We start from the raw sequence: 66,410 nt of genomic DNA, 5'->3' as shown, positions 1-66,410 counted from the left end.
TACTACCCTTCAAAAATGGAAAACTACATACATCTCTTGGCTGGGGAGGATAAATGCTATTAAAATGCTGATTGTCCCAAGGCTCTTATACAAATTCAGAACTCTTCCCATTCCACTTTTTACACCTTTTTTCCAGAGGCTTCAGAGGATACTGATGCACTTCATTTGGAATCAGAAGAAACCGAGATTGGCGCAGGATATTATGTATGCCACAAAAAGAAATGCTGGATTGGCCTGTCCTAATGTACACAGGTACTATAAGGCTACTTTGCTGGACCAACTAGCGGATTGGCACCTTCCACCAGGCGTAAAAAAATGGGTAGATCTGGAACGTTGGATCTACAAATCTCAGTTTGGTTGCTCGATTACTGCACATGTCTGGACTCTTGGCAAACATTGCCGCTCTGATTTGGATAAATTGCCGCAGGCTACGCAGGCGACTTTATATGCTTGGTATACTTCCAGGAACAATGTACACCTGGCGAATCCTCCTACTGCATTAATGCCAATATCCATTTTGGAAGAGGTAATACCGGATCTGACGCTGTCCCTCTGGAAAACCCGAGGAATACAAAAAATGGGAGACCTGTACGAACAGAACAGTCTGGTCACTTTCCAGTCTTTGCAAACTACATACGAGTTACCAAGCTCGCAACTTTACACTTATTTCAGGCTGAGGCACTACCTCCATGCGCACAAATGGAATGGATTGCATCAACCGACTTTATTTGAAATTAGATGTTGGTCTCAACCTGGAAAGCGAAAGGGAACTCAGGGACTGTACCAAGTGTTGCAACAGAAGGCAGCTGATGTTGCGCCTCTAGCGATAGAACGATGGCAGACAGAGCTGCAGATGCCGCTGCCTATAGAGGTCTGGCGAAGGCTTTTCCGACGTACGATAAAACACTCGAAAGCGCTTAATCACCATGAACTTACTGTCAAATTAATGTATAGGTGGTACATGACCCCTGACAAACTACACAAAGCTTTCCCTAGCTCTCCCAACATCTGTTGGAGGTGCCGACGAGAACCAGGCTCTTTCTTTCATATCTGGTGGGCATGTCCCATAGCAAGGGTTTACTGGAAGAGAGTTAATGAGCTTCTGAGGGACATTACGGGTGACCCATCCACCCTCGGCCCAGAAATGGCCCTATTGGGCTATGAAACGGTGTTACGGGACACAGCAACACAGAGACAAGTCACAAGGCTTCTTCTGGTCAGCAGAAGTTTATTGGCAAGACATTGGAAACAAGTTACTCTCCCCCAGCGAGCACATATCCAAGCTGAACTTGACAGAGTTGATTTATATGAACGTTCTTTTTCCTCCTAATCATACTTCAAAAGGTGTTGGTTCCCAATGCCTAATGTCATGACATGTCATTGCAGTCTCCAGCTCCCTCCCTCCCTCTCCCCCCCCCCCTTCCCCCCCCCTCTCTCCTTTCTTCGTCCTCCCCAGTTTCTTTTTTTTTCTCTTCTTTTCTTTCTTCTCTCATGCATAATGACTGTAAATTGCAAAAATTGTTAATAAAAAAAAAAAAAAAAAAAAAAGTTATAGTTTACAGAATATGTAAGACAGACTTTATGTAGTTTAATGATGTAGGATATCCTCTTGTTTGGTGAGTTTGCCAAATGAGTAGATCTTTGCCCGATTTGGCTACCTACATTCTAGAACAAATCTGAGCCAATCGGATGGCCCCCTGGCCAAAAATCGAATCATAATGGGTGGCTATACATGTTAATGGAGAGGCCCATATCAACTTGCCATCACAATCATTAATCCTGAAGGATTTTTGGCCAGATATCTATCAGATAGGGCATCATGGAGAGCCCATACACAGGCAGCATAAATCTGTTTGTGTATGGCTTAAGGCTGCATAGCATTCTACAGAGAAAGCTTAAGGTCCCCATAGACACAAAGATTTTTCTTTGCCGAACACTCGATTTTAGCGAAGTCCGACAATCTGTCAAATTATCGTGAAGTTAGTGGGATTTGAACGATAGTACATCTTATGATTTTTCGGCCGACATCTGTCAGAAAATTGATCTGCCTGGTTAAAAATTCTTTATCGGTCTATCTATGTTTGCAGGGCCAAGCAGGCAGCTACCGTTCAGTTTTGGTGGCAATATCGCCTGAAATGGTCTTTTTAGTTGATGGACACATTGTACATTTAAACGATCATTTCGAGATAATCGTGGTCTCGCGATAACGATTGGATCTTTTAAAAATCTTTACATCTATGGCCAGCTTTACTCATCTGGTCCTTTTACATCAAAAAACGAACAGTTAAAGCAAAGTTGAAAATGGTTTCCATAGTTATTTCTTAGAAAACATGAGAAAATGTAGTCTCTTTGTGCCTACTGAATTGGCTTTCATCCTTATGAAAAACTCTCTACCGTATCATAGACACTGTCATCCACATAGCTTTTACAAGTGAATACCTCTTCCCCCTCATATCCTGAGATGTTCCCATATTCATGGACTTTAATTCACACACTATAGATACCAAAAACAACAGTTATCAGGGTTCCACAAAATATCAGTAGACTCCTTGACTAAATCTGCAGTTTTATGAGCCCTTCCATTTTGGTTTATCTGAAAATAAATTAGAGAAAGTGTGATTGCCAGTTTGGGAGCAGGGCCCCGTGTGTGAGCCGATGTGCACCCTGAAATGTACACACACAAACTATGTCCTGGTACTTGAATTCAGAATGAGTACCAACCCAAAGAAAATTCCAGCTGGAATCTCATTATAGCAGCAGAATCCACTTGCAAGGAGTGGCAAATACCATGCTTGTTCTGTTACAGGGTCTTATAGTCATATAATCCAGGTTTGTTTTTCCACATTGTCTCTGCAGCAGGCATAATTTGCTTATGCGTTGTTCATTAGAGAAGGAATACTGTAATCCCACATAGACCAACAAGTTTATGATGAACAAAGAAAGTCTAAATAATTGGGTTCAGTTCAACAAAATAGACACATCCTCTTCATATGTCAGCCTTTCTGATCCCACGGAAAGCAGGTGGGAATGCTGTAGAGTCTCTTGTACTGTATGTATGTAGTGGGATGAGGTATTTTGGTCTGTAGAACAACAAAGCCATGAACATAATTAAAATCCTTGTATCATCTGTCATTTAGCAGGCCAGTAATTGTCATCTGCTATCCACAGCACTATACATGTATGCCTATGGGCCTCCCACAGGCCCAAATTAAAGCACAGGTCTATGGTATCTTACAGCAACCCCATTATATTATATTCTGTATTCCTTATATTAACACATTTCAACTAGAATCTGAGATAAAAAATTTGTTATTAGAGTTATAAAACACAATGTGATGTCACAGTAAAAAATACCACTCATTCTGCTAAGCAGAAATACCAAGCTCCTAATTTTTACCACAATAGCAACAGGGTAGCAGCAATCAGATACTAAGATGCCAGTTTTTTTTTCAAATCCTTGATTTCAAATGCCTGTTTTCAGCTCTATGGGTTACTCATAGTGGTCACATGAACACTTACCATCAGCGCTCCTTGAGTAATGTTTTCTTAGACGGGCATTTCTGCTTCCACTACCCCTGAAAAACAAGATTTGGAGCTTAAATACATGAATCGGTGCTGGTATACTGGATGTTAAGGCAAATAAATGAAGGTACCTGAATGTACAACCTAATGTTTCCAGATGGAGAATTGAATATTCAGCAAAAGAACGTCCACACCCCTCCATCTCGCAAAGAAATGGTTTCTCTCCCGCAGAAACATATGTACAGGAGTTACACAGAATATTCCATTATACCTAACGGGTGCTGGCGTAAATTCACTAGTGAAGTGGACCTACTCTAGCGCTACTTCGCACCCTTATGCCAGGCGAAGTTGCACTCTGGCGAAGGGATGTACCTATGATAATTCACTAAGTTGCGGATTTTAATGAACGTTACCTCTTGCGCCAGATTTTACTTCGCCACCTCAGACCAGGTGAAGTGCAGGCGTCCCAAAAAACGCTGACGTCTTTTACTTTTTTAAGAGTGATAGGCTGAAAAAGAGCGAAATTTTTTCTAGGGTACCCTCCTTCCCCCCTACATTTGATAACATATGGCACCTAAAGTATACTGTGCGCACATGTGTAGGGCACTAGAATACATTTATTAATGTTCCCTGGCCTTATGTAGTGTAATGTGTTTTCTGCTGCATACGTCCATTGTACTTTAACTGCACGCTGTATGCAAATTTCCGATCGCTAGCGTAAATTCGAAACCGCTGATCGTAACATCGCTAGCGCACCTTTGCAAATGATTAGTAACTTCTGCGCAACTTTGGATCTTAATGAATTTACGCAGCCCTGGCAAATCTACGCCTGGCGACGAAGTCAACGCTGGCGCAACTTCAAAGGTAAGTAAATTTCCCCCTTAGTAGGGAGAGAGGGTGGTCTGAGTAATGACACTAAATGGAAAAAAAAAAACAAGTAGTCTTCGATCGAACGATTGAAGGAAAAATCGTTAGATTGAATGATTAAATCCTTTGAAGGATGGGGGAAGGTCCCCATAGGCTAACATTGATGCTCGGTAGGTTTAAAGTGCTGAAGGTAGTCAAAATGTTTCGGGACCACATTGCCCTTCCTCAGTGAAGAAAAAAGAAATTGGAAAACTTTGTGACTTTTGGCGCATGCGCAGTAGAGCTGGACCGGCAAATGCTGCTACTCAGCATGACGCCAAATGCCAGGGAATCCAGGAAGAAGACCACGCAGGAGAAGATGGCACCTGCGAACTCCACGGGAGAGGACCTGCACCGAGGGGTAAGTAGCAACTTAGGGGCATTTGCCCAGGGGGGGCCTACGGGGGGGAGAGGATTTACGAAGAAATGGTTTCCTTCTCCTTTAAAAGCAACCATCTTCTGGATGCTATGGGTTACTGCTCCTGGATAAACTTAGTATCTTATATTACATAACATGAAGAAGAAGCTGTACTGTCTTTTTGTTGGCAGATCCATTGCTCACCTCTGGTATGGACTGCAGCTCAAATGATAACATTGGTACAGTTCTAATACATAGCAGATTTAGAGAGGAAAGCACCTGAAATGAAACCATATGAATCACTACTGCTGTCCTTTTTCTTCAACTCGTTAGATACCCAGAGTATGTATTTTAGCTTCCTGCTCCTAATTTCCTTTGCAACAGAACAATATCGCAAAAATATTAATTCAAAACACCTAATAAGGTTCTTGAAATGCACAAACTTGGCATCTATAAAGGTACCCTAGCTGAGTAGTTTGGGTAACCAATCTCCTACTGAATCATTAATGCTCAGCCAAAACCATAAAAACCTATGCTGATCATGGCTTTTATACAGTTGCATTCCCTACCTACCCCCTATACCTTAAGACATGTAATATGATTATGTATAACCTGCTATGAGAAATACCTGCATCTTATAAGATTCATGAAAAGAAATAAATGCATAAGACAATTGTAACAAATATTATGTTTATTGGAGATATGTAACGGTACATGGTTTTGCAATTGTAAAAATAGAAATGATGTTATGAATGGAAAATATTTGCAATAAAAAATATTGAAACAATATAATAATGGAAATTGCTGGTCTCTGCTTTTTTCGGGTAATTTAATCAGCAACCGTACTTCTACTGTCTGGCCATAGACGCAAAGATCTGATCGTACGAATCCAGGATTCGTACGATTTTCAGACCATGTGTGGAGAGTCCCGACATTTTTCGCCCGGCGGAGATCGGTCGTTTGGTCGATCGGACAGGTTGAAAGATTTCTGTCGGCTGCTAATAATATATCTGCATGTATTGCCGATCGTACGATTTTCAGTGGGAGACACTAGCTTTTGTCGGACATAACTTTCATACGATTGCTGTCAGGGGCAGAATATCAGCTGATCTGTTCTTTTCTACTTTATTTGATCTCAATGGTTAGTGCCAGGTCTGGAGATGGGGAAGTCCGATCGTACAATGATTCGTACGATCGGATCTTTGGGTCTATGGCCAGCTTTACTGAGTAGGACCAGCTTGGGTTTCCGTTTCACCATAAATCCTTGGTTTGGAACACTATTTAGGGATGTCAGTATCCCTTTAAATTATATATATGTTTCAAAGTTCTTGTTCCTGCAGTGAAATCTCCCACATTCGTCTTCTCCTTGTTATTCTCTCCTCTCAGTGATCGCTTTCCTTCCTTCCAGCTAACCAGTGATGTGAATTATTCACCGCAGACACTACCAACCCAAACATTATCTCCTTTCTCTCCTTAGACTGGCACAGAAACCGGAAGTCAGTGTGTCAACATTCCGTACAAGGGGCGGGCCTGAAAGAGTCACAAAACAATATAAATACAGTTACAGTTTAATGGGCCCTGTGGTGATTGCTATTGTTCATAAAGCATCCGGAGGTCATGATGATATTTGACTGCATTTAAGCCTTTGAAAACATGCTGTATGTGGAAGTCGTGGTACTGCGCTACTGTCACTTCTCACCGGAACCGGAAGCCCTGACAATATGGACACTGGGCGGATGTCGTACGACTATAATTCCGTACGGAAACAGGTCTATGTCATTGATTGGGTTGTTGGAGAAGGTGGAAGTACTTCACAGCTTGTCATCTTCTCCTTCTAAGCATGCGGCTCTTTCCTGGGCTCCTGATCGCCCACGGTCGCGTTGCCAGACGGCTCGGCCTAGGACCACGTTCTCGACTTGATTTGTTGAGGAATCTCCTCACAGGCTTGACCCGACATGAGAGGATTGAGACCACCTGGGCCCGGGCGGAAGAGCTGCAGCAGTATGCAGAAAAAGTAAGATTCCCTGGACTCGTGAGCTTTTCCATGTCCCTTATTGGTGTATAGTTCCTAGGGGATATTAGGCTTCAATTTTTACGTATTATACGTCATATTCTACATTTTAGCAAAGAACAATATCTGTTGTTAAATAACATATATAAAAGGTGTCTGATCTGCTATATTTAAAGGCTCAGTTCAGTGTAAAAATAGAAACTGAGTGAATAGGCTGTGCAAAATAACAAATGTTTATAATATAGTTAGTTGGAGTGACTGGATGTAGAGTCCTGCGCGGGTCCATTTTTTGGGACCCAAACCCGACCCACAACCCAAACCCGCGTTCTTACCCGCTTGGACCCGCTACCCGACCCGCAAGTACCATATCCGCAACCCGGACCCGCGACCCGCTGACCTCTAGTGCATCTGGAAATTTGGAATATGTAGCCACCCATTTGAATATAAATTATATATATATATATAATATATATATATATATATATATATATATATATATATATATATATATATATAAAAACCTACATATTACATAACACAGTGGTTTTATAGGCTGAAAATTATCAGGTGAGTTGATGATGATCCAGTGTTTGAAATTTTATTTTCAGCTGATTGACTATGGCAAGCGAGGGACACAGACGAGCGAGCTATGAAAATGGCTGACTTTTGGCTGACGGTATCGTAATCATTTATCTTTTATTTTAAAGGGAAAGTGAAGCACTAAGGCATATTTATCAATATTCAAGATTGATTTTTTTCCCCACTATACTGAGTGAATAGGCTGTGCAAAATAACAAATGTTTATAATATAGTTAGTTGGAGTGACTGGATGTAGAGTCCTGCGCGGGTCCATTTTTTGGGACCCAAACCCGACCCACAACCCAAACCCGCGTTCTTACCCGCTTGGACCCGCTACCCGACCCGCAAGTACCATATCCGCAACCCGGACCCGCGACCCGCTGACCTCTAGTGCATCTGGAAATTTGGAATATGTAGCCACCCATTTGAATATAAATATATATATATATATATATATATATATATATATATATATATATATATATATATATATATATATATATATATAAGAAACCTACATATTACATAACACAGTGGTTTTATAGGCTGAAAATTATCAGTGAGTTGATGATGATCCAGTGTTTGAAATTTTATTTTCAGCTGATTGACTATGGCAAGCGAGGGGACACAGACGAGCGAGCTATGAAAATGGCTGACTTTTGGCTGACGGTATCGTAATCATTTATCTTTTATTTTAAAGGGAAAGTGAAGCACTAAGGGGCATATTTATCAATATTCAAGATTGATTTTTTTCCCCACTATTCAACAAAAACATGAACTTGAATGCACTCCTATTTTAAATACAATTTGGAAAAGGTGCATGAAAAAGCTGCCAAGCTGATATAGAAGTTCATGGGAATTGTCTAAATCAACTTTATTTCATGTATTTTTCTCTCAGGTTATTGAAATAGTTGATCTTCAGCCTCATTGGCAATGAATGGAACAATGTGATGGTCTTTTAATGTTTTATCTGCAACAAGTCACCACTATTCTCTCCAAATTCATTTCTTACATGATCATATAGAAAAAGCAGGTTGTTTTTATGCATTTCTCACAGTTGCATAGTTTTTTTTTCCTGCAAGCTTAAAAATGAATAAATCTGCCCCCTCCCCAGAATAAATCTGCCCCCTCCCCATTTCATTTTAAAGGAATTGTTCAGTATAAAAATAAAAACTGGGTAAATAGATAGGCTGTGCAAAATAAAATAAAAAAAAATTCTAATATAGTTAGTCAAAATGAAATGTATAAAGGCTGGAGTGACTGGATGTCTAATATAATAACCACAACACTGGTTCCTGCTTTGCAGCTCTCTTGGTTTTCTACTGGTTACCAGGCATCCTGTCACTCCAGCCTTTATACGTTACATTTTTGGCTAACTAACTATATTAGATACATTTTTTATATCTATTTACCCAATTTTTATTTTTACACTGAACTGTTCCTTTAACCCTACCTTTTCTTTGTCATATGGGTATAGATGCCTTATACACCTGTTCCTGTGTCTTCATGAAATCCTAAGCTCTGCAGATATCTTTCCTTCTCTGGACTTATTCGGTTATTGGAGAATAATAAGTTGGGAGTTGCCTCATTCTATTAGAGTATTTTTGTCTAAACTGAAGATTTTCACAGTAGTAATTCAGTTGCTGCTATACAATGTAGCTGTGTTTATTTTATACAAAGCATTTTAGTACAGTACGAATCATTCAGTACTTTTAACTACTTAGAATAGAACAATGAGCAGTATTCAAATGTAGTATCCCAAATTGCCAAAATGTTTGCCATTATGTTGGTTTTAGGGTGTGTTTGATATAAAAACAAAAAGGGCAAATACACATGGATATGAACGAGGCTTTATAGGACGGGACCTAGAGAGCATATTGTTTTCTTTCCCTTTAGTTTTGTACCCCCCCCCTTCCCCAATATATTATCTGATCAGCTATTATTTTCTGTATTCTATAAAATGGCAAAATTACTTAAAAATAAAGTTAAAAAGCGCTAATAGCTCACGAGTTCACGAGAAGACTAATATCACCCTCTATTATAAAGTAACAGCAGAAGAAAAATAGAATCACTGACCCATCACCTAATATAAGATACATATATTGATATTATATATTGATGTATATTGAGGTGAGGATATGATTGTTCTCTTTTAGGGCAGGACTCCAGGGACAATTCCGATGCGCTACGCAAAAACGCAGGCGTTTGTTGGATGGTGTCACATCAATGCTTTGACACGATCCAACAATAGCATTACTTACCTTATTTCCATCGCATCCGATGTGACGCCTGCGTTTTTGCGCAGCGATTCGGAATCGTCCGTGGAGTCGTGCCCTTAGAAAACAGTAGGCCTCACAGGCAGCTAGCAATAAGCTCCATAATTATATATACTGGATCACTGGGATATTGTATTGAAAATGTCCTTATTATAGAACACCTTTTCATCTTGAAAGAAATGACTAGATATGTTTTTTTGTTTTTTTCTTGCAGGAGAAAGATTTAATTCCCAAACTGTTCAAGGTTCTTGTCCCTCGCTTCAGCTCTCATCACAGTAATTATACCAGAATGTACCAGATTCCCACCCGAGATAACGTGGATCGCGCTAAAATGGCGGTGATTGAATACAAAGGGAATCCATACCCTCCACTGATCACACCAAAAAAAGACAATGAAAAGACTCTCTTAAACCAGCTTGTGAAAGGTTACAAACTAGAGATGCAGCAAGCTGCTTTAATCTCTCACATAGTCACATAGTGGGCCACATTTATGAATGGATTTTGGACATATCTCCTTATTTATATGTGAATAAAATATAGCATAATGGAGAATATCTGACTGAAATAGTTCTGCTGTGTATCATACTTCACTATAAAACAATATAGTACAGTGGAATGAAATTGGTTCATGAATACAATGAAAGGTGATTGTAAACAAAAAACGTTGTCCCGACATGTTAGAAATACATGTTAACTCTCATGCTTTTTATTTAAGCAGTTGGCCTCCTTGTTTTTCTATCTGTGGCTGAAAATCTTGTCTAAAAAATAGTAATTAAATTTTTTTTTTAAAAAATATTCTTGGTAGCTGGCTTGTATAGATTTTGTTTTCTATATAATAGAGATGGTGCACTCCCTTAAAGGGGACCTGTCACATAAAAAAAATATTCTAAATCCTATTTTATTTCATGTTAATCAAGCAAAATGAACTTTAATTACACTGTATACATTTTTTTGTTTTCATCAGTCTGGGAATTCATAATTATAACAAGCAGGCAGGAGCCATTTTGTGGACACTGTTATTAAGACAAGCCTTTCATCATCTCAGAATCTTGTTTGTGCACCAGAATGGGGGACCTGATGTCCATCCTCATGTCCTGGCTACACAATTAAATAGTTGAGAATTGGGGGAATGTGTGGAGAGCAGTGATCTAGGAAGTGCTGAATGGAAAGTGAAAATAATTGCTTGCCCCGCCTCTATACCTAAGGCATAGAGGAGGGGCAGACAATTTTAAATGAGCTTACAACAGCTATGAATGCTTTAATGAAAAAAATAAACTGGATTTCATGTTTAATTTGAAAAGGACTTTTATTATACAGCTTTTTAAGTCTGGGTGACAGGTCCACTTTAACAAAATGGGCCAGTTGGCAACGTGCTAGGGAGTTTCACAGCCTTTCATCAATAAAGGCTTTTTAAAGGGTGGGGGGAGTCCTCAAGAACGATTTAAAAAAATTGGGTGAATAAAAATTGGATTTCCCAAGTAGTTATCACAAAGATATTACATACACTATGAGCAACAGTAAGAAGATAGTGGGTGCTTGATGTGTGGCTCAGAGATTGGTGTAGGGAGGAGAGCTTTGGGTTGCTGTTTTTTTTTTTAGTAGGCTACAGGCTATGAATGTGCTGCACCTTAATGATGATGGTGCAGCTGCTTTGGGGGAGAGGATGGCTATAGGGTTGGAGAAGATTTTAAACTAGGCATAAGGGGGCAAGGGTGCAATGAGTAATTCTGTGTATGATGGGTAAGATGAGGTAATGAGTAAGGGAAACTGGGGATGGAGACATGGTTGGGAGTACTGATAAAGACAGGAAGTACCATACGTTTTATATAAAACCTTTACTTACTGGTACTAGTATTAAATGTATATTTACAACTTCAAAAAGCTAGTCTGGTAAAATGGGAGAGCTGGTTATACTTTGTTTTGGAGGGACAGAGGGAAATAGAAAAGTAGGAGAGGTATGTATGTCTGATTTAAAAAGGAAATGATTATATAAAATAAGGGAGATAACGCTTGGCCAAGTTGTGGTTGTTTATGGGTGGAGCTCGTCATAGTTTATAAAGAATCCAGCAAATGAATTGTAGGGGTATGCTATAGACTCCTTAAAGGGTGGTTCATTTTTAAGTTAGCTTTTAGTATGTTCTAATGGGGGGGGGGGGAATCTGACTCCATCTAAAAAAAATATTGTTATTGCTCTATTACTCACCTTTGTATTCAGATCCTCCCCTATTCATATTCCAGACTCGTATTCAAATAAATGCATAGCTGGGTAATTTTTGAAGAGGTGCTAAATTCCTCAAAAAGCTACAAACAATAAAAAATGAAAAACAATTGCAATTTCTACACATACTACACATACTAAAAGTTAATTTAAAGGTGAACAATCCCTTTAATGTAAGTGAAGTAGAAGAGGCTAATAAGTTCCTGTTACAAATAGAATAGGCTGCTAAAAACACAGAACAGAAATGGTTGTCGTTTAAAATGATAAAACATTTCTTTTTTTTCAGTTCAGTTGTTCACCAGAAATAAAAACTGTTTTCAATTGCTTTCCATTGTTTTTCCAACATGAAAGTGTACTGTTCAATTCCCAACATGCTCAGCAGGCCCAAAGATAACATATGTATCAACTACGGGGCCCAATTTTTTCTGGTTGAATTTTTAAAGGGGGAAAATCTAGAATTTTCAAGATTTATTATGCTCTGAAAATGTAAATCTGAAAATGCTCCAGCTAAAATCTGTCAAAATCGTGTAGAAGTCAATGGCAGATGGTCCCTTTAACAAATGGAACATGTTTTTTACCTTCAGGATTCTCAAAATTATTGGGCTGTTTGAGCTGGTTTTCGTTCGATAATCTGATAAATTCAAGTTTTCGGGGCAATAATTTAATAAAATTGAGTTTCAGCTCAGAACAACAATTTAAAAAAGTCACATGATTTGAAATGATGCTCGATTTTGTTGCAGAATAAGATCAGAATAAATCGAGTTTTAATAAATAAACCCCCCAAATCTATCAATTTACTGTAGTAAATGACCCCCCTCCCAGAGCTGCTTCAGAAAGACAGTAGTCTGTAAAAAATGATAATTTACAGAAATAGAAACTAATTGGAAAAACTTATTTCTGGTTAACTAAAACCAACCGGACTAGTAATGAAAATATAATACAGTGTTACCCTGCACTGGTAAAACTGATGTGTTTGCTTCAGAAACACTACTATTGTTTATATAAATAAGCTGCTGTGTAGCAATGGGGCAGCCATTCAAAGGAGAAAAGGCTCAAATTACACAGCAGATAGCAAATAAGCTCTGTCTGTCTAATGGTGTTATCTGTTATCCATTAGTTAACCTGTGCCATATAGCCGTTTTTCAATTTCTGCCATTGCTCCACAGCAGCTTGTTCATATGAACTATAGCAGTGTTTCTGAAGCAAACACATCAGTTTTACCAGTGCAGGGCAACACTACATGATATTTTCAGTAATTTAAAATACTTTCATTTTTTGGTGTTACTGTTCCTTTAAAAATCCAGGGTTTATTTTGAATCTCAGCCTATTTTGAAGCCTGTGCCATGTATAAGTACTTTTTTTTAATATTTTTTTAAAGGAACCTAGAAGAAAAACAAAAGAGTCCAGTTCAATTTTTATCACCCAGGGCATCCCAGAATGTTTACTTTAGTAAATAGAAGTTGACTCAACAGCAGAATGCTAATTAGACTGTTGATTAGAGCTGGATTTCCAGTTGTGCAGAAGGCTATGATGAAGGCCTTTACCAAGGCAAGCAATTGGACACATTCATTTAAGCATGAAGGCCAGTGTATATAGAGCAAGGAATGTTCTGGGCTCAGCGTAAGTCATAACAGGAGAGTCTATTGTTAAATGACAACTAGCCCAATGCCAAATGACATACAGGTCCATACCTGGGCTGCTAAAATATACCGTTCAGGTTTCCTTTAGAGTATTCCTCCTCCTCTGCATCAGGAGTTGCCACTTGGTTGACATTTTGCACTTTGGGTGGTGCACTGTATTTGCCCATAGCCCTGAAACAAGGTGAAAGATGAGATACAGCACTAGCAGACTTTAGAAGAAGGGTATCTGCTTGGTTTGATGTATCTTACTTGCAATAAGGCTGCAACATTTACCATTGGTGGACATTCCCTACAATTTCAAGGGGGGACATGGGCCCCCCAAATTACACCCCTGCTTCATTTGTGTTTGTGGATGCTAAGCTTGTGTGTGGCGACAGTATTGTTGCTGCAACACAAATGTGGCCGTACTTGAATCAGAGGGAGCCACAAACCTTACAATCTATTTTTGTACAAAGGATGTGCAGGTTGGCAAATTGTTGACTTGTGCCGACCCTAGACTGCCCTCTTCCTACCTGGCCAAAGTCTCTGGAATTACCTTAATACACATGCCCGACCTGCCCAACTAACTAAAGGGGTGGGCCCGGTGAATTTGTAGGGGGCTGGGGAGGAGGAGCCTGACTCTCCTGCAATCTACACAGAAAGTCTCAGACTGAGCCTGCCCTGCCTGTGGTTATTAGGCCAGTCTAAGCCCCACTATCTTGTACCCCTTGCACAGTTTCCAGTTATTATATCATTTCTACCATCTATGCTTCAGAGCAAATTTGTTTTGTGGCCATATATGGGACCACTAATTATTAATCTCTATATAGCTATATAACCCCGGGCCAGTGCAGTTTTCTGCTGATAGGAGCACCGGCCTGGGGTTTCAGGTAAGTCAATACAATCACTTGGGGGTGCCTAAAATTTGGCACCCTCAAGTGCACCAAGGGGCAAACTTACTAAAGGGCGAAGTGACTAACGCGGACGAAAATTCGCAAGTGAAGGAGATAGACTCTAACAGCTCCCTAACGCCTGGCAGATTTGTGCTCTGGTGAACTGACGTAACCACGCAAATTCACTAAGATACAGATTTTACTGAATGTTACCTCTTGCGCTAGACTTGCCTTCACCACCTCAGACCAGGCGAAGAGCAATAGATTAGACAGGAGTTCCTAAAAAAAATTGTTGAAAAAACGCTGGCATCTTTTCCTTTTTCAGGGTGATAGGCTGAAAAAGAGCATACATTTTTTTTGGGGTAACCGGGTTCCCCCTACATTTTCTAACATATGGCCCATAAACTATATCTGGGCTCATGTGTAGGGCAATATAACAATTATAACAATTTTATTTTATGAAGCTTTCCCGGGCTTGTGTAGTGTGATGTATTTGCTTCAACATATACGTCCATTCAACTTTAACTTCCTGCCGTATGCAAATTAGCCAACACTAGCGCAACTTCGCTACGCTTGGCGCAGTAACGCTAGCGCAACTTCTCCAGCGTTCGGCACCCTCGACGCAACTTCGGATTGTAGTGAATTAGCCTGGCGAAGTGTTGCACTGTGAGTGAAGCCTTCGCTGGAGAATTTTCGGGGGTTAGTGAATTTGCTCCCAAGCCTTTCCTTCTCCTTTAATGGCATGTCTCCAGTATGGATATCCTTGATCAGATGGACAGGCCTGCAATTATGGGGTAAACAGATGACTAAAGCTCCTCACATAAACCCCCCATGCACACATTTAACAGACCATCAGGTTGTCCATAGTATAAGTGTTGCTGTATAGTAAATGATGCACCCCCTGTTGTAAGATATAGGGATATTAAAAGTAGGGATGCACCAAATCCAGGATTTGGTTCGTGATTCGGGCAGGATTTGGCCTTTTTCAGCAGGATTTGGATTCAGCGAATCCTTCTGCCAGGCTGAACCAAATCCTAATTTGCATATGCAAATCAGGGACGGGAGGGAAATCCTGTGACTTTTTGTCACAAAACAAGGAAGTAAAAGATGTTTCCCCATTCACACCCCTAATTTGAATATGCAAATTAGGATTCGGATACCGTTCGGTATTCGGCCGAATCCAAAATAGTGGATTCGGTGCATCCCTAATTAAAAGTCACAGAGGCATCCCATAACCATATAAAGGCACAATGCTGAAAGAACTGCTCAGGCTTATGTGTAATGTTAGTACAGTCAGTGTGCAGAAAAACTTCTGATCCCATGTGATTTAGGCTAATGTCACACATGGCATTTTCTCCACCATCACTGCTGCTGGAAAACAGCGGATGGAAGTGGATTGTTGTTTTCTTAGAAGGCATAAAAAGCCAGTGCTCAGATACAAAGTTGTATAATCAGTTTACTCAAATGTATGACATTGTGTAACATGCTTGACAGGCATTTGCTATGAATTAGACAAGAGAAAAAAATGTCTAGGAAATGTTGAAGTCATAGCAAACAGGCTTTGATGGCAAATCTGCTACATAGCTTCTAAATAAAAAACAAGATATTCTATAAGCAAAAATCTTTATTGAATGAAGAATATAATTAGCTCTGGTAATCCCACCATTTCATCAAACAAGTAGTTTATATAAAATGTTCCTTCTTTCAAAGTGTAATTTGCCTTCACGGATTCTATTGCATTGTGGTTCATTTAAATCTGCCTAAAGATTCCTATAAAATCTTTTCAGACAGATATGCTGTGCCTAGAAGATTTAAGTTTTAGGAAAACAGTGGTGCACAATGTGGCACAATTTGAGGATATCTTCTAGGAACAATAAATTACACCTAGAAGTAGACTGTTCCTAGCTGACAGTTGCAACAGGGAAAAAGCAGAACAAGGTTCTCTGTAAGCTGTAGAGAGGGAAGCAACTAAGATTTAAAAAAAAACCCCAAAAACTACTTTATAGCCAAGAAAATACAAACACTAGATGTGGTCGGTTAGACATGGGATGCATGTTGGTGCTAGATAGGTAGTGTTCAAATAGAAAGATATAGAAAGATATGGGTTGGCAAGTCGAATCAACGCCCCATGGTTGGCATCACCACTGCAGGGCTGGTTAATGTGGAATCTTCTTCCTTCCACTGAGAGGTTACAGTCTTCAGCTGGGTAAAGAAGTGAATACCCTGTGTAATGATTTGGAAAACAGAAGAATAAGCGAGAGGTTGAAAACAGACTGCAGAGACAACATGTAATGAACGGGAGACACAGACATATGGGTGGATGTAATACCATCTAAGTCTAAGTAGACTCTCCTTAAACCAGTGCTACACTAACTTAGAAACCACAAAAGTCTGAAGTGTATTTGTATTTTATCAGCTGTAATGCCCTGTAATCACTGCTGAGGTGTTAGAATTAAAAATGTGAGAGAAAACTGGGAAAGAGGAAAAGTCTGCAGAGACAAGGGCTGACTTAGAAGTATGAAAATATATGTATATGTATTACTGGAAATTGTTTCATTGACTCTTCAGAGGTTGTTTACTAGCCACAGACAGTAGCCACCCACCATGCACTGGCTGGTTTGGAAAGCATAAAATGGAAAGACAAAGCGATTCTGTCGTGATTTTTATGGTGTTGTTTTTATTCCTAAATTATACTGTTTACATTGCAATTAATTCACTCTACCATTTAAAATGTAATTCCTGAACCAGCAAGTCTATTTGTTTTAGTTGTAATATTGGGGTGTAGGCACCATCTCAAGTCATTTTGCCTGGTCATTTGCTTTCAGAAAGAGCCAGTGCTGCACTATGGAACTGCTTTCAGGCAGGCTATTGTTTCTCCTACTCAATGTAGCTGAAGGAGTGGGACATGGATTTTTACTATTAAGTGCTGATCTTATATCTACCAGGGAGCAGTTATCTGGTTACCTTTCCATTGTTCTACTAATGGGCTGCTGGTGGGGGGGTGGGTGAAGGGAAGGGATGATATCACTCCAACTTGCAGTACAGCAGCAAAGAATAACTGAAGTTTATCAGAGCTCAAGTCACATGAATAGGGTTCCTTGGAAACTGACAATATGTATAGCCCTGTGTCAGATTTCAAAATTAAATATTTTAAAAAAATCCATGTGTTCTATTGAAAGACTGATTTTAGTGCAGATTCTGCTGGAGCAGCGCTACTAAAGGGGTTGTTCACCTTCAAACAACTAGTTGTTTTCAGATACATCACCAGAAATAACTTTTTCCAATTACTTTCTATTTTCTATGTGTCACTGTTTTTCTAATATTGAAGTGTAATTGTTCATGTTCTAAAGCAGCTCTGGTAGCGCGGTCGCCGACCCTGTAAACGGTTCTAAATTGATACATTTAGTTGATACATTTGAAGTAATGCTGTTTATGTGGGATAAGTTGGTTGAGTTTTATGTATTTGAATTGCACTGCTAAATTATTTGGGGAGTTGATGCCACAATTAGGTTTCGGTGGATAAATATTTTATAATGATAGATGCCACTTACAGTGTTATGTTTTACGGAACTAGCACACAGGCAGATTCGGGGAGATTTAGTCGCCTGGCGACTAATCGCCTCTTCTGCGGGGCGATAATCTCCCCGAACTGCCTTCCCCCTGCTATAATGAGAAAACGCCAGCAACAAATGCACTGGTGGCACTTCGATATCCGAAGTCGCCCGAAGTTTCCCCGCAGAAGAGGCTACTAAATCTCCCCGGATCTGCCTGTGTGCTTGAACCCTTAAGATTAGGGGTAGAAATTGCAGGGGGGGGGGAAGAGAATTTTAACCAGTTTAGCTGATACAATAGTGGGTGTTTCTTGCAATTTTTAAGCTCTGCTTTTTGAAATTTGTGTGGGTTTTTGTTGTTGCAGAACTGAATTAATATTTTTCCCACCTACCTGTTTTCCATAAAAGTTAGTGTCTCCTCGGAAAGAAGCACGAGATCCGGTGAATGAGAACATAGGGAGTGGTACTGGGATTGGCACATTCACTCCTATCTGAAAAGAGAAATTAAGAACTACATAAAAAAAACACCTTTTAATGCATCTTCCTTAAAAAGAACACCTCTTAGTCCAGTTCTCTGGTGAAAACCACAAATACATGTCCAAAAAGTTACTAACACCATGGTCCTAATTCATATGGACACCATTATATAATAATAATAATAATAATAAAATGTGAAATGAAAAAATTATAGAAAGAATTATAGTAAGTTCCCCAGCTTTTAGCTATTTTTCTAGATCTGAATGAAAAAGTGCTCCTGCATAAAAAACAGCATAATTAACACTAAGGCACAGTTACTAAGGTTCGAATTTCGTAGTGCTAAAACTTCAAAATTCGACTATCGAATTGAGAATATTTGATAGTCGAAGTTTTTTTTTGTTTGAATTTAGCTGTTTTCGATCTAATTAAAATTGTTTGATTTATCGTAGAAATCGTTCGAATCAAATTATTCGAGCGATTTAATAGATCGATCGAACGATTTTCAAAAAAAAAAACCTTCGACTTCTAAAAACTTAGCCAAATATTGGCTATAGGTTCTGGGTGGTCCCCATAGCCTAATATAGCAATTCGGCAGGTTTAAGGTGGCGAATTCAAAGTTTTTTAAAGAGACAGTACTTCGATTTTGGAATGGTCGAATAGTCAAAGTTTTTTCAATTCAAATCGAATTTTTGCCTATTCGACCCTTGGTAAATGGGCCCCTAAGTATGTAGAAAGTTGTATTCTGTGACAATATGCAATTGGTTTTCATTTTTTATCATTTGTCGATTTTGAGTTATTTGGCTATTTATTCAGCAGCTCTCCCGTTTGCAATTTCAGAAATCTCGTTTCTAAGGTCCAAATTACCTTAGCAACTATGCTTTGCTTTGAATAAGAGACTGGAATATGAATAGGAGAGGCCTGAATAGAAAGATGAGTAATAAAAAGTAGCAATAATAATAAATGTGTTTCCTTACAGAGCATTTGATTTTTTAGATGGACGTCAGAGACGCACAACGTTTTTTTTGACGCACAACATATTTATCTCCCATTGGAGTGAAACTTGACAAACATATGGGTTCATCACTACTATTAACATCTTCAAATAGTTCAAGGGACCTTTTCCACTGACTTCTACATGAACTCTGCAGGTTTTAGGTGGAGAATAGTCGAATTAGAACTGTTTCCAGGGTTGAGAAGTGATAAATCTCACATTCAAATTCGAGTTGGTGGTTTTAAATTAGAATTTGTAAGTTTTGACAAAAAAAAAAATTGAATTTACAATTCGAACCTTAGTAAATCTGCCTCTGAATTTTATAAAAAAAATGAACCCATCAGTATAGGATGAAAGGTTGATGTTATTGACACTGGGTGGAGCACAACAAAACAGCACCCGAGTATACTTAACTTTTCTCGTCCTATAAACCTGCATTAAAAGTTGTGTTATGAATAGAGATTGGCGAATTTGACCCGTTTCGGCAAAAATTTTCCGCCGGCAAAATGTCGCACCCCGCCCATTAAAGTCTATGGGCATCAAAACAAGTCATTTTTTAGGCGAAACAAGGCGAAAAAATTCGCCCATCCCTGGTTATGAAAGTTATAGAGTGATTGAATGTTAAAGTGCCAAAAATAATCTTTAAAAAATTCACTCCTAATACCGATGACACAGGATAAACTACAAACCTTCTATAATGCACAGGAACACTTTAGCTCCAGTATGAAAAACAAGTGCCATAAAAACATTCCTAGTATTAAACAAAAGGCATGAATTTCCTACTGTTCATCTACAGATATACTCACCTGCCCCACATCTGCCATGTGAGTGTATTTTCGAGCAGTGGCACCATTTGTTGTGAAGATGGCTGTTCCATTGCCATATGGATTGCTGTTCACAATTTTAATGGCGTCATCCAGAGTGTCTGCCTCTAATATGACCAGGACTGGCCCAAAAATCTCTTCCTTGTAGCAGGTCATGTGCGGCTATAAGAACCAAATAGAACATTTATAGTGATTGTTTAGTAAGGATTCCCCCAAATACAGGATTCAGTTCATGATTCAGCCTTTCTCAGCACGATTCGGCTGAATCCTTCTGCCCGGCTGAACTGAATCCAAATTGGCATATGCAAATTAGGTCCGGAGACGGAAATCGAGTGACTTTTGCTCATAAAACAAGGGAGGAACCCCTAATATGCATATTAGGATTTAGATCAGTTCAGTGTTCGGCCGAATCTTTCGCGAAAACTATCCAAAATAGTGGATTCGGTGCATCCCTATTGTTTAGTAAAACACCCTCATTCTATAAACTAGATAACTTGTCATCTGGTAAAAAGACTGTATGGCCATTGGCTTCACATTCACCCAACTACCTCTGCTTTAATTTTCCAAAAATAAGATACCTGAACATTTGCCAAAATTGTTGGTCCCACGAAGTTGCCATTCTCATACCCCTTTACTTTAACATCACGGCCATCTAGCAACAGAGTTGCGCCTTCCCTGACACCACTCTCTACTAGGCTGGTTACACGCTCTTTTGCAGCTGGACTGATGAGAGGTCCCACATCAGCTCCAGGTTGATCACCTAGAAAGAACCAATAGAATAAATATCGGCATCACAGAAGACAAACAAGATAGAAAGTCTAAAACAATATTATCAAAAAGAGGAGAAAAAGAAAAGGGCACAAACTAAAGCATATATAAGAAATAGGAGAATAATCCTAAAATTGCACAACTGGAGCCCTTTAAAAATAAAAATTAAAATAGTTTTAAAACAGAGTTAATTTACAAAACCATATTTTTTCAAAAATATTTATGTTTTGACTTTCACTGTGTAATAATAATGATGGAATAGCTTGTATAATCTTGTCACCATTGTCCACCTTTGTACAATCTCTGCCGGCCCTATTTTCATAGTGTGTGCCATACTCTCCCTGCCCTATGCTCCCTGTGTGTGCAATATTCTGTCTGCCCCATGTTCCCTGTGTGTGCTATACTCTGCCTTCCCTATGCTCCCTGCGTGTGCCATACTCTGCCTGCCCTATGATCTCTGTGTGTGCCATACTCTGCCTGCCCTATGCTCCCTGTGTGTGTCATACTCTGCCTGCTTTATGCTCCGTGTGTGCCATACTTTGCCTGCCCTATGCTCCCTGTGTGCGCCATACTTTGCCTGCCCTATGCTCCCTGTGTGTGCCATACTCTGCCTGCCCTATGCTCCCTGTGTGTGTCATACTCTGCCTTCCCTATGCTCCCTGTGTGTGCCATACTCTGCCTTCCCTTTGCTCCCTGTGTGTGCCATACTCTGGCTGCCCTATGGTCCCTGTGTGTGCCATACTCTGGCTGCCCTATGGTCCCTGTGTGTGCCATACTCTGGCTGCCCTATGGTCCCTGTGTGTGCCATACTGTCCCTGCCCTACTCTGTACAATGGGAAGTAAGCCTAGTAGATTTTGTTCTGGAGGTTTGTTAGCATTTGTTAATTGTTGTTAGGGGCCCCTAAGGTGTTCATCATGTGCTGGTGGGGGGTGGTACGTTATCCACAGGGGGAGGAGACATGATTTAAGGGTATGTTTATGGTATATTTAAGGGTATGACTTAATTTTTTCACATATGAATGATGAGTGATATTACTGCAGTGAGCACCAACCATTTGTTTTTTTTTTGTGTGTTACCACAATAAATGTGGTCTTAAAAGTTCTTGTGATAATATGGGTGTGGTTTAAAAGGGGTGGTCAACACTGGCTTCCATTATCCCTCCACCATGTAGACTAGAAAATTCCAGCTCTCAGTACCACACAAAATGGTATAGTTTGCCTCCAGTTCTGCTATACTTTTGGCATGCAAACTTGCCAAATTCAGCTTCCATTTTGAATATCATCGTTTCAACCCAATCCAAACCCATCATGCAAATATTTTCATTTCAGGCATGCGGTTTACCTAACACATGGTAAAAGCAAAACGAATGAAAAGAAGTAAGAACTTTCCTTCACATGCTTAATTAGCCCCAGGAACTTGGGATAATGCCACTGAAAGGTATTGGCAACATTTATTATGCCCCTGAATAATTGGAGTTGATTGAAAACAGCTGCCTTTACAGATAAGGCAACCAAACTCTACTGTAGGAGTGCTTTTCTAATGCGGGGTCTACTTTTAGTGATGATGATCTATTAGAATCTCCTTCCTTATAAGCATTGTTACAATTCTGTTCCAATGGAAAATATTACTTAAATAATTCCCCCCCTATTTGTTGTGTATTTGTTATAAGTTAAAAAAAAAGGTTTGTTCATTCATACACTCCGCCTTGTTGGAACAATGCAAAAAAGATGGTTCAATCTCAAGTATAAAGAATGAATTTTGTATATCTGCAAATATCTTGTACAAACCAATAAATAAAAACCTTTCAAAAAACAATAATAATAAATGATTTATGAGAAAATGTATATTGCTAACAAACAACTATTTCTTAAGTAACTTTAACTTAAATATCTGATTGAAAAGCATGAAACAGGAGGGTGATTTAAACCAACTGTTTGTTGACAATGTCTTGAGATCTACTGATCACCAGCTAAAGGTCTACTGGTAGATCCCAATCTATCTTTTGGGCACCTCTGTTCTACTGCATGTAGTATGGTACAGTTCCTAAGTACAGCCCTTTTGGGTGGCTAGTCTTTAACTTCATAACATTAGGTCTCAATAGAATTAAATCTTCACAGGTATGTTTGCTATGTACTGATAAATACCTAATGCAAGTAAAATGTTATTGATCACATATTTGTTCCATTTTGTATTCTGAAAACCCCCAGAATAAGGATTCGGCCAAATACCGAACCAATGGGATGGGAAGGGGGAAAAAATGTTACTTCCTTGTTTTGTGACAAAAAGTCATGCGCTTTCCCTCCCCGCCTCTAATTTGCATATGCAAATTAGGGTTCAGATTCGGTTCGGCCGGGGAAAAGGATTCAGCGGAATCCAAATCCTGCTGAAAAAGGCCGAATGCTGGCCAATCCCGAACCGAATCCTGGATTCGGTGCATCCCTAGTAGTGATACTAGAGTGAAATTTCACGCTACCAAAGTGTTCAGGAAACTGCACAAATTACAGTAAGTAGTGTCTAAGTAAAAGCTATTTGACCAAAGGCAGTTCAGTAAAATTTGTACAACTATGGTAGCCTTGATTTAATCTAGCAGACTCTTGCAACTGAAAACCTGTGGAGGTCCTAATTTGTCATCTTCACCCTAACACAATAACATAAATAAACATATACAAATGAAGGAAATTTTGTGTATTTCTTACCAGCATTTACCCGTAACTTCCTTGCTTTTTCAACCAGCTCTGGGAGCCATTTTTTTGCTTCTCCAACCAGGACAGCTGTGGAAAGAGCCATACAGCGCTGTCCAGCTGCTCCAAATGCTGCTCCTACAAGCTGATTCAGGGTGTTCTCCTTATTCGCATCTGGCATGACAACACCATGGTTTTTTGCCCCCTAGAGTTAAAAACAACCTCAGGTTATTTTACCACAATGACTTAGTAACACCTATGCACATTTAAATTCTTCCTGCTTACCATATTAGATTGAACCCTCTTGCCATTTCGGGATCCCCTCTCATAGATGTATTCTCCTGCTTGGTTGGAGCCCACAAAACTGATAGCTCGGATGGCTGGATGGTCACAGACAAAATTCACAGCTAAGAGAAAGGGATACAAGGAAAGTTTTAGGCACCACTGGGGGGCACTTTATTTACATTATTTATGAGCTTGCAAAACAAATGCACATAATGCAAGATGTTTCTCGCTGCAACCTGAAATTTTTTTTAAAAAAATCTGATATTACACAAGAAAAATGTTGGATATAATATGATATTTTGTATTTGTAAATACCAAAAGGACTCATCGGCTACACATACACTATGCTCCTGTGGATATCTCTTTGTTTTTAGCTCCACCGGAGGGAACTTTATTTACATTATTTATGAGCTTGTATATCAAATGCACATAATTTAAGATGTTTCTCATTGCAACCTGAAAAAAATGTAAAATAATCTGATATTACATAAATGAATATTGGCTATAATATGATATTTTGTATTTGTAAATACCAAAAGGAATCATCGGTTACACATACACTATGCTCCTGTGGATATCTCTTTGTTTGCCATCCAAATGCCTCATACAGAATGTTCTCACGCTGCCCAATGGCTGAAATGCCTGTCAATATTCTCTTAGGCTAATGGCACACATTGCATTTTTGTACCAGTGGAGAAATTCCCATTTGGCCGACTACCACCTCCTTTGTGTGCACAGTGAAAGGGGAACAGCCCACCTGTATAACTGAAAATGTTTCTGGCACACAGATCCCTGTGTGCTAAATCCCTGTCTGTCATTGGCCTTACACAGTAAAGTGGAATTTTATGAAAGGCTGATACTCTGACATTCCCTGTTTTAAAACTAAGCCAACTAAACCCAAAAAAGTGGATTTAAATGAAATGTTTAATGACTGCTTGTTATCATGTCCCCTAAGGCTAGGGCCAGACGATACGGATTTCCCACAGGCGAAGAATCTGCTGCCTCGCTGTTCCCTTTCTCTTCTGCAGGCAGGGGGGATTTCTGAGCAAAATGCAAAATTCCAAAATCCGACGGGTCTGCCTGCACCCAGGCGGAGACAATGTTTCCAGGTTCAGGCAGAGCAGGAGCAGAGAAGCAGCAGATTCTCAGCCCGTGATTCTCTGCATGCTGAGATCCACAATCATGTGGCCCTAGCCTAAGCCAGCTCATGGACTATGAAACATGCTGCAATAAGTGCCCTTACCAGATAGTTTGCTGCACTTATCTGAAAAGTTAAGAAAGTTCTGAACACTGTCTGTGAAAAGTAGAAATAATTTATGTGTATTATAGCTCTAAAACGTTACTGAAAAATAAGATTAAGGCTTTCCACTTGGCCCTGAAACAAAGAACAAGTATTCTTTATGAGAGCTTCTCTCTAAATCAGACATAGTCAGAAAAGTATAAACTGTGCAAATATCTCACTGACATTCATGCAGCTAGCAAACCAATCTAAAAAATAAACACCATTAAGGTACAGGTAGGAAGGAAGATAGGGAAATACCTGGTACCATGTTTTATCCTTGCCCAAATAATAGCAACAGAAATTAGAATACACCACTAGTGTGGCTAAAGGGAGATGGTGTGCAGGCCCGGACTGGCAATCTGTGGGTTCTGGCAAATGCCAGAGGGGCTGCTATAAGGTACCATAGAAAGTCAGTATTTAGTGGCTGGTGGGGGCTGTTTGGGCCTCTGTGTGGGCTGATTGGGCCTCTGTGTACCTGAAATGGCATGGCCTATTTAATTCTCAGTCCAGACCTGATGGTGTGTATTAAACTAAAAAGAACAAGATAACAAGTTTAAGCTCAAGTTTCTAATATGTACCATGACTTGCAACAGAGTATTTCCAAATAAAGTCAGTCTCTGTGTGTAGCTATTGAGTATGATTTTTATGAAGAATTTTCTGGCTCTTTAAAGGCTATTAGGAAATCCCTTCATACAGCAGAGAGCTGTAAATTAAATATCCCTGGATAGTTGCCTTGACTTTATGTACCTGCTCATTCTATTAAATCCTAATAGTTCACATTAGTCAGATTCACTGACCACACAATTAGAAGTTACCTGCATGTTGCCCGTGGATAATGTTTAGTGTCCCATCAGGAATGCCAGCATCCTGCAGTAGTTGTGCAAGCAGCATAGTGGCTCCGGGAACACGTTCTGATGGCTTCATCAAGTAGGTGTTTCCACAAACCATGGCCATAGGAAACATCCATAAAGGGATCATGGCAGGGAAGTTAAAAGGTGCAATGCCAGCACATACACCCAGAGGTAACCGAAATGTAAAGGTGTCCATATCCTTTGTGAGTGATGAAAGGGTTTCCCCAAGCATCAGAGAGGTCACACTACATGCATGTTCCACCACCTCTAAAATAGGAAAGATTATATTAGCCAAAAGCAAAAAAGTCTGCATTACCCAATGCAAAAGTTCACTGTATAGAGCAAAACAAAAAATAAGCCTACACACACCTCTCAACAGACAAATAATTTACTTTAAATATATATATATATATATATATATATATATATATATATATATATATATATATATATATATATATATATATATATATATATATATATATATATATATATATACACACATTAGAAAATATATATATTAGAAAAACATATTACGTAGTCCACGGAATACATCCCCCTCTGCATCTGCCAATGTCTTTCCTTGCTCCAGTGTAATCAGACGTGCCACCTCTTTCTGCAACAGAAGGATTAACGTTAGATACTTAACATCTCATGTACAGCTTATGCTGCACTAAAGGGAATACAGTACCTCAATGGTACAATACAACACAGAAGAAAATAGGGAAGCACCAAATCCACTATTTTGGATTCGGCTGAACCCCCAAATCCTTTGCGAAAGATTCGACGAATACCGAACTGAACCCTAATTTGCATATGCAAATTAGGAGTGGGAAAGGGAAATCGTTTTTACTTCCTTGTTCACAATTTTCACACGGTTACCCTCCCAGCACCTAATTTACATATGCAAATTTGGGTTCCGTTTAGCCGGCCAGAAGGATTCGGCCGAATCTGAAAACCTGCTGAAAAAGGCCTAATCCTGGATGAATACCGAACCGAATCCTGGATTCGTTGAATCCCTAGACGAAAAACCGACACTCATACCTTTAAAGGGTTACAGTCATGATTTTTATGGTGTAGTTTAAAATACACTGTGTGAACTACAGTTAATTAACCATTTAAAAAGGTAATTTTTGTTGCAATAAATGGTGTGTGGGCTGCCATCTCAGTTCATTGATCCTGTGCTTGTGGCTATTCTCTCATCTACCACTAGACTTAAACACTTTTTTTTTAGAAGCGCAGAAGACTTCTAAACTACCTTTGACCTGCAGGATGCTGAAACCCAGCCTTCAGGTAATCTGCATTTTGGAAGGGAAAATGGGAGTCTGGGGTGTCAGGACTGATTGTCTTTCATTGTATAAATTTGTGGGTGTAAAGTTCTGACTGCCTTAGAATATTGTATCTGCTAGATAAATGCTGTGGAATCACTTGTCCTTCTTTCTATTGATTAAACTGAAACTGCGCATTAGAGAATTTTATTAAGCACCTATACAAGTGTCCATTAAGGCTGGTTCACACTGGCATTTTGTCTACCAGCAGTTTACAGCAGATAAAATGCCCTATTGCTACTCCTAATAATATAAAATGAAAAACACCTTGAGTGACTAACATGAAACAGTGAAACGTGGATATTATTTGATATAATGAAAAGCCAGGCAAACAGGGTGGTTTTCCCCACAGCTGTTTTTTTTCTGCAGCAACCCCCTTCCCAAGTGCCACTGTTCTTAGATCAATGTCAGAGGGGTTTTTTTTTTATCACCCATAGGAAAATTACACTTTATACAAGCAACAAAGTACCTAAAAACTGAATTATTATTTGTACCCGCTGTAATTTATTTAGGGAACAATTCGAAATTGTCACCTGCAGGATTAATGCAGGTAGCAAAATACCCCATCCAATATGGGAAAGTAAGACAATGGCAGGCCTAACAACAAATTTTAAAATCAAATACAGAAAAATCTATATGATCTTTCAAAAAAAACATATTCTAGTGCAGGTCTTAGGAGAGAAACACTACTGAGTGAGGTATTTTGAATAAAAAAAAAATTTCTTGGGACAGAATCCATTTTGAATAAAGAACATGTTTCTTGGGACAGAATCCATTTCATCTCTTATGCTATAACTGCAAAACCATGCCTTCTGCATTGCTTACCAAATTGTCTTTGATGAGTTGCTGGTAGCGTAAAAAGATTTGCTGTCGGCTTAAAACGGAAGTCTCAGACCAGGCCGGAAAAGCACGCTGACAAGCATTTACTGCTGCCTCCATCTCACTCTGTGTTGCCTGGGGGACTCTACCAATAACCTCATTGGTTGCCTAGGGTAAAGAGACATTAGTTCAATGTTTTGTAGAATAGAAAGTTGTTTCTAAAGAGAATGTGTTGTTGGTGTCACTGACCTCATATATCTAAATATATATCCAAAAAGACTAGCAACACTGAGTTAACTTGTAAAAGACTGTAAGGGGGTTATTTATCAAAGTCCGAATTTATCTCAATTTTTTCTGGAAAAAAATCCGCACGTGTTATTGGGCTTATTTATTAATACGCTTTCCCGAAAATTTTGTTTGCGTACAAAAATAGTGAAAATCTGATTTTCACTATTTTTTCGGATCTTTCATTAGATTTTCACGATTTTTCGGATTTTTCCCCCTAAAGCTCCAAAATTTGCCCTAAAACTCTGAAAACTTCGGGGTATTGCCAAAAACCCAGCGCACATCAAAAAATCATTGGGACTTCTCCCGTTGACTTATATGCAACCTCAACAGGTCTGAGATGCTGGATTTTCAGATTCGGACTTTTCCATCCCCTGGGTTTAATAAATTCTGAAAAATTTGTGATTTTTTTTAAAAATCTCCAGAATATATATATATTCCCAAATCCAAGGTGCACACCATTGACTAGATTAATGCTCGGGTGCCAGCATAAAGGGTATATAGAACATAGAGCAGGATGCAGCACTCACAAAAACAAAAAAATCTTTATTGGACTCAAAGTTTCGATTCCCCACAGGGATCTTGGTCAGGAGAAATACAGCAAAATATATATCAAAAACCAATCAGTTGTACATACTATGCAATAATACAATTTTTGGATTCTGCAAGACCCTTGGTGCTGATTTTTGTTTTTTATTTGTATACATTGGTTTTCCATGCACAGGAGCAGCTACAAACTAGCTCAATGGAAAGCGGTGATGTCCGATGGTCATACATATATATATATATATTTATTTATTTTTAATTTAATGGTTTATCTTTCAATAAACAATGGGCTTCACCTGGACATCATTGGTTTGGTGGTAGCATGCAGGGCAGTGAAATGGAAGCAGTTACTGATTAAAACATTGGCCCATGAAAGTGTATACAAAAACAACCTCAGCAGGCTTCTTTGTAGGACGAGATTTCATATGTCAACAAGAGGCCATTTACTTGTAACTATATGTTATAAAAACTCCATATTTGAGCCACAGACTCTTCGTTATATATGCCTGACTCTGTTAGGAAGACATTAGACTTTGTACACTGGCTAAAGTGATACCAGTAGTATTTGACTGTAAAACTACCATGCCACTAATAAGGTCCTTAGGTCATAGGGTTAAAGACCTTTTTAAGGGAATGATTTAGAGTGATTTTAACAGAAATTAATTTGTGATTTCTGGTGATTATGTCTAGAAATGTTATTAGAATTTATATAAGGGATTGCAAATGTATTAAAAGTGCATAAATTAAGATCACTTGCCAAGTATTTAAAAAAAATTGAATTGAATTGAAATAAAAAAATTAACACGTGGATTCATTTTTAAATAAAAGCCTAATGAATTTTCAATTTTTCATTTCGGGCCTTTCACAGAAGGCTAATCTTTGTTTAAATATGCTGAAGAGAATGGGTAATAAGTATAATAAAAATACAAACCGAATAATAAAGACCAACTTAAAAATTCATTATAATAGAATAACACTTAAAATGGATTTTGCGTTTGTGTGTGTTAGAAAAGCCCCTTTAAACACCGATTCAATTCTATTACAAGTTTTTACAAAGCCCTATTTAAAGCAGTTAGCAGATGCTTTTACTAATGAAGGAGGAAATGAGAAAGGTACTAGGTATTATCACTAAAATACTTTTGATTGTAATTGTATAAATAACAGCTTTAGCAAATAGGAATAGCCATAGTTAAGTTTCTGTGATAGCCTTAGTGTTAACATTTTCACACTTTTTTAAATAAAAGTTTAGTTTTGTTAGACACCAAATTATATAATATGTTTAAAATAGATTACCGGGTTATGAACATCAATCCATTCTGAGGTCTCAGAGTCCACAAACTGTCCATTTATTAAAAGTTTGGTCCGAGGCTGTAAAAGACACAGTGAAGAGTCAGGTACCATTGCCAAACAGCAACATTGTTACTTATCTTTGCAGCTATGCAGTGGTTAAAAATACAGACTGCAAAATCAATAAAAGTTATCGTAAGCATAAAGGAAAGTAATAAATAAAATGTGCAGCCCTGGATTTGTGGCAAGGCCATCTAGGCCCAGGCCTAGGGCAGCAGGATTTTAGGGGGGCGGCATGCTGTCCAACCTCACCCACATTGGTCCAAAAACACTGGGGATGTGCTGGAGTAGATCCAATATTTTTTTAATTTCCTGTGCACCAATCCCCATTCCAGATGATGAAAATTTGCATGAATAAAGGGGAGGGACAGGAGCGACAAAAGGCAGTGGGCCTAGGGGCGCCTGCTTTGTAAATCTGGCCCTGAAAATGTGCCTAGTTTTATGAGCAATTGTCTTTCAAGCTGATATTAAATTAACATAATTGACTGTAAAAGTAAGGAAAATTGTACAAGTGTAGTAAACTAAGGCGACACCTCACATGTAAAATGCAACTATATTCTCACTGTACATACTTAACAGAGTTCACTACTGAGTGGCTGTGGGTTGCTTCCCAGCTTCAACACGTTGAACCTTCTGAATCCAGAGTAAAGGGTTCATTTACAAATCAAGTGCAAATGGTAACTGGAAAAAGCTGCTGCTTTTCATATTTAAGTAGCGACAAGAATTCACCGGCACACAGGTAATGCAAGCAGGTTAAACCTTGCTTAAGATTTATTGCAGCATGCAACGTTTTAGGGTTACCCCCTTTGTCAAGCATGGTTTAAGCAAGGTTTAACCTGCTTGCATTACCTGTGTGCCGGTGAATTCTTGTCGCTACTGTATAAGTGAGGTTGCCGTTCCCTCCATTTCGCTGTGCACCAGGGATTCCTTTTTGGTGAAGGCCAGGGTGTGCGAGTGCTATTTTGGGCTTTTCATATTTGGCCCGGGGTTATACCAGTGAGCACCACGAAGAGATCTTCTTCCGTTTTCCTCTTTCTTTGCGCGGTTGCGCATGCGCAGTAGAACGAAAAGCCGAACTTTAACTAAAAAGTCTGCAATTTCGTACTACTGCGCATGCATTTGCCTGGGAAAATTTGCAAAAGGAGGACGCCGGAAGAGGGTCACTTCGTGGTGCTCAGTAGAAAAACCCAGAGCCAATGCAGTTTTCTGCCGATAGGAGCAACGGGCCAGGGTTTCAGGTAAGTCAATACAATCACTTGGGAGGCCTAACCTTTGGCACCCCCAAGTTCAAACAGACTTTCCTTCTCCTTTTAGTGAACCCTGAAATTACTGGTTGTCTTAAGTCCACAATGGAACAGTAGATTAAAAATGCATTTTTGGTCCAAAAGGTAAAAGCAAATTTGTGATATCAGTACTAAGCAAAGCCTTACAACCACATTCATGCATTATTCTAACCAACCTTCACAATTCTAGTTGTCACTAAATCCTAATCTCATAAACTTGGAAACATGCCATATCTGCAAATATTGTACCCATTTCATTCCCAATAACTGCCTCTTTCCCAATAATTACTCTGAAGATTCTAATATTCAATGGACAGACAACCAGAAAGTCATTTACTCACCACTGCTGCAGAGGAAGAGAAATGCGCCAGTCTGAGGTGGGCTGAAGCCTAAAGAAACAATCAAATAATGTTTAGAAATGATTCTGCCTTTGTGGAATCTTCTTCGCTGGGCAGAAAGTTTGTCTTTGTTAACAGAAATACTTGTTTTACACAATTGCAATATTACTAAGCTCTGCGTAGTTAAATTCAACAGATAATTAAATTAAATTTTATATTGATGTACATTTGATTCCATGTTTAATCTATATAAAATGTATCAGTTTCCTAATGTCCCAGCAGTAGGTCTGGGAGTCAAAATAAACACTGGCATTCCAAGTACATTGAGGCCCAAACAACCCCCCACCAGCCCACTAAATAGTGTCTTTCTATGGCAGGGGTGTCCAAAAGTTTGATCAGGATCTACCAGTAGACCTTTAGCTGGTGAACAGTAGATCTCAAGACACGGTTACAAGGTTACATAAGAAATAGAAGTTTAAATATAACTATATACATTTTCTCATTAATCAATATTTAAGTAATATACTCCATGGAGCAGAATGCTTTTATGGATGTAGATCATAATGGAACAACATCATTAAAAGCAGACCCTACATTCAGGGCCGCCATCAGAAATCGCAGGGCCCCAGACGACAAAATTTCCAGGGCCCCCTGGGCTGCGTTCACCACAGGCCCCACCTACAGGTCCACCCTCACCACACAGTAAAAAAAAACATTGGTGGCTAGGGTTCCCACATGTTAATAAAAAAATATTGGCGGTCAGGGCCCCCCATTAAAAAATATTGGTAGCAGTGACCTTTTTGTTTGATTCGATAAGATACCATTGGGGTAATAAATGACCCTCCATGCGTTCCCAAGTTTTTCACTGGTTGGTGCTTATCTATGATGCCTATATGACAAAAATGGGTCCACATCAAGGATCCTGATATTAAGATTTACCCCCCAGGGGCATCATTTACCAATATACTACAAAGTAGTTATGTCCCCTCCACAATGGGAACAATAGGACTGGCTTTCAGCAGTGTTTCCCAGTGTGCAGCCCTGTAGTCCTTCAGCACCTGATATCTGAAGAGCCACAAGTAGGGTTGCCATCTGGCCAGTATTTTACCGGCCTGACCAGTAAAAATGATGTCTGATCCCAATGTTATTAATAGGGAAAAAAGATAAATATATAGGAAGGCCGGTATTCAAGAAAAGGTGGCAACCCTAGCCACAAGTGGGGCCCCATGATATATGCATTCTCTGGGTCCCATTGCAATTTAAGATTACCTTTTCCAACCTTTACTTTCTTTGTTCTATAATGTGCACTTGATACAAACCCATATTTCGCACACTTTTAAAGACAAGTATAACTTGTTGATTTTCCTGAGGGGTATAAAAAGACACCTTCAAACAGCTGATATAGTTAACTAGTAACTTAGCCCTGGACTGTCACAAACAGATCATTTTACTGGGAGTTCTAAGCCAGATGGTGTACTGTCAGCACTATATAGGGCTAGTTTCACTTAAAGCTGGTATAAGTTTATTGACACCACAAATATACAGTACAGGCAAAAATAAATATTATAAATGTATGTGTCTTTTACAGAGATCTACAGACAGCAGAACTGGGAGAATGTTTATCGCCCCAGCCTGCCAATAAAGATACGAATGTTATTGCATGATATCATTAGTACTGAATTTGGCCAGCCAACATGTAATTATTATGAATATTCAGCATATACAGTATGCAAGGTTGCATTAAAGCAGCAATTGGTCTAGGGCAAAGATCCTATTTGTCACCCGCTTTTATTCCTTATCTTCCAAAATAGTTGTGGCATTACTGCCCCCATAAATAATACATGCACATATTATTAATGGTGAAACTGGAGAGGGTTTTTTTTTTTTTTTTATTAGGCCTAGAGATAAGCAATGACTCTCTGATTAAAAAAATATTTTTAAAGTTAGGGCTGTTGTTAAAGGGGCAGTTTACCTTTAAAGTAACATTTACTGTTATGTTGAAAGTGATATACTATCTGCAACTGGTCTTCATTTTTTTTTATTATTTGTGTTTTTTCTATTTCACATTTTGTTTAGAAGCTCTCCAGGTTGGTATTTCAGGAGCTATCTGGGCGTGAGGGTCTGGTTTACCCTAGCAACCAGGCAGTGGCTTGTATGAGAGACTAAAAGCTGAATAGGAAAAAATTGCCTAGGAAGATAAGTAATAAAAAGTAACAATACCAATAGAATTGTAACCTCACAAAGTAACATTTTTTTAACTACTGGGGTAAGTGACCCCCCATTTCAAGGTTGGAAAGCGGCTGAAGGGGTAGGCAAATAATTTCAAAAAACTAGAACAAAAAAATAAATAAGGAGGACCAACTGTAATTTTGCTAGAATTAGGGCACTGCATAACACACTAAGGGGCAGATTTACTAAGGGTCGATTATCGAGGGTTAATTAACCCTCGATATTCGACTAGGAACTAAAATCGTTCGACTTCGAATATCGAAGTCGAACGATTTAGCGCTAATCCTACGATCGAAGGATTATTCCTTCGATCGAACGATTAAATCCTTCGAATCGAACGATTCGAAGGATTTTAATCCAACGATCGAAGGAATATCCTTCGATCAAAAAAACACAGGCAAGCCTATGGGGACCTTCCCCATAGGCTAACATTGAGTTTGGTAGCTTTTAGCTGCCGAACTAGGGGGTCGAAGTTTTTCTTAAAGAGACAGTACTTCGACTATCGAATGGTCGAATAGTCGAACGATTTTTAGTTCGAATCGTTCGATTCGTAGTCGAAGTCGTAGTCGAAGGTCGAACTAGCCCATTCGATGGTCGAAGTAGCCCAAAAAATACTTCGAAATTCGAAGTTTTTTTAATTCGAATCCTTCACTCGAGCTTTGTAAATGTGCCCCTAAGAGTTAACTTGAAGGTGAACTACCCAGTCCCATCTTTAATGTAATAATCCTGTTCTACAGGTCTGAAAATAAGTGTTCTTTAGGTGGATAGTGGTATTTTTGAAAAAACTGGATGTTTCTTGCAAGGATTAGAACATAGCCAGAATGTCCTGATTCATAAGTTGGAAGGTTTTTTCTAGTACTCAAAAAATGTACTCTTTAAACATGCAAAGTCAAAGAAACAGTGTCTGGTATGGTTGCATTTTCTAGAGTTAAGAACTTAGATTTCAGATCATTCAGGACTTGTTCACAGTGGGTGCCATTCGGTTTTTGTGCCCCTGCAAGCATAGACTGCACTACCGTCAAAGGAATGCCACTGTTTTTTTTAAATTAAAAGACCTATATTGATGGGTGGATTCAAATTATGGGTTTGTAATTTATGATGCTTTCTTCAACATTAATTGCAATTAATTAATTTAGCCCTGAGTATATTATACTAATGTCAGCAACACAAGATACAGATCTGTTTAAAAGAAAAAAAAAACTTAAAGGGAAATAAAAACCTTCACCTGCCACAAAGTTCTTCTGTATTCTTACGAATCACAACCTTAAATGATGAATTTTAAAAACATATACATTGATTTTAGACAATGTATCTCACCAGGTTTAGCGACTAAGTGCCATGGCAAAAAGAGAAGGGGATAGGTTTGAGAGATCATTGGTGTCATAATGCTGCTGTACATGAAGGTAATACATTCCCCATAGAACAGGCCAATGTGTTGCAGATTGGCAAGTGTTAAATTTCAAGCTTTCTTTAAGCAGTCTTCATATTATATTACAAATTACAGAGGAGAAAGTGAACTGAAGTCCATTTATAATGCAGGCATGATAATCCAGAAAGCTAGCCCTAAATCACCAACAGCTTATCCATTCCTCTGCTAAAAAAATGGCACAAAGCAGGTATTCGCTGCCAGCAATGGTCAATAAAGAAATAACTATATTTTGCTGAAAATCGATGTGCAAGTCCATACTGTCAGTAGCAGCCTTTGGTATTTTTCTGATACCTTTTATACCTTTTTAGGAGGATCAGGTTTAGACTGAGCATCAAAATAGTCAAAATAGGCACATAGATACACAAAGGCCCAATCAGACCCCCACCAGCCCAATAAATGGTGTCTGTCTATGGCAACTAACAGCAGCCCCTTTGGCATTTGCCAGGATCTACAGATTGCCTGTCAGGCATGCACCCAAGTCATCCATTCATCTTAGTCTTGTCCTCACCACTCACTCATGTCACTATCCACACTCACACTCACCCTCACTATTTCTCTGATCCGCATCATGATTCTCTTACAATCCCTGAGCTCCTCTCAGACTAAATGACACGAAGCCACGCCCCCATCTCACCAGTGGCTGCTGATGCCACGGCCCCTTAAAAAGTGTTTCCTATTGGACTGCCTGAAATGGTGACCGATTAGAGCTAACTCAAGGTCTGACCTCCTGGTGCACTACTGGCTGTGCCTGGATTGGCTCGTATTACCATGTGACACAACTTGGAACGTCACTGCTAGTTGCTATATTTTCTGTCGGCAAAGTTTCCGTAGTGCACCAACATGGCGCCTTCATTGGTGTAGTCTAAAGACTCCGATCTGTTATAGAATGCGTGCAATGCGTTAACGGTTAAGACTTAAGGTTTTTTGGGCATTAAAAACTGACATTTATATACTATAAAGATCTATGCAGCAATGATGGCGCTTTAGTATAGCGCGTCAAAATGGGTGTACCAAGATGGGGAGTTTTTAAGAATAGTTCCATCACGTGACTAGTAATAAAATGGCGGCAGTTACGGATGGTAAGCGGTGGTTTTTAATTTGTAGATTCGCTGATAGATTTATAGGAAAGTATTTTAGTTACTCGCATCAGATTATTGCTCCAAGCAGCAGGCTAGGGACGATAGGTCTCGCTGGACAGGATTTCTCGTGAAATCTGATGAGAAAGCAATTGGGTTTCATCACTAAACCGTGAAAATAGCTGATCTGAGCTTTTTGGTGATTTCTAGACTCAGGACTGGACTGGGATTCAAAATAGGACCTGCCATTCCTAGTACACAGAGGCCCTAAGTTACAGCCACCAGCACAGCCCACTTAATAGTCACTTCTTTCTAATGGCATCTTACAGCAGCCCCTCAATAATGAACCACTCTTTAACAGACAATGGACTGAAGCTCCCGTTACTCTCCACAGATTCCTTCCCATTGACATGTCTAATTTTTAGAACGTAGTACGTTAACAGTTTAGAATGTTGCCAATAGGCCTATAAAAAAACTAAATACTAGTGGGAGAAGGGCCAGTCAAACGATATATAGTGAATAAAGTACCCCCTGTTGTAAAATATAAGGATATTATAAGTTACGGAGGAGTTTCATGACCATATAAAAACACGAGGCCGAAGACCGAGTGCTTTTATTCAGTTCATGGAACTCCAAGGTAACTTCTAATACCCTCATATTTTGCAACTGGGGTACTTTATTATAATACACAAGCTTCAGTGAGTCATGTGACAGAAATTACATCAGAACTCACTGTTTATAATTGATGACATCAGAACTCACCGTTTACAAGGATATAATTTACAGGCTATTCATGGCTTTTGTGTATTATAGGCCGATGAAAAAAGACTAGATCCTAGCGGTACAGCAAGGGTATCCCTACAGAGTTTAAGGTGCAGCCAGTGTACACACACTGAAACCAAATGTCCCCACAAAAATATACATAATACAATTTCTACATATTAATAAAATTATAATACAGTCTAGCCTAACCCATATGTAAAAGCCCGAATTCTTCCTATCAACATACATGCAAAACATTTTATAAAGGGTTATTCAGTTAACTGAATCCAGAACCTTAACACAGCAAGGCGAGAAATCTAACCACTTCATCGTCAACCTGCTTTGTGACATTATATAAGAAATATATGTATGTGTGAACCAGAATTTAGCTCATTTTTTGTGAATAGCCGCCTAGATCTTAGTGGTGTTATGACCTGGAACAGGAGAAGTTTATGCTGTGTTGCATGAATACACTAGTTCCGAATGGCTTAAAATCCTGGTGACCATGACTGTGACATCTCCCTCTAGGATCTAGTATTCACCCTGAAAAAGGGTAATAATGTATTTTCAAGCAATAATGATGGATTGAAGGGGTTGTTCATCTTTGAGTTAACTTTAAGTATGATATAGAGGGTGATATTTGCAATTGGTTTTAATTTTTTTATCATTTGTAGTTTTTGAGTTTTTTTAGCTTTTTATTCAGCAACCTTGTAGCTAGCATCCAAATTACCCTAGTAACCATGCATAGATTTGAATGAGAGAATATGCATAGGAGAGGACCTGGATAGAAAGATGTATACTAAAAAGTAGCAATAGCAACACATTTGTAGCCTTACAGAGCATTTGTTTTTATATGGGGTCAGTGACCTTCCATTTTAAAGCTGGAAAGAGTCATAAAAAGTCAAATTTTTGAAAAACTATAAAAAAAATAAATAATGACTAATTTAAAAGTTGCTTAGAATTGGTCGATCTATAAGATGCTAAAAGTAAACTTAAAAGAGAATGAAAGCTTAACTAAAGAAGATGGCTAGAAATGTTGTACATTATGTTTTGGGCTTCGGTACCAACTCAAGGCAACCACAGCCCTTTAGAAGGGAAGATCTGTCCCCCAAAGATCCCCCAGTAGCTCCCTATCTCCTTTTCCTCTGATTCACTGCACATGCTCCGTGCTGCTGTCAGTTACTGAGCTTAGAGGCCGACTGAATATATGTACACATAGAATATAAATGTCTCCGTATAAGGCTGATTACTGATTAAAAAGGTAATTATTACATGTCAGCACAGCAACCAGTGCAACTAGCATCAGCTTATTTGACAAGCCAGTTTCATTGTCTGCTTGATAATTTGTGATGACCCCTAAGCTCAGCTTCTCAACAGCTGCTCAGAGCCCACTGAGCATGTGAGTGTCACAGACACTTTCCAAGATGGTGACCCCCTGTGACAAGTTTGAAGTTCTGGATCATTGCTGCTATTGAGAAACTGAAACTTTAGGCTGGTACAATAAGTTCAGTAAGTAAAATATGGATTTTTTTTAGCCCTATTCATTTTTAGGTTTTAGCTCTCCTTTAAAGGTGAACCACCCCTTCACCTCCAGCACTTCCCCTTGTGGCATTTGTTAGTGACTTGCATATGGTAACAGTATTTCTAATTACTGCTACAAGTTTTTAATTGTGTTGTACAAGCTTTGCCCAGCGTGCAATAGTATTAGACCTTGCCTGTCAAAGTGAATGACCATTTCTATACATTATCAGAAGTGCGACAAAAGTTTGCAGCTGTTTGCTTCAACTTCAGTGATTATATTTCAGATGGGTGAGGCCTTAGGGGACTGCAATTAACACATGAGGTGAAAATGATTGAAAATCACTGACACAGATGATACTCCTGGAAGCCCATTATGTGTGCTTGCTTGCTGACCAACTTGGCTGCCCACACTTCTGGTGCGGCAGGGAGAATTTTCATGAAAAACTTAAGCCTGCACCTCCAGTAGAGGGAAACAATTTTATATGGTATCATAAGATACATGCCCTTGAAGCCTGAGGCACTGGCTGCAGATGGGGAAGTGAGTGCCTTTATATATACATTTTGAGTACATTATCTGTGTCTCTTTTTTATATTTTTTTATTTATTGATTTAGCCATTAATAGAGAATTCAACCCCTTATTAAGAAAAAAACCTTACCCTACATAGACCCCCCCCCTCCCTCCTCTCCCCCCCCCCAGCCTAGCTGCTACCCCAGGTAAATGCCCCTAACTTTTTAGGGGTCTATGTAGGGTAGGGGGGTAGGGTTTTTTTTAATAAGCTGTTGAATTCTCCTTTAACAAAGAAAAGGAAATTATACAGCATGTATAACAGTTTGTATGTCAGTAAGCAATTACTCTTCAAACAATACAACTGGAAAACAAGATATACAGCAAGAGTAGGAACAAATAAGAAAAAACAAAACTACCCAAAAAGTGCATATTATTGCTCTCTTTTTAATAAATTCTCCTGCTAACAGGTTTAGGGAGGGTGAGATGCTTTATAATTGACCCGCCCATTGTTTGGCATTTAAAAGAATAGTAAGAGTATATATATATAGTACTGTATATAGGTGTTTACTGCATCTATAAAATTTGTTTGTGGGGTAAGTGTGAGAGTTTACTTGCAATAGTTAATGGATAACACTCAGCTTAACTTGTTTTTTCCCCTTTGAACACATTCACAGCCATAGTTACACAGGAATTTATACAGTTTTAACTCATTGCCTTTACATGTTTTTTTCAGAAATTATTCTTTGCAAGCATTAATATTATTATTTGTCTAAAATGATAACGGCTAGAGTAAACCCCTGGTGATCACTAAACAGAGACTGCACTGGCCAGGGTTGATCCTACAGAGTGCCCAGCTGCTGTTGTTCCCAATGCTCTTCAGTGTGCCCATGCACAGCACAAAAATCAGTGAGGAATTTGCCCAGGGCGACAGAGGAGCATTGTAAAGAACGAGTAAAATGGTTGTGGTACGCTTTACAGAATGAACTGAAAGAAATTATTTTAACTTTATTTGTCCTTTAATGGGTGAAATTCACCCAGATTGTCATGTGTACTACTGGACTTGTTCATTCATATGGGCCAAACACTGGGTGGTTTCTAGCCAAGGTCTAGCACTGAATGGAAGAAGAGTTATTTTTCAACACATGCATAAAAAAAAAAGCTTATATTCTGTTGATCCTTTAAATGTAAACAAAAAAAATTTCTATTAACGTATAATACACTAATGTCTCATTATAAGTGTTTACACTTCCTTCATCATTCATCAACTGAGTTAGTTTAACAAGGGTTATGAGCTATATATAAAGTAAACCTCCTTATTTATTGATCTGGTTTTAAACAGGGTGGTATGCTGCCCCTTCAAAGACAATGGAAAGTAAGTTACTAAAGTCAAGAGATTTTCTTAGATGACTGTATACAAAAACAGTTTTGGCATTGATGCAGTTAGCTAGCGTACTTTTTATTCACTAGTTTGTGATTGTACTTGACAATTGAAATGAATCGTTGTACTGTTTAGATGCAGATCTGGAGACCTCATTACTGAGCTTTGAGAAACTGGATCGAGCATCACCAGACTTGTGGCCTGAACAGCGTAAGTGATTTCTACCTAACTCCTTATAAATCAGGGGTAGTTGAGTATGTCGAAATGGTGCTAGTTGTTAGATGCTACTTTAGTTTCACAGCTGCAATCTTTTCATGCAGGAAATGCAATTCTTCCTGTTCAGCTATGCTTCCATTCACACGGGTATGAGACAGCATTAAGTAAAATTGTATCAATGTGCATGTCTTGCAGAACTTAAAGATAATGTATTGATGTATGCACTGGCAATACAACCAGTAGTTTTTTTTCCTGAATATAGAATACATTCTCCATAAGAAACACCAATGTCTCACGAAATTCAATCTCCTACACACAGGTTAATTCCAGATGAATATACCTCTTCATTTTCAGCCTTCTTATTACAGTGTGTGATTTTCAGCTGTAACAGGACGGTAGTACCCAGTGCCCTGCTTTTATGTTAGAGGCTGTAGTTCCCAGTAATGGGTAGATTCAATTAAACCAAATGACAGGCCGCACAAGTGCAGCTGATAAACTTTGGGGGAGAATACACCCTTTTTGTAACAGACATTAAATTGAACTTGAACTCTTTGTTTTTCTTTCATCATTGCCAAATATGTCACTTATTATATAGACGATTGTTTTTCTCCACCTTTCTTACAGTCCCAGGAGTTGCAGAGTTTGCCGCTTCTTTGAAAAGTGTATGTATAACTTAGCCTTTCTTTTAGATTATATATGGTAGAGTTTTTGACTTCATGATGTATATTGATATGTATAAATGTTGGTGTTTGAATTATTACTTTTTCTGATATTTACTGCATGTATTTCACTCCCCTTCGCTAATTTTTTAAACTATTCAAACTTTGTTTTGATTTCTCTCTGTTTCTTTAACTCTATTCCCTGCACCTGGAACCTTTTCGTCAGCATAGGTGCAGGCACTCACAATGGATTTCGGCATAAAAAAGCGTGAGCATGCATTTGGGAGCCAAATTCCACCATGTGCTGAGAACCTGGGTCAAATCAATGGCTTCGGTACAGGCAAAAATAAAAGCTGATGGTAGTGTAGGGGCTGAGTTGGCCTACATTTCTGCACAGCTGAGAATTTGCCCCATGTGGTATTAGCCACTAATAACTGTTTAGTTCTGTGTTGTGTTAATTAACAATTCCCACTTGCATGCATATATTGGTGAAGCACCTACATACAATGAATTAGGGGCTGTCTGTCCCTTCTTTAAAATAAATATTCTTGAAGAAGCTATCATCCTCAATCAAACAGATTTGTTAAATCCACTTTTGTTAGTGCAGGTGAAAGGAAGGAGACAAGTTAACAAATAATTTATAAAATAATAAGTTCTGGTGCATGATTTTTGTACATTAGAGAGAAAAAAGGTCAGAGTGCATTTGAACAGAATACAGAATTATGTGCTAGGCAAGCCAGTTTGGTGTCTCAGAAACTGCAGGTATTTAAAATGTAGAAGTTTCCCCTGTATGCTTGGAAAGGGACAAACACACAAAGGTAAAAACATTTTTTGAATGAGATGAAAAAGTCTGGCCTCCCGTAAGTTGTCAGTCCACATAAGGTCTACCAAATAGCCAATCACAGCACTTATTTGGCATTAGCTGGGAATTTATTATTGTGTTGCTCCCAGACTTTTTTTTACATTTCATTGTGGCTCACAGTAAAAATGGTTTAGTTATGATTGATAACAGAAATCCATCAGTAAAGATAATGATTCAAAATAATAAAGTAAAATATGTTTGAAAGAAAAGTGCTCAGCAATGCCAATATATTCACAGCCACAAATCCATCAGAAGTTAGCAATGTTGAACATGGGGTGTAGTATCAGTAAACACATTTAACACATACTGTCTCTTTTAAAGAAGGTAAAAATAAAGCATCAGTTGCATAGAAAATAAGATGTCTGAGTATCCTTTAAGCACAAAATTTTAACTTTTTCTCATTCTATTTCACTAGCCAATCAAAAGCACACCTCATAAATGGATGGCAGAACTTGAGAATGATGACATAGACATGCTGAAAGGTAAGGAGGGAAAACTGCACATTCTTTTTGTGCTTGGTGGTCATTTAAGAAGCAGCATACTCCCTTTTCAACATGAGTGCAATAAATAGGGCTTGTGTTGAACAAACTTGTTGTCTGTTTAAATCACAAAAATATATGGTTTTTGTTATTTCTTGAGCTGAACAGGGCATATGGAAATTAAAGCTACTCCATGTTTAGTTCTTGCAAGGTAGTTAATATTTTGCACAACCCCTATTCATGTTGAAAATGGAGTATATTGTCCCTTAAAAAGAGACAAATTTCCATTGAAAAAAAAAAGGAAATTTAGTTCTTAAAACTACCAGGGCAGCTTTTTGTTTTCCATGATTAAGTGTTGCCCGAGGGCAGCTTTTCCATTTGCCTAGTGGAAGAAATACACCTTTTGTATAGGGCTTTTGATTAAAACAAAGTGTCTGTACTCCATGGAAATGGTTAATTTAAAACATATTGCAGTTAAGCTATTTACAGCCCATTAATCTCTGCCGCCCTGGTAGATTTAAAATTTGAATTTCATGTTTTTAACTGAAAATTCAGGTCAATGTATCTAACCCCCTACATGTAAATTGGTGATAAGTTCAGGAGGGTGCCTCAGGCAGCCGGTGTCAATGAGTTTGAACAATAGAATATATCATTATATACAATATAATTTACCAGCATGTTTCCGCTTAAAGTAGTGTTTTGTCTTAAAATTAATTTGTAGTACCTGTATGTAAATTCTAAGCAGGGCTGTATGTACCAAACAGGCTCCCGAGGGCCTGTACCATCAATAATTTCAGGTAGGCACTCACACAATCCCATAAACAGGGATTTTATGGGATTGTGTGATTAACTGTAATCTTTTTTTTGTGTAAAAATAAAAACTGGGTAAATAGGGCTGTACAAAATAAAAAATGTGTCTAATATAGTTAGCCAAAAATGTAATCTACTGTATAAAGGCTGGAGTGACTGGATGTCAGATTAGAGTTGAAGTAGTACCCGGAGAGAACATATGTGCTCAACTCTATTTGGAAATATTGCATCCTAACACGGGGGCTGCAACCTGTCGAGAAGCACCACAACACGATCTGATACTAGAAGGATGTCAGAATACAACTTCCTGCTTTTCAGCTCTCTAACTCAGAGTTAGTCAGCAACTGTTCCTACTTTTCAGTCTTCATTATTTATTTTTTATAGTTTTATTTGCCTTTTTCTTCTGACTCTTTGCAGCTTTCAAATGGGCGTTGCTGACTCCCTTCTAAAAAACAAATGCTCTGTAAGGCTACAAATGTATTGCTTTTATTACTGTTTATTGCTGATCCTTCTATTCAGGCCCTCTCCTATTCATATCCCAGTCTCTTATTCAAATCAATGCATGGTTGCTAGGGTAATTTGGACCCTAGTTACCAGATTGCTTAAGATGCAAATTGAAGAGCTGCTGAATAAAAAGCTAAATAACTCAAAACCCTTTAATGATAAAAAAATGCAAACAAATTGCAAATTGTCTCAGAATATCACTCTCTACATCATACTAAAAGTCATCTCAAAGGTGAACAACCCCTTTAAGAAAAACATCTTGAAACTAATAATAATGTTGTAGACTTGCAGATAATCAATTCTTGGTTAGCTGGCCCAGATACCTTGTTAACTTACAGTTATAGGATCTGTTATCTGGCATTTTCGTGACCTGGGCATTCCGTATAAGCGATCTTCCTGTAATTTGGATTACCATACCTTCATTCTGCTAAAATCATTATTAAGTAAACACAATAGGATTGTTTTGCCACCAATAAGGATTCATACAGCTTAGTTACCATCACGTATGAGGTACTGTTTTTTTTATTAATGATCAAATCATCCTATAAATAAATAAATATAAATATGAGTCACTTTAACTTTCCTGATCTCTGACTTCAGATAGATAGTGACACTTTCTTTTCTCAGCTTGCTAAGTCTTCGGCTTTCTGCTGTATAAAACATTAGTATTAACATCAATGCTGTTGTGTATATTAACATTTACTGAGCACTATTTACCACATTCTGAATTCCTTTTCTGTGATAAAATGCTGTGACGTTAAAGCAAAAATCTTCTTTTCTATTAATTGTTAGTATGCTATAAATGCACCTATCCTAAGTAGGTATGAACCCAAGCATTTACTGTTAGGATTCGGATGACTCCAAGTGCGTGGTCAAACGGAATCCAAACCCTTACAAGAATTTAAAAAACAGGATTATAGAAATTGCTGAATTTATACTAAAAACACAAATCTGATTTCAGTGATTCAGAATCTTTCGCAGATGATTCAGCATTTGGCCAAATACTGAAAAAGTGGATTAGGTGATTTCTAATTCTACTCAACTTTTCTCTTGGTCTTCATTATTTATTTTGTAGGGGTTTTATAAGTAAAGCCTACATATTGCAAAGTTGCCCGAAGTTTTCTCCCAAGGCAACTTCAGGCGACCTTGTATAAATGAAGCTTTGCGTTGGTTTTAACGCCGGTTATTTCAATTATTTCCAATGGAAAGAGGCATTTTCAGGAGAAATGTCGCCCACAGCGGTGCTTTTTTTATCGCGAGTAACCAGTCTTCCCGTCAGCCACTGCCTCAATGGTTATAAGTCTTTTTTTGTCCCCTTTTTTTCTGCATCTCCAATGCATGTTTGTTTTTGTCCAGAGTTGGGAAGCCTTACCACAGCCAACTTGATGGAGAAGGTGCGGGGCTTGCAGAACCTTGCCTATCAGTTGGGACTGGATGAATGTGAGTATCCCAAATATCTGTGTTATGGTAAACTTATAATGCTACCAAAAATCTATATAAATAGCAGTATTACGTCATTTGCAAGGTATTTCTAGTATCCAGCAATAGACTTTGAAAGACAGCCCCTCAAATGCTTTTATTGTTCCGGGAGTTCTGCTTGTTCAAATAAAATAGCAAAAAAAAGTTTCAGTGCCCATTAAAGGGGTTGTTCACCTTCAAACACTTTTCAGTTTGTCCACCAGAAACAAAGACTTTTTCCAATCACTTTCTATTTGTGACCGTTTTTCTTTTTCACTTTCTAAAGCAGCTCTGGGTGAGGGGGGGGGGTCGCCACACTATGGGGCATATTTATCAAGAATCGAATTTCGAATTGAAAAAACTTCGAAATTCGAATTCAAAAAGACCAACCGAAATTAAGTCAAAGGTTTTTTTGGGTCATGTAGGTCCGTTTTCGACCGACTTTGAATCATACGAATCGAAGTAATAGCGCATTAGATCGAATTCGATTCAAAGTTTTTCCCAAAAAAAAAAAAAACCTTTGATTTTTCAAAGTCCACCAATTGACTCCAAATAGGTTCCAAGAAGTCCCCTATTGGCTAAAATGAGCAATTCTGCAGGTTTTAGATGGCGAATGGTCAAAGTCGAATTTTTAAAGAGACAGTATATGATAAATTTCAATATTCGAATTTTCGAATTATTTGCACATTTGAATCTAATTTGGATTATTCCCTAGTCGAAGTACACAAAAAATAGCTCGATATTCAAATTTTTCACCTCGACCTCTGATAAATCTGCCCCATGTATCTAAATTGATACATTTAGTTGATACATTTGTTATCGTTGTCCCTGCTGAGCAGAATCCCTGAGTTTCATTAAAGGCAGTTGTTAGAATTGATACAATAGTTTCTAAAATTCCACAAATACTGCTGAGAAATGTATCAAATAAATGTATCAATTAAATGTAGCAAACTGTAACTATGCACAATGCTCCTGAGTTACTGAGCTGCCAGACTGAAACACCAGAGACACGAATATTAAACTTTTGGGAAATTTGGCGAAAACTGTAAAAAATGGAAAGCAATTGAAAAAAGTCTTTGTTTATGATAAATAATCTAAAAACAACTGAACTGAAAAAAGTGTTTGGAAGGTGAACAACCCCTTTAATATCAACTGCTTTCAGTAGCTGATTAAAGTAGAACTAAAGCCTAAAAATAAATATGGCTGAAAATGCCATATTTTATATAATGAACTGAATGCTTCAGCCTAAAGTTTGATCTTCTCAATAGCAGCAATGATCCAGTATTTCAAACCTGTCACAAGGGGTCACCATCTTGGAAAGTATCTGTTACACTCACATGCTCAGTGGGCTCTGAGCAGCTGTTGAGAAGCTAAGCTTTTTGTAATGTCTGTAATATAAGATGATGCCATATAACAGATTATTAAATTCAGATGCTAATTGCACTGGTTTCTGTGCTGCTATATAGTAGTTATCCTTATTAATTACTAATCAGCCTTATATTGCAAAATTAGTATTCTATGTGTTCTGTATATTTTGAGTCATCTTCTAAGCTCAATAAATGACAGCAGCACAGAGCATGTACAGTGAATCATCTGAAAAGAAGATGGGGAGCTACTGGGGCATCTTTGGAGACACAAATCTTCCCTGCTAAAGGGTTGTGGTTGCCTCGGGCTGGTGCAGAAGCCCAAAAGATAATGTACAACATTTCTAGCTACTTCTTTAGTTAGGCTTAAGTTCTCCTTTAAAACTTTTTCAGAAAAAATTCAGATGTAACAGACCCTACTGAATTATCTGGCATAAGTAACTACACCATTTAATTAATTTAAAGGAAAAGGGCTGTTGTGTGCCAGATGACTCAGTAACACTTTCATGCACCATATGTACAGGCAAGTATTTAAAAAAAATCCTGATTTGTTTTATAGTTGCTGTTTTCATAGATTATATATTCACATTTATTTTAAGAATCAACTAATTCAGCCAGTTGGGTGTATTTTAACTGGTGGCTGTGTCAAGTGCATGTATCAAATATACCAGATAATATAATAAATGAGAAAAGGAAAGTCCTTAGAGTGTACTCATATCTTGATTGACTCCTACTTATAGCTGCACATACCCCCAAATAAGTTAACATGGCCTTTTAATACACTTTTAGTTCAACTATCATGGTTAAATGTTACACAAATCAGTATGCAAGTACATGAAAAAGTATGCAAACTGCAACAGTAAGGGGGTAATTTGAGAATGCAAGAAATGATCAATACAATATGTGGGACTCACCACACAACAATTAGGGGCAAATTCATCAAGGGTCGAATATCGAGGGTTAATTCGACTGGGGAATGAAAATCCTTTGACTTCGAATATCGAAGTCAAAGGATTTTGCGCAAATACTTCAATCGAAGGAATAAACGTTCGATCGAACGATTAAATCCTTCGAATCGAACGATCGAAGGATTTTAATCCAACGATCGAAGGATTATCCTTCGACCAAAAGTTAGGCAAGCCTATGGGGACCTTCCCCATAGGCTAACATTGAGTTCGGTAGCTTTTAGGTGGCGCACTAGGGGGTCGAAGTTTTTTCTTAAAGAGACAGTACTTCGACTATCGAATGGTCGAATAGTCGAACGATTTTTAGTTCGAATTGTTCGATTCGAAGGTCGAAGTAGCCCATTCGATGGTCGAAGTAGCCAAAAAAACACTTCGAAATTCAAAGTTTTTTTTCTTCTATTCCTTCACTCGAACTTAATGAATGGGCCCCTTAAAATTTCAAGAATTGATTGAATTATACTTCTAACTGCACATACCCCAAACAAATCAACATGACCTTATAATCTGCTACTTCTATGACACCTAGTAAAGTGTTCTGCTGTTCTTGTTTATACAGACTGCAATTTTTAAACTTGTCCTCATAGGGGCAGTGTGTATATGTGTATGGTGCTACATTTTGGTTGCTATCCAGCTTTATTAGTTTAAGGCATGGATTTGGGGTTTCAGTTCTTAATGCATGCTTTTAATAATTGTTTTATTTATTAATGATGATATGATAGAAGACAAGACTTAATCTGGCTTCAAAATACAGAAAGGGGGGGGGGGGTTGTGGGTGCACTCCAAGGCTAAGTTAAAACATATTTAAATACAATGGAAGTGCTACTGATTTGGCCAATTAATCAATGTACATTTCCAGGTCCCCTGTCTCATAAGTAATTCAGTATATATGCAAGTGCATGTGTTCACAAAAACAGGGGTTTTTAGTTACAAAGTTATGATCATAAAGTTGATAAGCCAACATCCCACGTCAAGGTAAACCCCTATGCTGGTCCCTAATTTGTTTACCTCTGGTCATAGTATAAAAAGGCTTGTACCTCTCTGCATAGTAGCATTACTTGTAATCAATGTCTCATGGATCTTGGCTTCAGCTTGCTAGATCTTCCCCCGCCACTAGCTTTTGTGGCTTTTAAGAGAGTGAGACTGCCCAAACCAACGCCCATTTTTTAAAAGCATAGGACCACCAATTGTTTAAAGGGGTGGGTATGGGTTGCTACAGTCTGAAAAAGGTTAATAAATCTTGGAGGGTTTTTTTTGTTTATTTGTTTCAATTTATTTTCATTAAGATTTTCTTAATGAAAAAAATTATACATAAACACATAAAAGGACAGTTCATTTTCTATCTTTTCCAAAACTATTATGATTTTCCACTTAGTATACCAATAAGGTTTATTTGGTGCGATTGCAAGCGTTCCAACCCACCTACCCATATTTAAAGGAGAACTAAACCCTAAAAATGAATATGGCTAAAAATGCCATATTTTACATGCTGAAATTATTGCACCAGCCTAAAGTTTGAGTTTCTCAATAGCAGCAATGATCCAGGACTTCAAATTTGTCACGGAGGTCACCATCTTGGAAAGTGTCTGTGACACTCACATGCTCAGTGAGCCCTGAGCAGCTGTTAAGACAAGCTTTGTCACGAATTATCAAACAGAAAATGAGGTTTACCTGTAATATAAGCTGATGTTAAGCTAAGTATTAAATTCTGGTGCTATTTGTACTGGTTTCTGCGCTGTCATGTTGTAATTATCTGTATTAATCACTAAACAGCCTTATACTGGGACATTTATATTTTATGTGTACTGTATTTTTGAGTCAGTCCCTAAGCTCAGTAAGTGACAGCAGCACAGAGCATGTGCAGTAAATCAGTGAAAAAGAAGATGAGGAGCTACTGGAGCATCTTTGGAGACACAGATCTTCCCTGCTACAGGGCTGTGGTTGCCTTGGGATGGTCCAGAAGCCCAAAACATAATAAAAAACATTTCTAGCCTACTTTATTTAAGCTTTAGTTCTCCTTTAACACACACTTAGTAAAAAAGTAGCAGACTGTCATCAAGTTATTTCATTTTTGTCCTTGGACAGTTTTCTATAGTCTCAAAGATACCAATCTTCTCGAAAAGTCAGTGCATTATCTTGGGAAAGGACTGTCAAGTCTGCCATTCTTCAGAGTTGTTATATTTTATTTATTAATCTTTCCAGTGTTTTGGCGAAGGATGATTTCCAAGAAAATCAAGGAAGCGTTTTTTACGGATAGGTATCTAAAATAAATTACTTAATGGAGAAAATTTTCAATCACTAGCTAATTTTCTATGTACATTGTTGCTGTGAGTAATATAAAGGGCTGAATAATATGATATATAACATGTATATATAAATTAGCAATAATAATAAAATAGATTTAGTAAATACACCTAAAACAGTCCCTTCTTATGTTTCCTAAATGGAGATAAGAATTGAAATGCAATCCACTTGCACACACCTGAACTTCCACAGAGATCCACTGTTGTCTTCAAAATATCCAGTTCCAGAGGACATGCGGGCAACCCTTTTATATATTGCTGCAGGCAGAATGAGGCAGTCCCGTTGGCATTTTGTATTTATGGCACTCTTACCTGCTAATACCATCACTGAAGGTCTGGCCAGGAATATTTTTATAGCTCGGCACATCATGGGCTCTGTAGTAAGACACTAAATCCTGCTTTGGAGTTCCATGTTTTTTTTTATGAAAGCCTGACATTTATATCTTCATCATGTAGGGTATTAAATACACTATAATAAACCTCAAGGATTCTGTGCACTGAAATAGAAACAACAATAGCAAGACACAGGTTCTTTGGTCTTTTTTAGCAGACAAAATGAAACTTGAATGGAATGCAAAAACATAATTTATCTGTGCTGATCTCTTCTGCCTTTTAGAGACTGCTGCAGGTAATCTTTAGAAAGCAAACAACATGTTCTACAGCAGTGGTCCCCAACCAGTGGCTCGTGAGCAATATCTGCTCACCATCCCCTTGGATGTTGCAGAGTTTCCTGTAGGCTGCCAATCCACATAGGGCTACCAGGTAGCCAATCAAAGCCCTTATTTGGCACCCCAGCAACTTTATTCATTATGCATTGCTCCCCAACTCTCTTTACATTTGAAGGTGGCTCACCGGTAAAAAAATTTTTGGGGACCCCTGTTCTACAGCATTGTATAATAAGAGGGGTTTCAACATGTTTCAGCTCATTGGTTCCCAAATTGTGGGGGTGGCCCCTTGGGTGTCCAACTCAACATCAAGTCAGTGCAAGATATCAGGAAGCTTATTGTCTCTTCTAGATACACCTGAAAACCCAGCATGAATAGCAATTATGATATTTGGAATAAAATATATGTGCTTTCTTCTAAGTATAGCTGAATGAAAGATGTTTTCCTTGTTATAAGGGGGCCCTGACCAAAGGATCTACTTCCAAGGGCTTGAACTTTTGGGTCTCCCCCAGTTAGGTCACAATTACCGTTAGGTTCATAAATATTTGGACAGACAACTTTTTTTTTCTAATTTTGGTTCTGTACACAAAATTTTAAATGAAACATCTCAGATGCAGTTGAACTGCAGACTTTCAGCTTTAATTCAGTGGGTTGAACAAAAAGATAAAAATGTGAGGAACTAAAGCCTTTTTTCACTTCATTTCAGGGGCTCAAAAGTAATTGGACAAATTAAAAAAATCAAAATAAAATGTTAATTTCTAATACTTGGTTGAAAACCCTTTGCTGGCAATGACAGGCTGAAGTCTTGAACTTATGGACATCACCTGGTTCTGGGTTCCCTCCTTTTTAATGCTCTGCCAGGCCTTTACTGCAGCGGCTTGCTGTTTGTTTGTCGGCCTTTCTGTCCCCAGTTTAGTCTTCAACAAGTGAAATGCATGCTCATTTGACTGCATTTAGCTGGATTTGAGCAGACAGTATCTCTGAACACCTCAGAATTCATTCGGCTGCTTCTGTCCTGTGTCACATCATGGATAAACACTAGTGTCCCAGTGCCACTGGCAGCCATGCACGCCCAAGCCATCACACTGCCTCCACCATGTTGTATAGATAATGTGGTATGCTTTGGATCATGAGCTGTTCCACGCCTTCTCCATACTTTTTTCTTAACATCATTCTGGTAGAGATTGATCTTGGTTTCATCTGTCCAAAGAATGTTTTTCCAGAACTGTGCTGGCTTTTTTAGATTTTTTTTTTAGCAAAGTCCAATCTAGCCTTTCTATTCTTGGTGCTTATGAGTGGATTGCACCTTGCAGTGCACCCTCTGTATTTACTTTCATGCAGTCTTCTCTTTATGGTAGACTTGGATATCGATACTCCTACCTCCTGGAGACTGTTGTTCACTTGTTTGGCTGTTGTGAAGGGGTTTCTCTTCACCATGGAAATGATTCTACAATCATTCATACAGTGCTACGCAATATGTTGGCGCTATATAAATACATGTTAATAATAATAATAATAATTCACCACTGTTGTCTTCCATGGACGTCCAGGTCTTTTTGCGTTGCTGAGTTCACCAGTGCTTTCTTCCTTTCTTTCTTTCTTTCTCAGTATGTATCAAACTGTAGATTTTGCCACTCCTAATATTGAAGCATTCTCTCGGATGGGTTTTTTCTGTTTTTGCGGCTTAAGGATGGCTTGTTTCACCTGCATGGAGAGCTCCTTTGACCGCATGTTGTCTGTTCACAGCAAAATCTTCCACATAGAAGCACCACCTCAACTCCAGGGCTTTTCTCTGCTTCATTGATAGACATAACAAAGGAATTGCCCACATCTGCCCATGAAATAGCCTTTGAGTCAATTGAACCCCTCGTCCAATTACTTTTGAGCCCCTAAAATGAAGCGATTGTTTTAAGAAAAGGCTTTAGTTCCTCACATTTTTATACAATCTTTTTGTTCAACCCACTGAATTAAAGCTGAGTTGTTTCATTTTTGGTAATGTACAGAACCAAAATTAGAAAAAAAAGTTGTCTGTCCAAATATTTATGGACCTAACTGTAGGTCATAGTAAATTTCTAAATACAGGAACGGTGCTATTTCAACATTATATAGGCAGGTTATATAGAATCTAAGATGTTTAATATCTATTGGAGGTTACATGCAAATATAGCCAGTCCCAGTAATATAAGAGAAATGCAATTATGTATATAAAGTTCCCGGTGCAGATTAATATATTCCATATCGATAGTCACATCAACTGGACTTGTATTTTCTTTTCCTTGAGGTTGGATGACTAGGAAAATGTCTTCAAGGAAAAAAGGAAATATAGCAAGCCCAGTTGATTACTATAGATATACCATGACCTGGATGAACGAGAACCTTCACAGACATTAATATATTCCAATATGTTTTATTGAACATTCATTGGAAAATAAAGTGAATGCATTATTAATGGGGTGAATTTTGATTTTAAAGCTTCATGTGACATGTTGCTGCCTTCCTCTTACATGCTGAATTCAGTTGGCTGTGAATCAAAGCCTTTTTCCATAGACACCAACATCCCATTCTCTTGAATGAGAAGGAAATGCCTTGAATATAATACATTTTTGTTGTGCAGGAGGGAAGCACTCAGAACAATCTCTCCCTTTGGAGACGGTTTTTTTTTTTTTACTCTGCCTTTCTTTTTAAGGGGACCACTGCGATCTGACAATTCTGACATGAGCCTTGAGTGACAAGCGGCTTCATAATAAAGTATGATACATGATATGTGAAATTAGGTAACCGTTTACTACCCTTATTCATATTGCGTCCCCCTGCCTTGTCTGTTTACCCAGTTTCTCTCAGATAGCTTTTTTGTTTTTATATCATCCCAATCCTGCAAGACTTGAGGTGACTAGCAGCTAATTTTTCTGTAGAATGTCGGTAATTTGTGCCCCCCACTTTGTTCATGGATTATGCATCATTTCTGATAGGGAGAAAGCCTTTGACTTCTAATTGTCCAAGATGATTTATGTCTCAGCAGTTCTTTAATTTTGTCTGGCTCTCTGAGGTTTCCGACACACTGTAAATTTTCTGAACTTTTTCATTATCTGCAATTTCATTCTGAGCTCTGGATGGGATTGGAGTGAGAATTTGGATTTACAGCAGAAATAAACATGAAGCCTATAAAGTCTGTATGTGTGTGAGCAATTGTGTGGCTGTCACTGGCTGGCTGTTTACAGGTCCCTATGGGGATAAGCCAGGATCACAAAGGTATCCAAACTCAGAGTACCAGCAATTTCTGTATAAATGTACCAGTGTCTGGAGTCAAACAAGTGTAAGTGGGTTGTAGTTATGAAAGACATGCCTCCAACGTTTTATAATATTTTTTTTACATTTAACCTAGTCACACACCTTAGGGAGGTATTTTAATATTATGTATGTAATACAGTGCTTCCATAATGTCATTTTCTTTGATGTACCCCTCTGCTCCTCAGTGTAAAATTTTTAATCAGACAATTCAGATGTTATTAAAGTGCACATTCCAGGCTTTAATTGAAAGATATTTGCATACATAATAGTTTAATTGTTTAGAAATGACAGCACCTTTTATACACAGTCTCCCTCATTTCAGGGCACCATAATGTTTGGAACAGTTGAGATTTGAGATTACTCAGTCGTGTTACATTGCTTCATTAGTGCAGGGATAAGATAACTAGGCTTACTTCTACCAATTGGAATCTGTACTGTAGCTGCCATTGTTTAACATGAGGAGAAAAGCTTTTCCAATGAAAGTCAATGAAGCTCATGTTTTTTGATGCTGAAAACAAGAATAAAACCATTAGAGACATTGGTCAAACTTTAGGATTACCAAAATCATCTGTCTGGAATATCATTAAGAAGAAAGAATGCACTGGTGAGCTCTGTAATCGCAAATGGCAAAGAAGACCTCCTCCGCTCATGACAGAATAATCCTCACTATGGCAAAGAAAAATCCGCAAACTCCTTCCAACAGATCAGAAACACCTGCCTTCAGGAGGCAGATGTGTCTTTGTCAGAGACTACTACTATGCAGAACTGGAACTAACATCAGATCTCATTGCATGCATCAATCCACATCCTATATAATCCTTGTCGCTTTATCCCAAGCTCCCATTTTGGAACTCAATCTCACCATACATATTTTTACACCAGTAAGTTGGGGTGATAGATAATACATGTGAGTTCATTGGAGGTTATAAAAGGGTTTTGCTGGATATAGGTTAATGCTGTACTGTGGAATGATTAATAGTTGTGCTTTAGTTAGGGGTGAAGGACACTGTTAGTGTGAGGGTAAATTGATGGCAGTCTATTTTCTTTATTGTGATGAGTAGTAGGGAATTCTGTTGTGATTATAGATTAATTAGTTGGTCTCTTCTGGGGTGCTTCAGACTTCTTGGATAGGAATATGTGTGCTAATATAAATGATTTCCCCCAATACCCTACAAGGCTGGTATTTACTACCACAAGTATATATGAGCTATTTGTGAGGCATACCAGATTGGACAAAACATATGCAGGGAGCTGTAGTAGAGGGATTTTATGCAAAATAAGATATTTAAAGCCTTTCTTCTCTTTTATGGGTAATAAAGCATCTCCATTCAAATTATATACTGAAAAGTGGAGGGTTCAGAGCTAAAATGTATTCAGACTTGACTTTATCACATTGTCTAGGCTTTTTTTTACATTGGATAAGAAAGTGTTATTATTATAAGTAATGTCAATAAATGTTTTAAAAATGAGCTTTATAAGAAATAATATGGCTGAACTGTGTTTGCTTTAAAACCTATAATATGCAAGATGACTGATTTCAGTAATGTTATACAGAAGAGTTTTCTTCTGTGGCTTTACAGCTGTAGAGACATGTAATACAATTTTGAATTGTCCTTTATAGCTACTTTCTCTACAAACAATGAAAGCATAGGATGTGGGTGATAGTGAGCAGAAAGCTGTAGAGTCTGGCTCTTGTGTCTGACAAATTGAGAAATATTTGAGACCAGGCCATTTATATGTTGATGAGGTTACTCCTGGGTCCAGAGCATCAAGTGAATGCTTGGGGTCTTGTCATGTGCTCACCTGCTGCATCATTTGCAGGCAATCAGGGAGGGGACGGGAGGAAGTGCTCTCCTGGGGGCCGCCCAGCTGTCATATGTAGGGTGGCAGCTCTTTTCTAAGAAGGAGGAAATGAGGGCCATAGGTCCCTGCAGGCGGGGGGAGATGTCTCTCTGCACGTGGCTGTCTCAGCTGCTCCTGCCTGCCTAATGAATTCTACAAGTGCAGACTGCTTATTGTCATCAAATCTTTCTCCCAGGGGGCCGATTGTGTTGGCAATGGCAAGTGATCTTCCCCAAGGCTCTGATGATGTTGGCACGTGCCACAATCCCACTTCAGCTATGATACATGAGACTGGTTTAACACACTCTTTAATTAGTTTACAGAGATTAACCATCCCCCCTCCCTGATCCTAATTACTTTGGAATCTAATATGGCAGAATTTAACAAAATAAACATACTGATGAGCCACATCTTAGGTCAAGAAGACTCAATTTACTATATGTTTTTCTGACAGCAGGTTCCAGTGAAAGAAACTAAGATTAGCTCTCTTCTTAACGGCCCTGTCACAAACACCAGGTTACGCTGTCTCCTATATATGATGCAACAGCACCCACCTATTCTGTGATAGCTGCAAAAAGTGTTTGTCTTATCTTATGGGCATGTATTTTATGAGAGCTACTAGACGGTGCTTGCTAGTAAGCAGATTTCTAGCCACGAACACTTCCATTACAAATATGTCGGCTTTTAGTGGCTAATCAAAAGCAGCTGATAAAGCATTCTGCCTTTTTAATAAATGAATTGTGACTGATTACCTATTAATATGGACGCCTTAGGAATTCACCCTGGGGAAGCTGAGCAGTGAAATAGAGAGGGTCTTGTCCCCTTGGGAAATCAGAGCTTCATGTCTGCAGCTTAAATATCTCGCTCAAGTATCAATAAGGAGGTAATTGAATTTTGAGCACAAACATGATGCCCGTTAGATGACAGAGAAGGGGGAGAGCTCTCTATGCCCCTTAACTTCCTCCTCCTGAAGCTCCTCTGAGGCCTTTAGACAGAAGATAGATGCAAAATCCATTAAATAATGATTAGAAGGTGGGAGCTATAAAGATGTGTGGAATGAGGGAGGGTATTTAAGCTTAATGTCTTCCCTGGGACTCCTCCCTTCTGTTGCCCAAACACTCCCTAAGGACAAGGGGAACAGACAGTTTAAACAGCTAACATCTCGATTGGTTTGTTAACTAGTAATTATCACTGATGTGTGAAGCAGGTTTTAGCAGGAGAGCCATGTGTACTTCTCTGCTGGAGGTTGATGTTACAATAAGGATTTGTGCTACTACAACACAGAAAGGTTCCTCAGTTAAGCTCACTAATTGTTCTAATCTCTTAATGCACTAAATTCTCCCCTTGCTACCCCATAAGGAGTTACGGGTAATTGTAATAGGGCCCTCTGATCTATTATTTACTCAGTAACCCTGTTCGTTAAATTATTGTAAGTTTGTTATAAATGAATGGAAAGTGCTGTGTAAAATGCTGGCGCTATATAAATAGATCATGAAAATAATGATGATAAATGGTGACCCTGCAGGAACAAATACTGACACACAAGGGATATTTCAGTCAAACTGTCTATTGCAGACTATTCTGGTCTGATTTTGTATTGCTTAATAATGTTCAGTGTCCAGGGCCGGGCCAAGTTAAAGGGGAACTATCGCAAAAATGAACAAAGAATTATGTACCGTTTATGAAGTAATCAAGTTTTTCTTCACTGTTCCTCTCTCAACATCAGTTTCTCTTTATTCTGTCTTCATGCAGCAGTTGGGTGTCAGATATTCATTGACAGTTAGATCCAATATATCTTATAGGGGCGCTCCTTTTGCCTAGAAGATGTATTAGAGCTCACTCTATTAAAATCACCAGACATCATGTCTCTCTACATGCAGGATTGGTGCAAAAGGCAGTTATTTCATTAGATTTTGCTTTCATCTGCTAGGCACGTGCCCCTTCTGCCTACTCCTAGTTCCAGCCCTGTCAAGTCTAAACATCTTTACTACTAAACTTACACTTCTTTACTACTAAACCTTACACATGGTACATGGTGGTACCACAATTATTATTTGAAATGTGGCCAGAAAACTTTCAACCTCCTTTCTTCAGGTACAACAGGTGCAATGGTCAGTTTAAGTAGCAGTTATTTTAGTTCATGGCACTAAGTAAAAATAAATAAATGCAGTAATTATCAATTAGTAGATAGATATAAAGCCCAAAAATAAAATTGTGTCTAATAAAAGAAACTTTTAAATACGAGTTAATTTCAAGTTTTCAATTAATTTTTAAATATTTACTATATATATATACTCTGCCGTCGGTGTCCGCACTCGCTGAACTTAGACTGTCTGCTTCCGGGTGCTGTGTCAAAGTTGAGTTGCTATGAGAAAGCTATAGCAACACGCACACCGGTTCTTTTTATTTCAAGATTTATTAAGCATATTAAATGCAAGTTAAAAGTATCAACGTTTCGGTCCACGGTCTTGGACCATTGTCAAGATGCATATACTCGTACGAGTATATTTTACATTGGGGCCTTTATTAAGGATATATATATATATATATATATATATATATTATTCATTTGGTGAGCACTTCCAGAAATAAATGGGGTTTTTTGTTGTCTTGTTTTATTGCAGTTTTTACTTGATTTCACAGATTTAGGAAACTAAAAGCCTATGCCTACACACAGAAATAAGGCTGTCAAGTCTGACTGACTTGTCCAGACTCCCTTGTCTCTAGTATTTCCATAGCCCACAGTCCCAATCTGTAGTTACTGGCAGTGGCATTTTACAGCAGCCCCTCTAGCATTTGCCAGAATTCACAGATTGCCAGTCTGAGCCTGAATGGGGTAATGTCTTAAAAATTTCGGGTTTACACCAGGTCTAGTAACCCATAGTACCTAATCAAATATTTGCTTTTAAACAGATGACAAGTAAATGTTCTCTGCTGTGATAGGTTGCTTTGGATCATTAGACCTGTTGCAAATCTTGGGATTTACTACAATCCCGTAGCCTATGAGGCAGACATTTTCACAGAGGCTTGGCAGACAAATTACAAGCTTCAGTTTCTGCTGCAAGTGCAGGTGTGCATCTATGGATGAGTTGACACAATACTTAAATGTACTTGCAACCACCCAGCTTGCTGTGATGATAAGTGCGCAAATGCTACAGACTTGTGTAACTGTCCATATTGGCTTTCCCTATGTGACACTTTCTCCTCTTTTAAAATATTAGAGACAAGTTGCCTTGATTCACTAAACGTGTAACACTGGATTCTAGGAAAAAATGCTGTCTATAGGGGAGAAATAACTATTTGCCGTAGCTGTAAGAGTAATATTTCTTGAAAAGTTATTGGTGTTTCATGAAGTTTCAACATCTACTAAGACAAGTACTTATCTGTTAAGTCTGTTCTACATTCCTTATGCTTCTTGCTGTCTACACTGTCTGAGCATATTTTCCCTTTTTCATCTTTGACCATTGCCTGGGTCTCATTCACTTTAATTCTGTCCTTATTTATGTTCCTTTTCTGACTCTAAATTCTCTTACATGCCTCTCCCTTTTTTCACCATTTGCCTGTTCTTGTAGTGCTTTCAAACCTGTTCCACCTCTCAATCATCTTAGTAGTCTCTCATCCGTATTCCCTGCCTGCCTGCCTTCCTCTATGTTCTCGCCTCTTCCCCTCCCCATTCAATATAATCTGGTGATGCTATTGCCAGTACAGTAATTATCACATCCCTTCTCCGTGAAGCTCCTGATGGCTTCAGCCCTCGCTGGATAGCATTTGGCTTCGGATACTGCGATTATTTTGTTAAGCAGTATTTGAATAGACAGCACAGAGTGAAATTAATCAATCGAAATGCAATTAGCATCATGTTTAACCCAGTGATGGACGGCTCAAGGTGAAGCACCACCAGTGTCACATTCATTAGTATTCTGTCCGCTGCCTCCCTACTAAATTACAATCCAAGAAGCTTTAATATTGGCATCGCTGAGAAAATTTCATCCCACGCACCTTTTTTATATTTATTTTTTATCTGGGCAGGGAAATTGCTGTGTGTTGATATCACAACAATGAATATATAGGATATACATGCAGAATATAGTCTTCTGTGCTAAACACAGCATATGGTGGATTAATTTACCAACATGCGTAAACCCATGGCGACAATTCAATTTGTGCTTTCATCATTTGTACTGCAGCTATCTGAACATAGCTAATCACTGACTGGTTGCTAATGTCTAGGGTGCAGATTTGTTTGTTGTTCCTTGTCAAATGATATATTTTTAATAGGAATACAGGTGTGGAATCCTTTATCCTGAAAATTATGCAAAAAGCTCCAAATTATGGAAAGGTGATCACCCATAGAGGCGAATTTACTAACCTCGCCAGTGATGGCTTCGCTCAACACTTTGCCAGGCGTAGATTCGCCAGGACAACGGTAATTCACTAAAATCCAAAGTTGCGTCCAGGGCGCAGAACGCTGGCGAAGTTGCGCTAGCGTTGCTTAATGTGCATACGGCAGGAAGTTAACGTTCAATGGACGTATATGTTGTAGCAAATACATTACACTACACAAGCCCGGGAAACCTTAATAAAATAAAATAAAGTTGTTATATTGCCCTACACATGAGCCCAGTGTATAGTTTATGTGCCATATGTTAGGAAATGTAGGGGGGAAGCTGGTTACCCCACAAAAAAATTACGCTCTTTTGGAGCCTATCACCCTGAAAAAAGGAAAACACGCCAGCGTTTTTTGGGACTTAGAAAATTTTTCAAATAAATTTTGAGGAACTCCTATCTACTCTATTGCACTTCACCTGGTCTGAGGTGGCAAAGGCAAGTCTGGCGCAAGAGGTAACGTTCAGTAAAATCCGCACCTTAGTGAATTTGCGTAGTTACGTCCATTCGCCAGAACGCAAATTCGCCAGGCGTTAGGGACCATTTGGTTTTAATTAATGTTTGTATGATTCTCTAGTAGATTTTAATGTATGGAGATCCAAATTACAGAAAGATCCCTTATCTGGAAAACCCCAGGTCCCAAGCATTCTGGATACCAGGTCCTATACCTGTATTAAAATCAGATTTCTGCAAAAGATGGGAAGTAAACTAATTGGAAGAGACTGGTGGACTCTGAAAAAACTATTATATTGTATGAATACTGATCTGGAAAATGTCAAGCAAAACAGTTTAATGCTCTTTTCCAAAGGAAATATGTGCATTAGGGTTGCTATTGCCAAACCATTTGTTAGCTGGTGCTGAATATCCAATGACCTATCATATGGTCAGATAAATTTATGCTTTTCACCTTATCGGGTGGGGTAAGTGTGTATACAAACAGTTAAACATAGAGGACAATTTACAGTGGTCTGGACATCTATATAATGATATTCTCTGAATGCTATAATTCTAATAAGTCATTGCCTGTGTTGACATATATGTGTATATATATATATATATATATATATATATATATAGCATCAATTTTGTAGGCAGTGATTTATTTAAATTATTATTAATATATTAATACTTAAGATGGGGAAATGCATTAAAGCAACAGTAACACCAAAAAAGGAGTTTTATAAAGGAATAACAAATCATATACTGTTCCCCTGGTCTGGTAAAACAGGTGTGCTTACTTTAGAATTACTGTTGTAGTTTATATAAACAAGCTACTGTGTAGCCATAGGGGCAGCCATTCGAAGCTTAAAAAGGAAAAAGGCACAGGGTACACATCAGATACCAGACAAACTCTGTAGAACACAATGGGATTCTAATATCTAATTTGGCCATTATCTTCAGTGTAGGCTCAGAAATGTGTGTTAAACATGTGTCGGCAGAAACTACCCCTACTACCCACAGAGCAGGCTAACGATCAGAGCCACAAGAATGAGCAGAAACATTTCCCCACAAAGAACAGCACCAGAACATCTAAATAGCCAAGGAGGATCATGTTCCTACTCCACGATGGTTGAAATATGACAATAGATTAAATGGGCAAGTAGAATAGTTCCCAGAAAAATCAACTGATCTAAACAGTGCAACCTAGATAGTTACATATATCTCTTCAGACACTACACACCCTTTCAACTTGAGTTCAATGAATAGGACTTTTGTAAACATTATTTTTGCCTATTCTTTTTTCACAAAAAACTGGGGTTTTTTTTGTTATTTTTGTAGCTAAACAATCCTTTAGATTAAGGGTTGGGCAGATTCAGGAAGATTTAGTCGCCTCTTCTGCGGGGCGACAATCTCCTCAAACTGCCTTCCGTCTGCTTGAATGAAGAATCGCCTGCGCTAATGCACTCGCGTCGCTTCAATTTCCGAAGTTTTCTCGTGAGACAACTTCGGGCGACTTTGGAAATCGAAGCGCAGGCGATTCTTCATTCAAGCATACGGAAGGCAGTTCAGGGAGATTGTCACCCCGCAGAAGAGGCGATTAGTCGCCAGGCGAATTTGCCCGTCTGCCCCAACCCTTAAGCTCTTGTGAGCAGGGCCCTCTGATAACATTTTATGTAAACTTTGTTAAATTAATGTGAGACCATGTTTGTTATACATTAATGAAAATTTCTGTGTAACTTGCTGGCGCTATGTAAATAATTGATGAGGATATATAGTAGGGATGCACCGAATCCACTATTTTGGATTTGGCCGAACCCCGAAAGATTCGGCCGAATACCGAACTAAATCCGAATCCTAATTTCCATATGCAAATTAGGGGTAGGAAGGGGAGAACATTTTTTACTTCCTTGTTTTGTGACAAAAAGTCACGCGATTTCCCTCCCGCACCTAATTTGCCTATGTTAATTAGGGTTCGGGCAGGCAATAGGATTTGGCGAATCCTGCTGAAAAAGGCAGAATCCTGTATTCGGTACATCCCTAATATATAGGGCAAACAAGATAATGGAAGCCACTCCATGGTCCTTGTGAGGTAGATCATTAGATGCAGGGGCGCTCCGCCAATGAGGCAAGCTGAGCCGTTCACCTCAGGCAGCAGCGACAGAGAGGATTCCAGGGGCGGCAAAAATATGCACCTTTAAATTTCCTGTTTTTTAAACTGGAAATTCGGCTGTACTATTGCGAGAGAGCGTAATTGCGCTCTCTCGCAATAGTGTTCCTGAATCCTGCCTCCCCTCCCGACATGTAAGTCGGCAAGGGGGGCGGCATTGCAGGAGCAGAAACGGCGCTGATTAGATGACCTACCTTATGGGGAACAAGGGGAATACTGTCCCTTTATCAGACTCCGGCAATCAACACAGTAGAAGACTGTGTGTAGATCACTCAGAATGCAGACAAAAATTTGAGCTTACAGTTAGTGGCCTCCATATTATTTCCCTGTTATAAATAAAGTGGCTTTATTTATTTAACACTAGAAAATAAAAGTTATTATAATACTTCTTGTACAGGTCTTATCCCCCTTGTATGTGGAATTCTGCTGATTAATAAAACACAACAACACAACCTTTTATTTACTTTATGTACTACGTGTAGTACCTTCCTGGTCAAGTGGATATTTCCATAAGGGCAGACGTATCCTCCTGGAAGATAAACATTAAAGCGGTATGAATATATGATGTGTGTACAAGAAAAGCAGAGGGATGGTTTTTGGGGATGTTGACTAATATTTCATGCTGTTCTCATGATGCTGTTGCAGGTGGAATACACAACTCTGCTTGCAGCTCCTAATGGGATTTGTGAGTAGATGAGTAGCATGCATGAATTTGTTTTAGAAGTCAGAAATGAACAGATGTTGATATAAATTACCTCTGTGTCTGACGTCTTGCAAATTAAAAGCGCGCTTGGCATTACTAAGCAATTTCACCAGGCTTGGGAAGGATTGGAAACTGTCTGGGCCTGAGCTCTGTAAGACCCTCTCATATCAAGCAAAACTGCTGCATTTTATAGTAGGGAGACAACATAAATAATGTCAGGTACAATGAACTTGTGATTGTTCACCCTCTTTGTGAATGTTAGATGGAAACTAAGCCATTGGCAGAAGATCAGAAAAAGTTGGATGACGGTTTAAAGTTGTGACAGAATCCACTATTTTTGGTATTCAGTAGAATCCTCTATATTTCATGAAGGATACAACCAAATTCAAATATTTGCATATGCAAATGAGGGCAAGGAAGGGTCAAAAAGAACTGCACACATGGTGTGTGTTTTCCTTGTTCATGCGAGGAAAAGTCTTGATTTCAAGGATTCAGATTTGGTTCAACGAGGGACTTGGATTCAACTTCAAATCTGAATTCTGCTGAAAAAGGTAGAATCACAGCTGTATCCTGAGCCAAATCCTGGTTTTGGAGCATCCCTACTTAATACACAGTTGTGTTTTGCACAGGATGTGCTATGTTATGTTGCTCTTTCTATTGCATTTGGCTGTAAATATGTTAAAACTTGTTGTCATGACTTGTATACTGCTTGAGTTATAAGTTCTACAAATATTTGTATCCCTCTGTATCCTTGTTTATTTTCAAAACCTGAAAATGAAGAACATACAAAAATAAAATGTGAGTTCTGATGCTCTGATTGGCTACATCATAGTTCTATGGGAGAATTAAAGATATAAGGAGTACCAGAAGATGGTTATGTTTAATTATATGGTCAGTTTCTAAACTAAAATATAACATTTTCTTCAGTTACAGTGCCTGCGTTGCATCTATAGCAAGCCAAAAGCAATTAGTGTTGGGTCTGGCCATATTAGCCAGATAGCATTGATGTGAATTTGGTTTTCTTCTGGAATTATACGTTTTTTTCAAAATGCCTGATTTCAGCGCTACTATCAGTTGCTGATGGTTGATCCTTTGCTAATATGATGATAAAGTTGTGTCAATTCCTTACCTTTCAGTTGGAACCAGTGAACTTGCAGTTCCACTGTTGTTGTTTTAACAATGATCCGAACCCCTTATTGGAATCACTTTTTTTATCCTGTACTTACAGTGTTTTATATAAATGTATGACACAATATCATGAACAACAAATGTAAAACACAAGAACATAATGTATGTATATACTATTGTTACTTGTTTGTTTATACCATCCAGCCATTAACAACATCTCTATGTTATTGTTTTTCTTTTTCAGCAAGGGAAATGACACGAGGAAAGTTCCTAAATATCTTGGAGAAACCAAAGAAATAGTCCTTTTGTAAGATGTACTAGAAAGAGCGGAATTTGCATTGTTAAGTGACGGTATTATGGAAAAGTGGGCCTGAAGAGTCGTTAAAAATGGTGCTTGATCAAATGAGTGGCTGATTATTGCTGGATGCACAAAAAAAAATTCTTAGTATGCCCTAGGCCATTTACTTGATACATGATACTAAAAATTGTTGTTGCCCTATTTAAGAATTGTGTTCATTGTTTCTAATATCACATGTTCTTACCAAAATGTTAAGTATAGAAAGAGAGTATGGTTAATTTAGTCCTATGGAATAATTGTAGAAGAAAGAACTATTAGATCCATTTTCATCAGAACCATTAAAGAGAACTAATGTTGTATTATTTATTTATTCTCTTTATTCCAAGGTTAGCCTTGGCTTTTTCTGTAACTGGAGAATCAACTTCCACTAACTTCTTTAGGGTCAGGACACACAGGCAGATTCGGGGAGATTAGTCGCCCAGTGACTCAGAGCGATTTGTTTTCCAAAGTCACCCGAAGTTTCCTTGTGAGGCAACTTCGGAAAACGAATATCGACGAGTACCATCCCACCGGCGATTTCCTTTTTTGCCGTTGGGGAGGCAGTTCAGGTCACCCTGAAGAAGAGGAGATTTGTCGCCGGGCAACTAATCTCCCCGAATCTGCCTGTGTGCCCTGACCCTTACACGGAATTCCTGTATAATGATTTGATAAGCTGGTAATTGGCCTGCCTGTAAATCAAATAGACCGTTAAATTCTACCAAGTTTATCTGCTATGAAACCTGCACATTTTCTTTCCTTTTTCAAACTGAATAACTACCCCCATGGCTACACAGCAGAATGTTTATATAAACTATAATATAGTTTCTGAAACAAACACATCAGTTTGATCAGTGCAGAGCAATAGCAAAAAAAATCTTGACCATAAGAACATT

General features: G+C 38.5%; 3 protein-coding genes across 6 annotated transcripts; 2 read left to right on the top strand and 1 right to left on the bottom strand.

The window, feature by feature from the left end:
• Positions 1 to 6,591: 6,591 nt before the first annotated feature.
• On the top strand, positions 6,592 to 10,885 carry mrpl17.S (mitochondrial ribosomal protein L17 S homeolog). Its single transcript, NM_001091905.1, is given in 3 exon segments — positions 6,592 to 6,800; positions 7,977 to 8,045; positions 9,867 to 10,885. Coding segments are annotated over 3 exon segments (507 nt in total). The 5' UTR covers positions 6,592 to 6,626; the 3' UTR covers positions 10,131 to 10,885.
• A 5,103-nt stretch (positions 10,886 to 15,988) lies between these two features.
• Positions 15,989 to 49,355, bottom strand: aldh6a1.S (aldehyde dehydrogenase 6 family member A1 S homeolog). Of its 3 annotated transcripts, none has more exons than XM_041574939.1 (12): positions 49,295 to 49,355; positions 32,043 to 32,090; positions 30,365 to 30,439; positions 28,247 to 28,408; positions 26,631 to 26,709; positions 26,058 to 26,360; positions 23,961 to 24,082; positions 23,691 to 23,880; positions 20,804 to 20,985; positions 20,208 to 20,387; positions 18,326 to 18,424; positions 15,989 to 16,605 (listed from the first exon to the last, which is right to left on the bottom strand). In XM_041574939.1, exons 1-12 carry the CDS (start codon positions 49,310 to 49,312, stop codon positions 16,501 to 16,503), a joined length of 1,563 nt encoding a protein of 520 aa, XP_041430873.1. In that variant the 5' UTR covers positions 49,313 to 49,355; the 3' UTR covers positions 15,989 to 16,500. The 3 variants fall into 3 exon arrangements, with proteins under 3 accessions (XP_041430873.1, XP_018087948.1, XP_018087947.1); XM_018232459.1 differs by lacking the exon at positions 49,295 to 49,355 and adding an exon at positions 36,465 to 36,483; XM_018232458.2 differs by lacking the exon at positions 49,295 to 49,355 and adding an exon at positions 36,241 to 36,386.
• lin52.S (lin-52 DREAM MuvB core complex component S homeolog) lies at positions 36,684 to 65,842 on the top strand. 2 transcript variants are annotated; one of them, XM_018232460.2, is made up of 6 exons: positions 36,684 to 36,776; positions 41,079 to 41,153; positions 41,784 to 41,821; positions 43,096 to 43,162; positions 45,830 to 45,913; positions 65,425 to 65,842. In XM_018232460.2, the coding sequence occupies exons 1-6, from the start codon at positions 36,758 to 36,760 to the stop codon at positions 65,478 to 65,480; spliced, it is 339 nt and encodes a 112-aa protein (XP_018087949.1). In that variant the 5' UTR covers positions 36,684 to 36,757; the 3' UTR covers positions 65,481 to 65,842. The 2 variants fall into 2 exon arrangements, with proteins under 2 accessions (XP_018087949.1, XP_018087950.1); XM_018232461.1 differs by lacking the exon at positions 36,684 to 36,776 and adding an exon at positions 40,916 to 40,937.
• Positions 65,843 to 66,410: the final 568 nt, after the last annotated feature.

The sequence above is a fragment of the Xenopus laevis genome, chromosome 8S, assembly GCF_017654675.1.
Source record: "Xenopus laevis strain J_2021 chromosome 8S, Xenopus_laevis_v10.1, whole genome shotgun sequence".
Classification (NCBI taxonomy): Eukaryota; Metazoa; Chordata; class Amphibia; order Anura; family Pipidae; genus Xenopus; species Xenopus laevis.
Note: the sequence above shows the minus strand (reverse complement) of the source record. Positions and strands in the feature narration are given on the sequence as shown.

What these genes read in the sequence shown, in the direction of transcription:
- aldh6a1.S (XM_018232458.2), bottom strand. Translation starts at nt 36,267, where the DNA reads ATGATGCGGATCAGAGAAATAGTGAGG. An exon ending in TCTCTTCCTCTGCAGCAGTG is followed by an intron (nt 30,440 to 32,042) that starts GTGAGTAAATGA and finishes TGTCTTTTACAG; the next exon opens with CCTCGGACCAAACTTTTAAT. An exon ending in AGAGGGTTCAATCTAATATG is followed by an intron (nt 23,881 to 23,960) that starts GTAAGCAGGAAG and finishes TTTTAACTCTAG; the next exon opens with GGGGCAAAAAACCATGGTGT.
- lin52.S (XM_018232460.2), top strand. An exon ending in AGACTTGTGGCCTGAACAGC is followed by an intron (nt 41,154 to 41,783) that starts GTAAGTGATTTC and finishes CCTTTCTTACAG; the next exon opens with TCCCAGGAGTTGCAGAGTTT. An exon ending in TCAGTTGGGACTGGATGAAT is followed by an intron (nt 45,914 to 65,424) that starts GTGAGTATCCCA and finishes TTTCTTTTTCAG; the next exon opens with CAAGGGAAATGACACGAGGA.